Raw genomic sequence first — 72,089 nt, 5'->3', positions numbered from 1 at the left:
AAGAAGTTGGCTGCATTTTTAAACCTATTGTTAAGCACACATATTGTTATCAAAATTGGTCATGCCATTTCGTAGGAGTTTGGCAATAAACACGACCAGGGTTTTTATATTAAATCTCTAAATCGCTAGACTTAGGGCACATTAATCAAATTACTATCAGATTAGTTTACCTATTTAATGCCTTCATCATGTCAAAATCTATGATTAACGATAACCCAAACTGACGCAAGTGTGCGACGATCACGTGACTTGGGTACTCTGTATAGTTCAAACCACGAATCGAGTTACAAACTGAAATTTTGTGAATCGGTCTGTGGTTCGTACCAAAGGCATAAAAGGGATAAAGCCTTAATTTGTTGAATCTTTATGGGGTACATTTCTCATGGAGCCTCGCCATACTTTCCCTAATAGCCCATTAACACAAATACCAAGATTTCAGATATTGTTTGCCGTTTCCAAGCAAAGTATAAACATTCATTTCAATCACACAGCTTATGAGAAAAGTTGCGACTCCTATTTTAAGGCTTGCTGTTAACTTCTCAACTGTTTTTACTGTTGTAGAAATGTCTTTAAAATCATCATCATCACTACAATCGTACAGCAAAATAAGTTTTTTTATTTATTTAAGAAGCTCTACATCTTAAGAGGATTCCACACCGCCCTTTTTTCCATACAAACGTTGTCCCCTGTTTCCTCCCTGGATAATGCTAGTAGAGTTATAATTTTTTTCCTGAATATCTACGGCCACTAATACAATGTCCCTATGTTTTCTTTTTTTCATAATTTAATTATTAAATAAGATATGAACGTTCAAAAACCCAAAAAAATGGCCAGATTTTCCACTGTGTTCAAACGTCCAGAAAACAGATTTGGCTAGATTATACAAAAAAAGCAAAACATAGGAACACAGCTCAAGCCTTTTTTTAATCTTTAATGAAAAAAGTACTTAAATCGGTTAAGTTTTGGAGAAGGAATCAGGGGACAACGAATCGTTGATTTTCTGGATTTTCTGCAGTTGTCTCTATCGCGTTCTGCGGTATAGGCTTGAGGTAAGGGAGACAGCTATAGATATTACACGTACTTTTTTTTCATTTCTCTAGCCGCTGTTGTATCCTCTTAATATAAGCCGCAAACTTGGTTTAAAGAGTACCTTCGAGTTGTGTTTCGGTGTAAAGTGGTAGTTTTAAAAACATATTTTGAAGACGTAAGTCGATGAAGTGGCTAGCTTACAATTTGAAAATTTTAGTTTTAGGAGCCTTTAGGACCAGGAAAATTATTTGAAATCCAAAAAAAATTGATTTTATGTATAGCCAGATGTATATAAGTCAAATGATAAACTTAAGTTACATGGTTTGTTCGTAACGTAAGTTACATGGTTTGTTCAAGTTGTAAAATGTAAGGGAAAAAATTAGTAATGTTATAAAATGTTTGTCACTTACGTCTTCATTCATAATAATAACCAGCATAAAACATGTACGAGAAACAAAAATCAATCCGTTTAACCCCGGAAGCGGAAGTCGATACAGGGTCAGCTTAATGTGCTTTAAATGAATCTATTATTTATCACTATCGCGCTCCTACGGAATATTAACGGTTATGAACGTATATTTACGGCCGAACTACGGAATTTATGGGTCTTATCGCAGTGAAATTAATGACGCGACAAATGTTATAAGTTTATTCTTCTGAAGTCATAAATTCTAATTATTATTGTAAGTGAAATACCTACATAGCACTCGGTTATAACCATAAAGTTAATATACCTGTATGGTTGTAATTCGGTTAAAAAGCTTCTATAGAAGGATAGATGACGGCCAGACAGATAGTCGGATAGAACGGTAAAGTTCAGCAATATACCTAAGATCCAGTTTTTTGTAAAAAAAGTTTTCAGGCTTACTCCCGTAAATCTTTTCAATATCTAGGTTAAACAACAATATGAAATAGCCCCATAACATATTCGGAAAGTAGGGTGACCATTTTGACAAATTTAGTGAGCTGTAGCCGGGAGCGGGGAGTCTGGAGTGTCGCCAAATGTGTTATTTTACGGGACACTTCATGCTCCGCCTTAAAGCGAAGCCACAATACTTCTTTGCGTTGCGGTGTCAACGCTGTGTCGTTTTGAAGGAGGTGACAGACGTGCGAGTAAGTACGCGGACTTATGGGTCGACGATCTTAATCGCCTGTGTGTCAGCAAAGAACCGCGAGCCGCGAGCCTGGGGCATGGTAATCCAGTGTGAGCGATTCTCGTGTGTCACCGACGCGAGCCGAATAAGTTCGCGAACTTAAAACCCGCGTACTTTAAGTTCGTACGTCTATCAGACACTTTACATCAATGTGGCATAAGGCTTGGTTCACACGTTTTTTTGCAGTATACTGTATACGTCTTAACAAATAAATAATGACGCATACAAAGTTTATAGAACCATTCATCGATAGTACTGTCGCGTATCGTTGCACGTATATAATTTGTGCCGTGTGAACCAAGCCTAATAATATAATATTATGCCACATTGATATTAAACAGCCTCGTCGGATGCCATGTTTCTACGAGATTTTTCATTTCTCTCAAAGAGAAAATGAAACGCTGACGGAGCTGTGAGCAACCTGCATGTTATCACATGCTCTGATTGGCCGATATTGTTGCAGCCGCATAGCCCTTGTCAACATCGCAGATACGGCATTCTCTCAATACACTTAATCCAGAGAAATAAACCAATTCCTACGTCTGGAAACAACTGCGAGTTTTATGATATTACAGATGTGGCTGCGTTATACCGATGCGACGACGCAACGTAAAGACAGAATATGGCCACGCTCTCCCGTTCAGATTTATATTACCATGGAACTTCTAACGTAGTCCTTATGCCATTCGCATTAGGGGCCATCGAAGGTGAACAGTGAACGGACCGGAGACGAATTTACATTCGTTTTGTTGAACTCGTAACCTGCTTCTCCAGTTACGCGTCTGTTTTCCCCACTTTCCGGGAAATATTTATTACTGAAGGAATATTTCTGATAGTGCTTTGTTTACGGAGGAAATATGTATTTACGGGTCGGGAGAACAGGATATTAGGTACAAGATGGTGGGTACGATCGATAATGTTATGTAGCGTGTTAATAGTAATACAATCTTGTGTCTGATAATCAGGTTGTCAACGTGATAACAGTTTTTCTATGAATGAAGTCTTAGGGGAAAAATTTATTGGTAGTGTTTATTTTTGGGAACTGCGCTTTCTTTCTGGCTTTTGAGCTTTCCTAATTTCATCTTCGAGCTAAGCACGGTCTCTCGGATACTAAAGGCTGACCGGACTCGAATACACAAAACGAACGACAAAAGTTCGGCTTGCGAACAGTCTAACCTTCACGTATGTCCTCCACATACAGGGAGGCCAGTCTTTAGAGTTAATGTAGTCAATGGAAAATGGGAGTCTGGAATGTTGAATGTTCAACTTCTGATCCACCAAAAGAACAGTAAAACTCTGGAACGAACCACGTCACCTGCTGGTGACGTGGTCCGGAAATACTGCTGTATTTCCGGACCAATACGACCAAACCTTCAAGAAGAGAGCGTATTCCTTTTAAAAGGCCCTCAACGCACCTGCAGCTCTTCTAATGTTGCGTTTGTCCATGGGCGACGGTAGTTGCTTTCCATCAGGTGACCCGTTTGCTCGTTTGCCCCCTTATGTTATAAAAAAATGACTCAATCGTACCTTATATCGGGGAAGTGGTATTTAAAGTAGTCCCAGGACACGCGTGCAGCTGCAACAACAGTTGGCGCTCCTCCAACGGCCGCTGAGATCGATACTCACCTTCTAATTGAACATCTGCCTTTATTGGGTTAACTTACTTGTAGTAAAGTTCCGTTTAGAAGGTTCTCAACAGAAATTTCGTAACAAAACTGTGTTAATGAGGGTTTTCGATATTATATCATATTTCGAGGTTTCGAGTTAAATGTCGTGTCAGACAGACATAAATATGACAGCTATATCGTGACATGTGGAAGCAATTTCGTGACAATGTGTTCAGTTATCGTGTCTAAGTAAAAGTGTTAAAAAAAAGTGTTATGCTGTCATATACAGCTGTTTGACACGACAATTGACACGATAGGCCTTACAGCTATATAGCTCATTTTTTCATGTTGCATTATGCTCATTAGCCTCATTGAAGAGAAATCTTCTTTAGTTGTGCAATTATTTTTGGCCTGTCCGATAATTTGTAAGTCGGAATAAGAATAGATAGCCAACGTGGCTTAAGTGAGGAAGAATTTCCTCCTCTGTTTTTAACGCGCGCCTGGAAATGCGTTTACTGATCCGATTGCATTCTTGCCAGCACGGAGTGCAAACTCTTTAATTTTTAATACTACAAGCTAACAGTTTCTTTGTTTGCGTAGAATTCTTTATTCAAATAATTTCAAGCAGACTACTTAGATAAACCAAATATCTGAATCGGTAGCATTTCTATTGTCGTCAAGGGCATACAACAAGACTTACTTTAAACTCTAATATGGAACCCTACGTATGTTTATCCGACTCGCACTTGGCTGGTTATATTTATGTTTAGACATTAATCACAACATAAAGGACGGTAGCGACGCGTTGTATTTGAAACTCCCCGCAACGTTTGACGGGGCGCAAATTACATTTCGTCCTGGAGATTAAAATTTTTATAAGCCTTTGTGTCAGATATTGTATTTTTTACAGGTGGTTTTTGATTGAAAAGCCACAAAAAAATTGTTGTGCTAAAAATTACATTTTTAGCTTTGTTAAGTCTAGGTAGGTATAAGTTTACACAAGTATAATATTCTATTTACTAAATGCAGGCGATCGAAACTTTTCCGAGATAAAAAGTATCCTATCTCCCTTCCCGAGACTCAAAGTATCTCCATACCAAATTTCATAAAAATTAGTTCAATGGTTTGGGCGTGAAGAAGATACTTTTAATCCCGGCAAAAAGTACAGTTTTTGCGCGATAAGCTATTTTTTACCACAATGGAGAAAAAGACGCCGACGACACCGAAGGGAGTCTTTTTTACAACATGACTGGTGAAACATGTTCAATAGGTACCTAAGGAGAGTACTCTGTACTCGATTATAATTATGTTATAAAATTAGGTACTTAATTTTTGTCCGAATTTCCCTTTAAATAAATGAATAATGGACAGAAAATTACGCGGCTAGGCAAGTAGGCATACTATGCGGCCGGCGCGGCGGCGTGCGCCACCAAAGAAACGCCGCGCCCGCTACCCTTCCCGCGCGCGGTGTCCATGCATTGGGTAAATAATTATTTAACTTTTACTCAGTGATCAATTGATATTGTTATTTTTTTCCAAATATCATGTCCTCGAGTATCGAACATCTCACCAGTCACGCAGTATAATGTTAGTTGGAAGGTATCTCTTATTAAATACACACTCTTGTAGTCAATATTCTGATTACATAAACACCTTTTCGTTGAGTGATACCCTACGCTTCAAATCCGTTCTGAGTGAGGTTTCTAAGATGGAATTTCGTTCTTATCTTACATAAAGCTGGGTATAATAAAACAGATATATTTTGGCCGAGTAACGAGACAACGTTAAAGTGTAATATACTTATACGTGGGAGAGCCATGCTTCGGCACGAATGGGCCGGCTCGACCGGAGAAATACTACGTTCTCACAGAAAACCGGCGTGAAACAGCGCTTGCACTGTGTTTCGCCGAGTGAGTGAGTTTACCGGAGGCCCAATCCCCTACCCTATTCCCTTCCTTACCCTCCCCTATTCCCTTCCCTTCCCTACCCTATTATTCCCTCTTGAAAGGCCGGCAACGCACCTGCAGCTCTTCTGATGCTACGAGTGTCCATGGGCGACGGAAGTTGCTTTCCATCAGGTGACCCGTTTGCTCCTTTGCTCCCTTATTTCATTAAAAAAAAAATTGAGATTTTAGTTTGTAACATATACCCTTCTAAGAAAAATTGAAATAATAGACTAACTTCATTACATAAGGTTTTTAAAACAAAACGCCTCTTTTTCAAAAGCCTTAATTTTCTCGAGAGAGTCTATCGGGCCTTTATTTATGAACTTTCTTCATTAAAAATATAAAAAGGACAGCTTTAAAAAAGTTTTTATAGTAAAAGACACTGATCATCAAAGTTTAATGGGCTTAAAATATGTTGTAAAAAGCTCTTTTGAGCTTTCGGTAATGGTGTGAGTGTGCTTAAACCGGGTCCTTTTAAAAGTTTTTATTTGTGATGCGTTTACACAAATATAGTCCGAAAGTTTCTAAGAATGTTCGAAATTATATTATTAGCAATAATAATTTGGAAAATTTATTTCGTCTAATTTACAACATTAATTTTCATCTCACAAGTTTATCTTTTAAAAATATAAAATTACACTTAAGATACTTACTTTGAAAACGAGCAATCCTTTGTATTTACTTTAACCTGAATAGCTTTCAAACTTAAGAGCGATAAACAACTTTTTGTGTAAAAATAAGTTTGCTGACAGCCAAGAAATGTTTTAGGATAAAGTATTAACAGTGAACAGCAATTACGTGAACATAACCAAAATTAGGTCATGTTTCTTGTTAAATATCTTTATCTATGTATATAAAACTCAAAGGTGACTGACTGATTGACATAGTGATCTATCAACGCACAGCCCAAACTACTGGACGGATCAGGCTGAAATTTGGCATGCAGGTAGATGTTATGACGTAGGCATCCGCTAAGAAAGGATTTTGATCAATTCCAACCCCAAAGGGTTCAAATAGGGGATGAAAGTTTGTATATAATAATACTTCTTAGCGCGAGCGAAGCCGCGGGCAAAAGCTCGTCCTTACTAATATCTTAATTCATAAATACCTAGGTGTGTGTGAGTGTTTGTCTATCTGTCTGTCTGTAATCTGTTTACAATTTATATGTCTAAACCGTTTCCGATGAAATTTGGTATGGAGAATGAAGATCATTTGTGGGACGGGAAACACATAGGATAGTTTTATAAAGGTCAATTTTTCCGCATCTGAACAGCCCCTTTTAGGATAGTTAGGGGTTGGGCTTGTCATCACTTCGGTTTGAATATTTTGATGTAAATCAATGTCAAAATGATAAAAATACAAGTAAAGTATCCAGAGAAGATATGGGTCATGATTGCGAGCGCTCGCACAATGGCGATGATAAATTACTGCGACCTTCATCGGAGATTTTCCTTTTATTTATCTCTAGAGGTTTTAATTATCACTTTTGTGAATAGGATCGAGAGAGATATCAATTTACGTTTCGTTTCGGTTTCATTGTTCTAGAAAGGTCGATTTCCAGTTCTGTTTTATTAAACGATTCAGGCTTTCCTAGTTTGGGTCAAAGTGGTTAAAATTTTCATTTTCAACTGATAAATTCCTCTGAATTTTGCGATTCCCATTAATAAAGCTATGTTCGATAAGGATAGTCTTAAACAGATACTTAAGTTTACATTTTTTTAACCATGGCCGTTTACATCATTCCAATTCAGTGATTCAATCCAGCGCAATTTTTTTTTTAATTATGTCCCAGTGCATTCCAGTGCCCGTTTATATCGCTGGATTTAATCATTGGATTGGAATAATGTAAGCCGGTCATAATTGCCAAAATATGCCTTCAATGCTAGAAACTGATAATCCGAACCTGTCTTTAAATATCTCTTATCTATTATTATATATATAAAAATGGATTTTCAATTGCGTTAGTAACGCTAAAACTCGAAAACGGCTGAACGGATTGGGCTAATTTTAGTCTTAAAATATTCGTACAAGTCCAGGGAAGGTTTTAAAGTGACACGAAGTTCACCGGGACAGCTAGTTCATGATAAAGTGAAAAAGATACTTACATTTAATTATCTCTATAATAATGATTATTAACTAAATTATCCGTAGCAAACACTTCCAGTTTATTCCAACTTACGATCTTGAGTTAAGTGTAATTAAGTGAGATTTATCTGTTTACTCGACTGAGTAAAAATGGGTCACCGGTATAAATAATTCCCAGCGATATGTTTCAATTATCTAAGTATGTTCTGTTAATTTATTGCGTGAGCTGGATAGGGGAGCAAATCTCTTTAGCACTATGGTCTATGACACTAAGATTATCCGAAAGTTTTATATGAGTTATTGCTTTGTAATTGTTGCTCCTTTGTGACATATTTTCTTTTTTTTTCTAAAAATATGACACCGTACATTTTCTTAAATGTCATTTAATATCAAATAGTTTAACCGCCGCACTCACTGCCACACTCACGGCGGCACTCAAAAACATTTGATGATGATTAAACTTCAATAGTTTGAAAGATAATGTCCCTTACATTATTATGTCCCTTATATTAATGTTCGTCTCTGAGTGCGGCATTGAGAGATGAATATTACTTACTTAACTGTAATTAAATGAATATTTTCATATAAGCCCCATACATTATCTGTCAAACTCATTATTAAATTGAAGTTTAATTATTAATTATTAACATTAAATATCTCTGGAAGCGGCTGTATGACGTATTATATTCTTTAGACCATTAGAACGTGGGAGATCCATGCTTCGGTACGAATGGGCCGGCTTGACCGGAGAAATACCACGTCCTCACAGAATACCGGCGTGAAACAGCGCTCGCGCAGTGTTTCACCGAGTGAGTGATTTTACCGGAGGCCCAATTCCCTTCCCTACCCTCCTCTATTTCCTTTCCTTCCCTTCCCTACCCTCCCCTATTACCCTATTCCCTCTTAAAAGGCCGGCAACGCATCTGCAGCTCTTCTGATGCTGCGAGTGTCCATTGGCGACGGAAGTTGCTTTCCATCAGGTGACCCATTTGCTCGTTTGCCCCCCTTATTTTATAAATAATAATAATAAGAAAGTGCATTATACAGATAGTATACAAGGCTGTTTTGACCAATGACAATAGAGAGACAAGTGTTTCACACTCACGCACTTGTCAACTTCTTCCAAGGCAATGCCAGGCTTTTTTCGGCCACATTCGAGTGGTTATCGTTTGAGTGGCTAATGTATGCCTGAAATAAAAACTACCATGATTGAAAGATGCTTCGCATCCTTATCCCCATGACAAGGGTATAAACAAAAACATCCTTGTGTTCATGTTAAAATTTAATTTTTACAACCTCCAAAATATGACATTGTTCCCGGCCGTAGCTCCTAATTAGTGAGCTCCTAACCTATTTACTTGACAAATATTTCCTTCAAGACGCTCACAATTTACATTTTCATGTTCTACATGTACATTTAATTTACATAATGCTTCATAACTGTGGAATTACTTTGCGCGCTTGCTTTTTAATGTTTATTAAGTTTGTGAAATTAAAATAATATATTAGTTAAACAAAACGTGAGAAACACTTGGCCATATAACTTGGGTCATTTTCAGAGCCTTGGTGGGCAGTACATGCTTTCTATAATGGTCATTGAATGATACAAAAGGTGTAACTGGGGACACATTCCCCAGTTTTCTCTACTGCAGCGGTCCTTAAACTTTTTTGGTAGTGTAATCCTTATAAGAAGATGTGTAATTTTTCATCAATCATAATTCTCTCTATGCTAGTAATGCTGGTGTCTTATGAGTTATGAGTGATGACATTTCTGAAAATAATTTATGTATCACTTGTCCCTACAAGGCCTTTGCGGAGCCATAAGGCTCCACGGATCACACATTAAGAATGGCTGCTCTACTGTGTAGCATTTGAATATTTCGCATTATTTAGCCTAGAATCTTCTACATATAAATAAATAAATAAAATAAATAAAACTTTATTTCAGACTAATTTGTCCATAGATTTGTTAGAGATAGTTAGTAACAATTATCTTATATAAATATGTTAGTAGTGTTAGTAGAGTCTGTATAATATTTACGACATCAAGCCTATCCCTATCTCCATTCAGTATTTTTGAATGGGACAGTCTAATTTAGAGGCAATGACCTTCAGAATGCTGTTTTCACTGCTACGAAGTCTTTGCAATGACGACGCCACCTTTTTGCGCATCACTGCGTGAAAGCCGTCAACGCCAGACTCAGCAAACATTTTTGACGCACTGCAGCGCCATGGCAGCCCAAGCAGCATTCTGAAGATATTGTTGTATTGGACGCGCAGGACGCTGTAGGTTCGGCGCAGATATGTCAGCCACAGGCCACCCGAATAAAACGACTGACAGAACGCTTTGAACAGAGTCGTTTTAACGTCCGTAGTACAGCGAGAGAACCTGCGAGCTATCATATTGCCCCTCACCGCCAGTGCCCTGCGTTCCCTCTCAATGTCCTCATCGTCTCTGAGGTCACTCGTAACAATATGAGCCAGGTACTTAAACCTGCTGACCAGCTCCAGGGGAGTGCCACTGAGGCATATCGGAGGCACACGGCGAACTATTTGCTTTGGCGTTAGGAATATTAAAATATTGCTCTTTTTAGTGTTATAAATAAGACCGTGTGCCTCAGCATATGCCTCACACACATTTAACAGCTTCCTCAAACCTGCCACCGAGGGACTAAGAAGCACCATGTCGTCTGCGTAACTTATGCTATTAACACTCAAACCATCAATGAAGCAGACGACATGCATGCCACTCAGTCCCCGGATCAGCTCGTTTATATACAAATTAAACAGCAAAGGCGAGGTACGTCCACCCTGTCTCAAGCCGCAGTTCAGTCTGTAGATATCAGACAGAACAGCATTCAAACATATTATGTACATTTGAGTAAAACATTATCATAATTCGATAAAAAAATCCATTAATCAATCCAAACATTCCCAACGAAGCCGCCGAAAGGCTGTATTTGTAAAGTGACGTAATATATTGGTACATTAGAATTGAGCGGGAACACCTCGTAATAATATTATCGGAGAATAAATTGCGTTTACCTGAGGGAGGGTTTTTCAATAGACGCTTACTTTTCTACCTAAATATCTGTGACCTCCAAACGTAATAATAAAGTTCAATGAATATTCAATATGATAGGAAAAAGCCTTATTATCATTTTACGCTCGAGTAAGAATTTGAGAGCGGTATAAAAAAATTAAAATAATTAATTTGCCTTAAGAGCTCACCTGACTCTAAAAATCAAACATCGTCCTTCTCTCTTCACACTCACGCCCGTCTTTCATATGCCAGGTGAAAAAGGACGGCGCGGAATCATCGCCGAGTTAGTTTTACTTGAATAAAAGACGAACTATAATGATTATGAAAAAAGTGTTTTGAGCAAATTTAGGTTTTATCAATACCTTTTTAGATATTAAAAAATATTAAAGAAAAGACAGCAAATTTCGAAGATCCAAGCAAAAATGTGTCTAAAACAAGGTTTTTTGTAAAAAAGAAACTATCGAGCGTTTTTTGAGTAATCGTGTTTTCGTCTTGAACATTTAATCTTTATGAACTGAAATTACTTGTGTCAAAAAATCAGTTTTCTAGACCTTACAGATTTTGAGATCTAGGTTAATGTATGTAGTCAAGTTAGGGTCATATGGGCTCTTAAGATACTATAATGATGTCCTCCTTACTAATATGGTCCACTCTGTGTTCACAGGCGTTAAATATATTTATATAACGTGCTACTCTTGACTTATAATAATTACTATATTATACGTTGAAAAAGTTTCTCGATAGACAAGGTTTATTTTTGTAGGAACTATATCGTGAGTTGTAACTTTGTAAGTATAATATAATAATATATTATGTTCACGGTCTACTCCTTCAAAGTAATATCTTATATATAAAATTCTCGTGTCACAATGTTGGGCCGCGTACTCCTCCGAAACGGCTTTACTGATTTTTACCAAATTTTATATGCATATTCTGTATCTGAGAATCGTCTACTGGGTACTTTTTATATTGATAAGTGCATTTGTTAAATAAATAATAGTAAATTATTAAAACTCGAGACTGACGGCGATCATTGTTTGTGCGACGGGATAGCGATGGACGTTGCCATGGTGACATACTTATTTAGTCACTTCAATAAAATAATACGGGCGAAATACTTTATATGGCAAAGAAACGTTTGCCGGGACAGCTAGTAACTAATATTTGTTGCGGCTGCACCACAATGGGGCGCGCGGGGCGCGTTCTCCTAGCCTAGCTGCGCCGGCGCATGCGCCTTATGCACGAGCGCACACTACACAGCTATATTACAGTTATATGTACTTAGTTTAGACAACTTCATCGCACTCATTCCATAATTGTCACCGTAGGCGACCAGCGGGGCTAAAATGGTCACATTTAGCAATTCCTCTCAATCGATTCAGCAAATGAATTGTCAAAACTGTCAAACTAACAAATGTCAAATCAGTACAAAAATACAGAAATGAATTGCAAGCAGAGTTGCATTTTGCAATTTTAGAAAAATGAATCATATTATGATTCATATCATGATTCTTCAAAGCGACCATTTTAGCCCCGCAGATCATACCTAATTGTAACATTTTACTTAATACAGTCCACTATTAATTTCTTAAATCTTTTATTTAAAACCTGGTAGCCTGCATAATAGTAAACCTCTAAATATTATGTAGTACCTTTTAAAACGTATTAGTAGAGCTAACGGGAATCAAAGTGTCTTTAAATAGAAGAGCGACATATAGTGACCTTCGGCCTTTGGTGACCTTTTGGCGGTATTTACCAGTCGTTTGATGTTCGGATTTAGTGATTACGCCCTTTCCCATTAGCCCACAGAGAGAATACCTGAGTGTAATTAGGTTAAGTTGATCTCAAAGCTGGTGAAAACTCTTCATCATCAGAATACGTTATTGTCAGGTTTAATATGCTTCTTTTTAGCTACTAAACGACGCCCGCAACTCCGTTGCGCCAAAATTCGTTTATCACGGAAAAAATTCACTTTTTCGGGATAAAAAGTATCATATTATGTCCTTTCTCGGGGCTCAAAGTATCGCCATACCAAATTTCAGGAAAATCGATTTAGTGGCGTTTGAGCGACTGTCCCTATATTATATGCCCAATTCTTTAAAACTATGCAACGGATTTTAGCGTTTTTGTAGTTAAGATTCTAAAATACTATACCTAATTCATATGGCAAAATAATGTTTGCCGGGTTTGCCAATAATATTATTTAAAAAAAAATTACATAACTAAAACAAAGCCACCTGAGAACGTGAGAACTTTTCGTGATCTTCAAGCATCGTTTTATCGTTATGCCTATTGTGTTAATGATTCAAATAATGAATTTTCATTAACTCTCTTGAACTTTATCGAGAAATTGAAGTTTGATTAAATTCGTGAAAACTCAAGAAAACCAATACGCGAGTGTTGGGCTAACAATTCGTGGAAACGAAGTTTTGTTGAATTTATCTTGACATTAAAATGAAGTGGATACTATATTGTAAAAATTCAGCTTTAGCCATTAAGTGATGCAGATGGATGAGGCTAGAGTTATCTTTATTCGTGTTTTGCTGACGTAACGGGCTCTTTTGATTCCTTCATAATATATGCCAGTCTCGAATGTGGTGCGTGGTTAAACAAACAACCAATTTTGTATGATGTCAAATTAATTCCCTACACGTCGCTATTTCAAAGGCTATTCATTTTATTATGCTAAAATGACTTGTATAATAGTGACCCATTGACGCTTTAATTAACGCGCTAAGCCGACACAATGACGAACATAAAACACACTCTGTTTTCAGACATCTGCAACACTGGAGGCACTCAAAGAGAGTGCACTCACAAACACAATAACGACCGAAGTGCAGGCTTAGGCGCTAGGCTGTATCGCCCGATATCACTAATTCTTTGTTTCGTTACTTCTTGTTGCACGAAAAATATTGTTTTGTTATCTGACCTCCAAAATGTGTATAATCATCTCGGCCGGTCTTTGAAAATGTTGATTGCCTCATTATACTCTACTGGATAAAACAAAACAGTTTAGGATGTGTATGAATACCTCGTATAGAGTTTACTGTGAAAGTAGCAGCGATGTAGTCCTTTAATTCTGTGTTTCTATGAGAAACGTCTCAACATCATGAATTTTCCCATACAAATATAAAAGCAAAAACTATTTCAGCGCTTTATTTTTACAGTCACGTAAAGTATTGTCACTTTTTTACACCCTGTATAATTCTGTTTTGTATAATATTTAACTTAGTGTAACATAATTACACAGAAAATATAAAATAATTAAATGGTGCCCTCCTACTTTGCATAAAATACCAGGGATATTACTTTGAAAAGCATATTATGTGCTTTCTTATAAGTCCATGCCAAACTTTATGAAAATCAGTCAACTTGAACCTATGCAATGAAAAATTCAGTCAAATGTTTATGGTATTGATATGAGTGTCTTTATAAATACGTAGTTTATATCCTCTTTGTATAAATTGTAAAATACATTTTGTAATACGGTGGGAAGAAAGGTAACTAGAAATTATATTAAAGTACCGAAAATATTTTATGAATAGAGGCCACAACCGAATAATTCGTGAAATTGAGATGTAAAGGAATTAACAATGGCGCTGTATTCTAAAAGTAAAATGAGAATAATGAGATCATCCTCCTATCTGCCGGTTTCAGTAAATACAGTTCAGTTAAATATTTTGTAGTAGTTTCACAGTATTTGTATTAGCCGGAAGTATTTATTCACTCTTGCGAACTAGGCAAATCTGGATAGAAAATAATATTTATTTTTTAATCGCCAAGCGGAAAGATTTTTAGGATTTTTATATGAAATTAGAATATGAATCATATTTTATAATTTGCTAAAATAAGGTAAAATTTATTATTCGCACGAAGTAGTCGTCGAATTAAATTTGAAAAACATCATGATGGAATTATTTTCTAATTCAGAGTCTCAGTTCCACTAACCGTAACTTTAACCTTAAGGTTCAAGATAACTCCGTGAATTAAACATTGTGTTGTTTCTCTCATTCCTCGTAGCATGATATTATTTTAACACAGGATTAATTTTAACTTAGACGATGGCACAAATAGTGCTGCTTAAAAACATAGGTAGGTAAGATGGCATAAAAAAGAGATGGGACAAACGTCGATCATTTTTTGTTAAGTTTGTAAAAAATATATATTTTAACACTGGCTTAATTTTAAGTACTGGCTTAAGTGTAACACTGGCTTAGTTTTTAGTTGAATTGTTGCAAATAATAATAATACTTACTCCCCACACCGATTTCGGTGACGGTGGCCAGTTTCATTGAAACCAGGCCAGTAACGCAGGAGTAATTTTATAGTCCCCTGTGTGTGCGCAGTACACAAGAGCACTCTCTATTCTTTCACTCTCATAACCCAGTGGGACGGAAGACCGACACGACCGGCGAGAGATCAGGCGCAGGACCGACTTTTTACATGCCCATCCGACGCATGGATCATCTTACTTGTCAGACAATCAGGTGATCAGCCTGCATTGTCCTAACCAAACTTGGAAATAACATGTTTTCAACGCGGGAATCGAACCCACGACCTCCGAATCGAGAGCCACGCTCTTATAACCACTAGACCACGGAGGCGTTGCAAATAGCTTACCGCTAAAAAACGTCTAGCTAAGATGTTATAAAAAAGCGATGACAAAATGTCGGTCATCTCCGTAAAGCCGCCAAGTTATATCTTCCGTGAAGCCGTCAAGTTATATCTCTCGCTAATGTCGGGGGTCACGCGATCGATCCGCCCACGCGTCGCTTTTGTCATTATGATTGACTGTGGCCAGAAAAAGCGTCCCGGGGGCCTTTTTATACAATCTTAAACACGACTTCAAGGCTGTTTTAGCCAAAACAAGGATATATTACTACAAATTTACGTGGTAGAGCCATGCTTCGGTACGAATGGGCCGGCTCGACCGGATAAATACCACGGGTTCACAGAAAACCAGCGTGAAACAGCGCTTGCGCTGTGTTTCGCCGAGTGAGTGAGTTTACCGGAGGCCCAATTCCCTACCCTCCCTTTTTATTACTCTATTCCCTCTTAAAAGGCCGGCAACGCACCTGCAGCTCTTCTGATGTTGCGTGTGTCCATGGGCGACGGAAGTTGCTTCCCATCAGGTGACCCGTTTGCTCGTTTGCCCCCATAATTCAGAAAAAAAAAATGTCTTTACGCTAGAAGCAGCACCAGCATAGACAGTAAACATAAAGTTTTGTTCGAAGTTTGTTAACGTTGCTGTCAATATGACGTCTGCAACTAGGCGCGGTCGCAGCCTGAAGTTTTGGATGGGGTCACTCACTAGTCACTACACTTAAAATTTATCGCTGTTATCATAATAACTAGAAATTTCCTTTTATTATTTGGCAAGATTTTGAGATTTTTCAATTTGACCTTAGATTTGGGGGTCATGTCCCCTGTGAACCCTCCCTTCTGACCGCGCCTGTGTGCAACATGTCAGATTTTTGTCGGATTTACTGTATGTACGCAGCGCCCTCTGCTCCGTAGCTACCTGTTTACCATCTACTACTGAGTAGCTATCCTGGTAGAGAATGTCTACTTTTTTTTATGAAATAAGGGGCAAACGGGTCACCTGGAAAGCAACTTCCGTCGCCCATAGACACTCGCAAAATCAGAAGAGTTGCAGGTGCGTTGCCGGCCTTTGAAGAGGGAATAGGGGAGGGTAAGAAAGTGAATAGAGAAGGGTAGAGAAGGGAATAGGGTCCCTACCCTATTCTCAATCCCCTGATTGGGCCTCCGGTAAACTCATTCACTCGGCGAAACACAGCGCAAGCGCTGTTAAACGCCGGTTTTCTGTGAGCCCGTGGTATTTATCCGGTCGAGCCGGCCCATTCGTGCCGAAGCATGGCTCTACCACGCTGTCGTGGTACTGTCTACTGTCGTGGTATTTTATATGATGCTGAATAGTAAGCCATAGAAACAGAAATATTAATCAAATCGAGGAGATTCACCTTTCAAAAAAAAAATTGAAAAATTTTACTTTCAACGGAACATAGCAAATTGGAATACGGTTTTTGCATATTGCGTTTGAAATGACGAAAATAGCCTTTCCACAACCTAGTCTAATTGTACCGACTAGGGATCGAGATAGAATGTAGGTCACACACATGAGCACTAAACACACACAGTACACACAGCGCACATGCACACGTACGCAATCCGCATTTACCTGCCTCTGTACCAGGCGCAATGTAAGCTTATTAAATGACGTTTAAAATTGTTTCCTTTGTTACGTTTTTTCAGTTATTTGTATATGAATATGTGTTATTAATATTTGTAGCAGGCTATAGACAAAAGAAGAAAAAGAGAAAAGAATCTTTAGAAAACACAAAATGTAATAAATTTAAGTTTGTTCAATCGAAAATTACAAAAACTTACAAAACTTATAATGAAAATATTATGTAGGGAACATAGGCTTATGTTGACTAATATTATCTCTGATGATGAAAAAACATACATTGATAATAATAATAATTAACCTCTTTATTTCAACGCGAAGTCGGGTAAAAGCAACATCGTAAAAGAACAAACAGCGTTTACATAATATAGGTTTATCGCGGCATTATGAATGGCATAGATTTAAGGAGAGAAAACGTTATATACGAGTATTTTATGTTGTTTTGGTACTCAGTTGATTCAAAATATGGCTTCGTGGCGGCAAGCACTTTATTCCATACGAATTGATGTACAGGCAGCAGAAAAGTTTAAGATTATTTTAATTAAATCCCGTAAGATCGCAATATTTTTTTTAAGTTTAAAATATTGTTTAGGCCATCCCTCGATCGTACAATCATGAAAATCTATCTTTATCGCGGTCGAATATGATCACTTGGGAGTTGAAGCATTAATTACTCTTCATACAAGTATAACACTATTGAAATTAATAACTTGGTGGGTTTACTGCTATTTTAACTTAAAATAACTATTGTTACTAACCGTAATAATAATAGCTCCCACACCGGTTTCGGTGACGGTGGCCGGTTTCATTGAAACCAATCCAGCTACGCAGGAGTAATTTATAGTGCCCAAGTGTGTGCGCAGTACACAAGAGCACTCTCTATTCCTTTACTCTCATAACCCAGTGGGACGGACGACCGACACGACTGGCGAGAGATCAGGCGCAGGACCGACTTTTTACATGCCCATCCGACGCATGGATCATCTTACTTGTCAAACAATCGGGTGATCAGCCTGCATTGTCCTAACCAAACTTGGAAATAACATGTTTCCAACGCGGGAATCGAACCCACGACCTCCGAGTCAAGAGCCGCGCTCTATACCACTAGACCACGGAGGCGCTCAAAACCGTACATATAATACTAACCGTACATATAATATATTCAAAGAACTGCCTCGAGCTAAATAAAATTATTCCGAACATAATATTGTACGTTCAATTCACTGCATATTTTTGTGACGGCCGAAGTCGAAATAAATTAACGAATAATATGCTCAGTATATTTACATATACAGTCTAGACAATGTTTGCTACTTCAGGGTGGAAAGTAATCCCTGATTTTTTATCTTCTAAATATCTGGGGGCACGGGAGTGCCCCCGCCAAGATGAGCCAAGCGAAGCGCGCACGTAATATTTTATCTGGTAATTATTATGTGTACATACTAAGAAAGAACGGTATAGATTTAGAGGAAGGAGGTGATAGGCGGGAGTTGTCAAAGAAAGCTAATAATGAATATCTTAACCGGAGCCACGTGCGTTGCTTGTGAGAACTACTTAATTAGAAGATATTTTTTACTTTTAAACGGGCTTTGGCCCACTGCACATTCCCACCACTGTATCTCCTGTGTCGCCAGGATCGACAGCGGTATCCAACCACGAAAACCCTTTGATATGATCTCAGGAAGCCCGAGGGACATACTAAAACTGTCTTGGGACCCGCAACGAAATTAATCAGAAGAAAATAGGAGGAGTAGGAAGATTCCAGTTTCCCTCCCCATAAACTTAGTAGATATTGTAAAATTTTGCTTTAATGCTACTATGCAATGCTAGTTAAATGTTGTCGATTGGGTAATATCTTTAATACCGTCTCAAGATTAAGCATAATCCCGACGCGATGTGGAAAAAAATATTATTTAGAACTCTACACAAGCGCTACTTCTTGAAAAAAATTCAAGAGGAAACCAGGGAAATAAAATATTTCTGTTAGCCCTCGCTACACGTGCTGAAACTTGGCTCCGTCTCTATTGGATCAAACAGAAATAGCAAATTGTACAGCTTCATACAAATCTATTTTTCTGAGTTTCTTAATTGTGCTGCTTTACAAATTGACAACATAAAAAAGTTATTAATAAGTGGACCGTACTCAATATGTGGGCCTACACAACTTGTTATATTTGAGCTTAAGTGATAAAACTTAACGCATAAAGAAATTTACATCATACCTTTTGTCATATTATTTAGCTAAAAACATCACATAGAGCGCAAACTGTATATTACCTTTTTGTGAAATTATAACTATTCCGAGAACCGAATTAAAATAATAGTTAATCGTAATGGCACAAGCCTCAGTATTCACAAATCACAATGCATAAGAACACTGTACACCAAATCTCGCCCACAAAGTTATGTAAATACTCTTATATGTTTGAGTAAACTACATAGTATAATATATCATACACGCGCGGAGTCTCCGGAGAGATCTTTTGTTTTTTGTGACGCGACCTCTCCTTGTTAAGTTTAATTGGAATTGTTCGCTCATGTCGCAACTTCCTATGTAATGACTTCGAAGTGGGTGAACAATTGATTCCAGATATAAAGGAGAGGATGCAATGGGAGGGAGGAAAGAGAAATGCAATATTATTGTACAAAATGACTCTGCATATTATAGGGGAGAACGCAACATTATTGCGTAACGTGTAGTGTTGTTTAATATATTCTGTAGATCGTAAATAATTAAGAATGATATAAATTATAACGTATGTGACTTGATCTACCAAGCCACATACTTTGTATGCTAAGTACTCACATGCGGTTTTGCTCGATAGTTTTACTCCAAATCAAGTAATAATTACTGTGTGAACCGCAAAACTCACTCGAAGGCTCGCATCGAGCCGGCTCGATGGAATTAAGTATATCGATTTAGAATAAAACTATCGAGCAATGCTGAATGTGTGGACGAAATCCCGAGCCGCAGGTTTTGCTCGATGTTATTGCTTGATCGAGCAAAACCGTATGTGAGTACTTAGCATTACAACTGAAAAAAATGTATTTTTTCGTCTGTTAAAGCCTGGCTTTAACATGACCAGAGCCAGCAGTGAGCATTTGTTATTTTCTTCTGTCAGGTGCTCCAATAAAAGGGTCGGCGAGTCCCACCGCTTCACGTCATCAGCTACGTCATCGAGGACTACAGGAGGGGGTTTGACCTGTCAAGAAGCCCGTCCTCTATTCGCCCTACAATCGCCCGTAGCCTAACATCGTTCCATCACAATAGACATAACGACCAGTAGTTCGACTGCAAAGAGACGGACAGGTTTCAATATCTGTCAAATTCGTCGGGTTTCACTAGGATTATGAACGGAATGTGCCTCGCGCTGGCTGATATAATTTATTTTTATATATTTAAAAAAAATATTTCAAAATTAGATTCTGTCAATTTTAATCGCATGTGCCAAAACACAAACAACAATACGACCAAAGAAGAACACGTCCAGCAAATATGTCATAGTTTTAAATTCGTAGGTGACAAGTTAACAACCCTAGCGACGATTTTCGTCATAATACGTCAAATTTAAAAATTTCAACATCAGTTCTAAGTCGGCATACTCTATCATTCTGTCTACTCTGGTTCCATTTTTGTTATCCACTAAAATCATTACAATCTGTTAATCGATCCCTTTGTAAATAGTACAGAATAAATTAGTATTTTGTACGAAGTTGTTTGATTAAACAATTTCCAAGTCTTTTCTTGTTTTTAACACCATTTAATCTATACGTACCTAAATAAGGGAGATATCATAATAACCTACAGTCACTTTATTCTAAATTGGCGCAGAGGGACCTTAAATAATAAGTATCGCGTTTTATCGCGTTATTTTTTGTCTTTCCTACTTATTGTCTGTTGTTTCCTGTCTCTAGTGTGTACTCGACTTTACAGAGCGCTCGGAAGGAATTGGGTGAAGAATTGATTTCTCGTCGTAAGATGAGGAAATTGAAAACACTCTCGCGTCGCGCTCGTTATTGTGGCCCCGACTCGAGACAAAACTCATGTGAACTTGGATGTTACTAGCGTAAGGACAGGCTGTTTGAGTGTTAAAATGTCTCTACACACTGTAACAAAACATAATGATAATAATTATAGTTAATACCTTAGTGTGAGTTGTCCCTTATATTGATTTCACTGTGAAAGTAGGATTGCTAAACGAGTTAATTTTTTTATGCGCTGATACTGAGCGCTTGTCCATAGAAATTCTAAAAAAATGCTCTTTCAGCGCAGCTACTTTCACATTCAACTCTTTATGAGGAACATGCACACCCTTTTCTTTATAATCGAGGATAATACTTTAATTATCACTTTGTTTTGTTAAACCCTGTATATAAGAGCGTCTAATTCAAGGCAAGACAAAAGGAACTACTGTTTAAAGGACGTGCACAACTAAAGATCGATGTTTAGCTTAGTTGAAGCGAGAAGTGAGTGAACCAGGCGGCGGATGGGTTTTTATAGGTAGATTGCGTTCAGATGGTGTTATTGGTAACTAATGTATGTTACTCTTAGGTATTGTACTGTATTCACATATGTGTGCCCCATATGTGTGTGTGTGTGCGTTTTTTTTTTAATGAAGGTTGTGCAAAATGTTGGTATAGGTTCATCCTTACTCTAAAATTATTGTCGACTTATCTATCTTTCCCCTGTCAACCCACATCGATATGTGGAGACAACGAATAATAATAAACATGAGGGCAGATGATATGGAAGTATACGAAATAAGTTAGAAGAATACAAAACCAATATATTTATATTATGTAAATTTCAAGGTGCTTCTCCACATCATCCATAATTCCATACTAATATTATAAATGCGAAAGTGTGTCTTTCTGTCTGTTACCTCTTCACGCCCAAACCGCTAAACCGATTTTGCTGAAATTTAGTATGGAGATACTTTGATTCCCGAGAAGGGACATAAAATACTTTTTATCCCGGAAAATTTTACGGTTTCCGTGAAATTAACGAATTTAGGCGCAACGGAGTTACGGGCGTCATCTCGTACAATATAAGTGCATAAATTATAACTTTAACAGGACCGAAGAATTTAATAATAATATAAGTGCATGAAAAGTGTATATTATTATTTTATAATATTAATGACATTGGATGCTTCACAAATCACACCACGTCATTCTGGTCCATAAAGTTAATATACCTAGTGGAATAGAGCAACAATCTCGAGCTGTCAAACAAATGTGTACGTATACACTTACACAAGCATGATTGAACACGAATTCTATGAGATTAAATTGTCAGCGTGCGGCACGTGCCGACTAGACGTCAAAAAAAGAGTGCTGCTGTCATGTATCACATCATGTGGTCTCTTTTTACCACGCAGTGTTACTGATAGTGACATCTCTCTTGCCTTTGTTTCTCTATTCCGCTAGGTATAATAACTTTATGGTCTGGCCCCGTGCTAAGTACCTGAAGGACTTGTGGTACGGGTAACAGACAACAAAAATATGTTTAAGATTTTTACCATACGATACATTATTATATTTAATACACATATAAGATTATATCTTTTTGGGTTATAATAAAATGAATGTGTTGCTTCTGAAAGAGAGTTTTTTTATATTGTTAAATTCTTGACAAACACTTTATATTACACAAAATACACATTATTGACAAAATCTTACCTGAAAGAGAAACGACATTCAATGTTTATAATCTCTAACACAAAAAATGTATTACCAATTTCCCAACAATAATTATTTTCGGTTTTTTACTTAACTTAAATCTAAAATCATAATGCCAGTCATTCTTTTCGGCCAAAGTCTATCTTCCTCTTCTTCTTCATTAAGCTGACTAAAACCTTTGACATTTGCCATGAATTGTGATGAGAAGCGATGAATTAAAAAAAAAAACAAGCATTGAAGAAAATGTAGGTATTTTCTTTACACACATTCAGGATCCAGAGACATTAAAATATTTTATGTCGTATTTTCATTATCAGTAACGTACGACGAATCACAAATTAATACGGATAACAGAATATTCAGTCCTCCTTAGCCATTCTTGTGACTTTTGTCGTCGTATAGTGCACAAGACGAAATATCTAATCATCTCATAAGATTACAAGCTCAGAATAACATATTTTCTAGGAAATCATCTCCCCGTAGAACCTCTACGAGATTACTTCGTAGCAAGACGCTACGCCGTAGCACCACGTAAAATGACACTTCTACGAAGCCGTTGCATATTCGGGCTTTTAAGGTGACGCCGCGTTAAAGTAAAAAACCGTGTTGGATATGTTTTAGATTGCTTGTTTCCTATGACAGTCCGGGCCGGCCTCTCATAGAAACAAGCACAACAGGAAAAAATGGAAAGGGCGTAAGCGACAAAATGGTTTTTATCTCGTTGTAATTTAAAAACCATAAACATATGAAATATGTTTATGGCTTTTTTTTTTGCCCATAGCTTACATAAGCTATGGGCAAATTAAAGTGCATGCTTGAACCAAAACCAAAGAAAATGTACACATTTTGGAAGCTTAAATCACTCTGCTCTGTTGGCAAAATAGGAATCCCTTTTTTTACAGAGGTCTTTTTGATTGATTAGTCTGTACTATTCGCTACAGCCAAATTATCAAGGCGTTGCCTTAATACGATAATAATAATAATTATCCATACTTAATATTGCTTAATATATGAAAAAGTGTGTCCGAACTCCGACTGACTTTCTGTGTCACTTCTTTACATCTAAACCCCTTAAGGCTTAACCACTTTTGATGATTTTTTGTGAGGAACATAGGATAGTTTTTATCCCGGAAAGATGAACGGTACTCATGTGTTTGACGCAACGAAGTTAAAGTTAATAAATATAAAAAATATATATTATATAACATATATAAGAACATTATCTAAGTTTCGTCTGTTACGACTTGCAATCCCGACTTTTACTCAAAAGTTTGACCTTATTTTTATGAAACAAGGGGGCAAACGAGCAAACGGGTCACCTGATGGAAAGCAACTTCCGTCGCCCATGGACACTCGCAGCATCAGAAGAGCTGCAGGTACGTTGCCGGCCTTTTAAGAGGGAAAGGAAGAGGGTAAGGAAGGGAATAGGGTAGGGTATTGGGCCTCCGGTAAACTCACTCACTCGGCGAAACACAGCGCGAGCGCTGTTTCACGCCGGTTTTCTGTGAGAACGTGGTATTTCTCCGGTTGAGCTGGCCCATTCGTGCCGAAGCATGGCTCTCCCACGTATAAAAGGTTTTAAAGACAATATTTACATAAACCAAAATAAATTACGCAGCTGTGTTGTAATATATTCAGTGCCGGATACGAACGGAGCTGCAACTTGCAAAGGTCACAATCAATGCTTCCATTTATAGCGAGCTGGGGCCCGGGCCCCGCGCGGGGGCACGCGGGGGCACGCGGGGGCATGCTCTGACGTCATAGCTTGCGTACATCAGCGGTGCGGCTTTGTTAGCTGCTTGACGTAGTTTTAGAACTTCTAATAACGTTAATAGTTTTGATGTTGGCCTTTTGAAGTGCAAGTATGTTTTTGGCATATTACTTTAAACGACTAGTAGGATGTTATTTGGTAACGTTCGTCTCGACTCTCGGTTGTAAGTGTGCCTATGGGACACGTAGTCGGATTTTCAGTTTTTAAAGAGATGCTTTTATGATGTTTTTAATATTAGTTTTTTTATTTCTTTGTGTGTTACTATTAAAAGCAAATGACTTCCGAAAATAATAAAAAAGTTAGTATAAAACAAAACTTAAAATATAAATAAACTAGTTGTCCCGGCTAACGTTTCTTTGCCATATAAAGTATTTCGCCCATATTATTTTATTGAAGTGACTAAATAAGTATGTCACCATGGCAACGTCCATCGCTATCCCGTCGCACAAACAATGGTCGCCGTCAGTCTCGAGTTGTAATAATTTACTATTATTTATTCAACAAATGCACTTATCAATATAAAAAGTACCCAGTAGCCGATTCTCAGACCTACTGAATATGCATATAAAATTTGGTAAAAATCAGTAAAGCCGTTTCGGAGGAGTACGGTGACTAACATTGTAACACGAGAATTTTATGTATAAGAAGAAGATTACTTCTAATTTTTTCTATACGATATATCAATTAATAATCACTAAAACCTATTGCATCGTTTATACGAAAACCACTCAACAATGTTTCCAATTTAAAATAACACCGATGCTACAATTTCCGCATCAAATCTGCGATCGCTTCTGTCCAAATGTCAGGGTGCGTTCGACGGGAGAATCAATTTGAGCGGGACGGAGATATCGCCGTCTCGCTCCCCAGGACCCTGGGAAACCTAGATTTTCCTGGGACCTAAGGATTAACCTACATTGAACTTTACCCTACAAATGTTAAGGTAGTATTTAGGTCAGTTGCGCTACTACAGCCTGATTTATTTGCTTGTGAAATTGTTACATTGGTAGAATGGAGTCTATGTAATGGGGTGTACTCGTAATAATAAACATTTCAATCGCGGGAATGTCGTGATTTTGCCACTGTGCATAATTAATTATCAATTAGTACGGTTTGACAGCTTAGTATCTTTTGCAGAATTTAAACAAAGACGGCAGCTGCCGTAAATCTTAATGTATGTTTCATCGACCTAGTAATATTATGATAAAAATATATATTTTTTTTCTAATTGATAAAAATAATGGTTTGTTTCATTATAATTATTTAAAACTCTGAACACTTCCTTTGTTTTAAAGCTGATGCTGTATCGTTTGAATTAAATATCAACTTCTTCTGCGATTGAACTTTATTTATTCGTTATTTAAAGATTAAAGGTCAAAATAGGATTCTTTGAAATTTTATACCGAGAAGAGCGTCGTAAGTGTTTTATTGCTTCCCAGAAGGATCACTTGACGTGATGGATTGAATATGTCAATATTAAAATAAACATTACAAGTAGACCTTAAAAAGGCGATTGTAACATAATATGCTACAGTTTACAGAATATGATACGACATAATATTTAAAAAGTATGAAGTACAATACATAATAAACTAAAAAATATAATATCACAGGAACGAGGCTTATAGTGCCTGCTTAATCTTATCAAAATCGACCAGACATTCAGAACCTATTAGAGCCGGACCATACCACTTTATTGTATTAGTGTAAATAACATAATATACTTATTCGTATCTTATAAACTAGCCTCTCTTGTATTCTTTTAGCGTATATTCTACAAACAAATATGGCTGATAAATCTGAAAGTTGTATGTAAGTGGGACGTAAAAGTTTTCGCATGTGACGCGTGCGGGGGACACATAAATGACATCCGTTACAGATACAGAGGAGAACGAATTTTAACTGCTCAATTTCAAGTATATAAGTTGACTAGATGTTGCCCACAATTGCGTTCAAAGATTAATTTATTGAAAGAACTATCCCATACCCTTTTATGACCAAAAGTATCTACCGTAGATAATTATAGACAGATAGACAAACATTACAATATTCGTAATATATACGTATAGATTAGTGTACACTACAGAAAGTGTTTTAACAATGTAGCACCTCCATCGTAGGTACCGCAGACACAATAGATTTTCAATTGTTATGCGACAGCCGGCTGCTGCTTGGGGATTGATGGGTTAATAATTATGTACTTGATTCATACACAAAGCTCAATATAGTTATTAAAACGCTAAGTACATTTATAATTAGTCCACTTCTTACCTACATAATATTCAAATTTAAAACAAGCTAAAAACGTAACTGCGAATACAAATGACGCTCATTGTCCCTAAAAGGGATTAAGAATACAATCAAAATTAATAGTACCCCTCCCAACCCCAAACACAAGGTTACATAACCCGTTAACCCGTAACCGACATGTGGGTCAAGGTACACAGCTGATCAGCCCGGGTCCAAACGACCCGTTTGTAATTGAAAAAGTTTATTTAAACAAGCGTATAATTAAATTTTAATTAGTTCATGTTTTTATGAATGTTTATTTCGTGTTGAATTTTTTTACTCTTTTTTAATTCGATTGTTCATTTTCTGTTATAGATTGAATTACATTATGTATTAAAAACAGACAACTTTCAATCGATATTAACAAAACATATTTACAAATCAAGTGCCTACCTCTTGCCATTATTGATATAGAGCGAAAAAAGCCGAAAAAATCACGTTTGTTGTATGGGAGTATTAAAATTTAATTTTATTTTGTTTTCAGTATTGGTTGTTATAGCGGCAATAGATATACATAATCTGTGAAAATTTCAGAAGTCTAGCTATAGCGGTTCTTGAGATACAGCCTGGAGACAGACAGACAGTCCCGTTTTTACCCTTTGGGTACGGAACCCTACAAACATAAAAGGTCAGATATTTTAAAAAGTTGCTATATCTAAGTCTGCTAAACTATTTTTTCATGTATTATACAAAATATATGTTGAATTGCATATTACTAGCTAAAAACCAAGCTTTGTGAGAGCTCGCGTTGTCACACCTTGACTGACCGATGATAACACATCTACATACAAATTAAAATTGCTATGTTAAAGCACAAATCAATTAGGCGTGATAGTTTTTCCATAAAGTGTACCATAAAATGTTCAGGTTGTGGGCTATCTCTCTAAAGTCTAAATATTTTTACAAGCAACGGACAACTTTTAATTTACATAAAATACAATTTGTATTATTCCAGTAAATAGTTTAATAATGACAAGATTTATTTAGCCTACACCGACCTAAATTCCGAACATATTTCCGATACGTATTTATGTAATAAAGTGAAAGGGGTGGGAGAGGAAAATTCATCGTATTTATTGTGCGCGTGTGAGGGGAATGAAGTAACAAAGGGTCCCCGGGACCATCGCGGGTAGGGTTGCCAGGCGTCCGGATAAAGCCAGGTTTTTACTTAAAGGGAGTCCGGCTTTTGCTGTTGAGTCTTTGAGTGTATAATTTTATATGAAAATTTTACACTTATTAAGATGTTAGTTAAAAGTAGTCTATGTTATCAGGAAACTAAAATCTACTAGAAATAATAAAATAAACCCGCACCGTGTACACACACACACACACAGACACACACAGACACACACACACACACACACACACACACACACACACACACACACAAAAACATGTCTTAATTATCAATTAATAAGTACCATTAATTAATAATTCTATTTGTCTTTGCTCTATGTCTATAATATTATTTTGTATGTATCCTAAGAATTTTAGTCAACTCCTACAACTACACAAGTATCTTAGTGTAGGGGTTGCGCACTTCAACTGGTAAAGCTTGGCACTATAATAATATTTGTGTTCCTTTCCAAATTTGTATTTATTATGAGACATGTTTTTTTAAATCTATTAGATAGTAAATTGTTTAAATAAAACAGAAAATTGTACACGCGCACAACAAAGGTATTGCTATACTGAGAGTAATCTAAGTACTCGATAGCAGGGTTTCCGCCTTTTTATACAAATCTAGCTGTTCCGGTCAACTTCGTGTCACTTTAAAACCTTTCTTGGACTTCTACGAATATTTTAAGACTAAAATTAGTCCAATCCGTTCAGCCGTTTTCAAGTTTTCGCGTTACTAACACAATTGAAAATCCATTTTATATACTATATAGATATGTCCGGCTAAGCTGACTGGTTTATCCGGCTTTTCGGCTTAACGACCTGGCAACCCTACTCGCGGGGAGTTAACCGTTTAGCGCTCACGATACTTACACCACTTAACTCTTATGGCTTTTTATATCCCACAGTATATTTACTAAAGTAAATATGAGGGGGCGCGTAACCCGTAAAACGACGTAACAAGTTATTTAACGTTTTAAATTAAGCCCATAATATATTCTCCTCTTTGATTATATTATTTTTTGATAAAATTAGTGTTTGTACAGAATTCTGTACAAACACTAATTTTATAATGATGAAAGTTTCAGTCTGTTATCTCTAAAAACTTTGAGATTTGGAAAAGAATAAGCATCATTAAATACGGCAAAAAGGTTCCGGTACGTTAAATCATATTATGGCAATATTCTTTGCTAATAACATCACGTGTTTAAAAGTTCTCCTTTGGCTGATATAACATTACGGTTTCAAGCCTCTACCTCGATCGTTGAAAAACCAGTCACAATAGCTTATCTATTGTTGTCGCGGCTGCATGTGGCCGCTTGGGAGTTGAAGCATTAAAATAAAATAAAATACAAGGAGGAAGATTAAACTCTTTTAAGTAAAAACGAAACCTACAATATCAGACAACCATTAATAATCCGGAGTTTATTTGGGGGTCAATTAAAACTTGAAAATCTTGAAGATATTCAAGTTTTAATAATTAAAGGTCCGACGAAAGGACAGGGATTATGAGTGGGAAGGTTTTAGCGAATCTGTTGGAGAATATAGTTGGTAATTCCGACTGAAACTAAAAGGTTTTTAGTGTGAAAGGCATCTGTGTTGGCTTTGTGAACTTTTTATTTATTTAAGCTTTAAGCTGGTGCGCAGGCTATATTTGTAACGCGTCCGTGGTACAGTAGTTTAGAGCGCAGTTATTGCCAGAGGTCGTAGGTTCTATTTTTGCGTTTGATAGAAAGATTTTTCTAAGTAAGGTTAGGACAATGCAAGCTGATAAGATGACCCGGATGACGGAAGATGCGTCGGATGTACGTGTTAAAAGTCGATTCTGAGTTTGCCAGTCGTATCGGTATTCCTTCCCTCTGGGTTATTAGCGTAAATGAAAAGAGAGTGTACTGCGCACATTCTTGTGCACCTTATTTAATTGAAATAGCTAGCCTTATTTCAATTAAATAAGGCTAGCTATGTACGAATTATTTCAATAAAATCAGCTAGCATTCTAATCTAATGACATTTACGACAAACTGAATTAAACGTTCTATTCTTGAGGTGCGATCACAGGGTCTATTCCTGGTTGTTATTTCGGTATTACGTAATCTACGCTCAAAACGACTACTTCCTTGATTGAATAGCGGGCGTTTTTTATTTCCTGAGTCGAGATGCGTTCATACTATGATTCAAACCATAAAGTTAATATACCTAGCGGAATAGGGCAACAATCTCGAACTGTCAACCGAAACCAAACTTGGTTTTCATCTGTGTGAAAAATATGTGTACGTATACACTTACACAAGCATGATTGAACATGAATTATATGAGATTAAATTGTCAACGTGCGGCACGTGCCGACTGGACGTCAAAAAAAGAGCGCTGCTGATGACAGCAGCGCTCTTTTTTCGTGGTAAAAAGAGACGTGTGATACATGAGTATCACACGTCTCTTTTTACCACGCAATGTTACTGATAGTGACATCTCTCTTGCTCAGGCCTCTCCATTCCGCTAGGTATATTAATTTTATGATTCAAACGAAGCAAGGAACATATTAAACTGACATTTAGCATGTTTTTTTGACTTGACTAGTTAATTGGACAGTAGGGACACCAGGAGAAGACTTCGGTATGAATAACCAATAATTAATTTTAAAAGCCTGCCTACCTGTCTCAATAAATAAATTGCATAAGATATCATGCAACTTGCTGTAACAGAGGTATATATTACTGAAAATTTCGTAACTTTATAAAAAAGAAAAGGAGGCTGAAGAATATAAGGAGAAAATCCTATTTTTGGTCGGCTACGTTACGTAGTGTGTACTTACCCGAACTATCTGACAGGGGAGACAAACGACAGGGCAGATAAGTGGGACAATATGTAGTTCAACACAACGTCACTACACTTGTTAGTACGAGGCCATACAGCTTCGGTGCGGTGCGGTACGACTTTCCAACGGAATGTTGCTGTATGCCAATGCTGTATTCCAACTTTCCAACGGAATGTTGACAGCGCGTAGTAGCAACGCAGATGTACTGCGTTGCTACTACGCGCTGTCGTGATAAGTATTAAATAGTGTTCAGTTTGAAATACTGCACCAATACCTACGTGGCATTAACAGAATGCTTAGTTGCACTCGCTTTCTCTGACAAAATTTGATATCAAAAATATATGGGATTTTACATAAAGCATAATATATGTGGAGCACAGTATGTTAGGATTAAAGCTTCTCGATAAAATAAGAAACACCATATTGCGCTCCCAAACGGGCATCAAGGACGTAGGTGTCAAGGCGGCCAAGCTGATGTGGGAGTGGGCGGGTCACGTTCGCCGCATGCAAGGCCCGACCGCTGGGCAAGGATCTCAACTCTCAACAGAGTGGGCACCCGAAGATGGACGCCACCGCCGAGGCCGGCCTAGAAAAAGGTGGCGTGACGAGCTGAAGGCATACCACAAAGGCGAAACACGAATACGAAATACGAAAACGAACACGAAAAAATACACGAAGGCAAAACAGCCAGGCTGGCTATCGGTGGCACAGGACAGTGGAAGATCCTGGGGAAGGCCTTTGCCCAGCAGTGGGACACTATAGTATAATTATTATAATAATAATATTCTTAGTGTTATGTTGAGATGATATCAAATCAGCTGATACATTTTATATCTACCAGAACTCCTCGTTATTATAACTAGCGATATAAATATACACTTCGTATCGTCAAATTAGACTGAATCATTCCTCCCTCGTTTCGTTTATTTCTCGTCAATCCAACGAAACGCCGCATTCGACGACACAACGCAGCATTGAAGCGCGGTAACACCGCAACACAAGAGGTCATCGTGGCTTCGCTCTTAATTGATCACAACTAAGGACTTCAGCTTTTTACTGCAAGACTTGATTCAGTAACTAACTTATATAACAGAAAAATTGTGAGCAACTCTAAAGTTTTCTGTTTAATTGTATTATCTTGATTCTATTCTGTTCTGCTTTAACAGTAGACTCAGGCCGATTGCATCATAATATCATCATCATCATCGGCCTATCTCTGTCCTCTGCTGAACGTCGGATGACCATATCTTCAGTTTCATTCTTCCCCTGCCCGCCATCTTAATTCAATGGCAAACCAACATTATAGTACTTTCTAAATGCTATTTCCTTCTGTGCTACAAAATCTTATATCTTTAAACGAGCAACTCTTGTTTAAATTTATATACCTATCTCGAATCTCGGAATCGGCTTCAACGATTTTCATGAAATTTAATATATAGGGAGTTTCGGGGGCGATAAATCGATCTAGCTAGAAATCATTTTTAGAAAATGTCATTTTATTCGTGTTTTATCGAATACCGAGCGAAGCTTTGCATTCCCAAAAAGAAGATTGCTAAATAAATCAATAATTGGTTTTACTGGTATTTATTTATATTTAGATTTTCTTCATTGAAATTGCTTCTACTTTAATATTTCAGAACGATATCGAAGCTTACTTAACATGCTACAAGTCTACTATAGAAATGGATTATGCAGTTGAAATATAAAGTTCTGCCTTATATCTCAGATCGCTACAAGCGTATCGGATATTTTATATTGTTAGTACTCACTGCCATGCTACATAGATTCCAAACGGATTTGTTAAAGGATTTTATAAAACGAATGCGAATATTATACCTGTTATACTTTCACGGTATTATTAACCGCTATTATACCTACAGTCTACACTACCAACACTGTTGCTCTTGAATCAGAGATTGCGGGTTCGATGCTTGCGTTGCAAAATGGTTTTTACCAATTTTAGTTAGGACAAAAGCTGCAGTCGACATTAAAAGGATCCATACATCAGATAGGCTTGTAGAAAGTCGATCCTGCGCTTGATCTTTCGGCAGTGTTATTTTGTGTGCTACCCACTCATTTAGATTTACTACGAGTATTTTAAAAACACATCTCTGACAAAGAATCTTTTATAAAAAAAACTTTTATTTCCATCAGCGAGATTCAAACTCGCAATTTTAAACGCGCTAACTGAACCACAGAGGTTGCCTGAACACAGAGCCTATAAAGCTGGATTGACCTTGAGAATAATGTCTTCCTACTTAATATTCAATGTACCCTGTAATCCCAAGTCGCTTCGACACAAGATGGATTACACCGGCTGAGGTCTAAGCGACGTCAGCGATGATTAATCGCATTGATTTTGACACTTAAATAAGACGTACTGCCTCTCCGGAGTACCCGGTCACCTAGAAACCTACAGGATAACCTAATTATACAGGATGTAACAAAACCTTCAGGGTGTGTGTGTGTGTGTGTGTGTGTGTGTGTGCGTGTGATTTGTGATTTGTGGTCAAGCGCTTCAGGGTTATGAGTTTGCGTATACAAACATTTAAAAAGTTATTTTTTTATCGCAGCTATGTTCATAGTGAACTATAATGCTATACAATAGGAACACATACGAACCCTAAAATATTCTCACTTAGTTTTTTATAATATAGTTCACTCTGAAGGTAGTAAGACGAAAACTTGGTCATAATATTATAAAGGTGACGTTTTTGCTAATGGCAAGCAAAAATTAATTTAGTATTACAGTTACTGGACAAAAGATTTCTACCAAACCAAATTACTTACTAGGCTGTGCGACTCGCATCCCAATAAAATATCAGATTCAGTATTTCATTGCTAACTGTAAAAATAATATATTCAGACGAAACCCTAAAATATCTTATGCGTAATAAAACCGTGCAAACCTCAAGCCGATATCTTTTGTGACAGAAATCAAATAAAGCCGATCGGGAGACGTCCTATATGCTTATTATATTCTGACGAATCTCAGATATTATCATACATTAGAATAACTTGCCTTTGAACAACGTAAAAAATGAGAAATACGAGAATAATATAACCATTAATATTCTTATGTTATACTAGCTGTCCCGGCAAACGTTGTTTTGCCATATTATTTTATTGAAGTGACTAAATAAGTATGGCACCATGGCAACGTCCAACGCTATCCCGTCGCACAAACAATGGTCGCCGTCAGTCTCGAGTTGCAATAATTTACTATTATTTATTCAACAAATGCACTTATCAATATAAAAAGTAGCCAGTAGCCGATTCTCAGACCTACTGAATATGCACATAGGTTAAAATCAGTAAAGCCGTTTCGGAGGAGTACGGTAACTAACATTGTGACACGAGAATAGGGATGATGACAAGGTCAAAGATTAGCGAATTTTGTTAATAAAATAAAGAAATCACGGTAAAAAATAAGTGTTTCCAAAATTTCAGCTTGATAGCATTTGTATTTTTTTTTTGTTATGCGCCTTTAAAGTTGGATATTCAAGTCGATTTTTTTTTCAATTAAATTTCTTAATATTTGTATACAATTCAATAACTTATGCAATTAAAAGTAACTTTTGTTATGAAACCACTTTCATAAACGCAATATTTAATATACCTGTCGAACAAAGTTCTCTCCCGATGCGTACAAACTACGAAAGACTGACGTCAGTCTTTCGTAGCACTTTGTATGGAGCGTTTCGGGAAGGTCTTTTTTATGAGATATTTGAATTGTCATATCTTGGTGAATTTTTAAGCTATCAGAGTCATTCTTTCAACAATGTTTCTATTTTTTAAGTGTCCTTCAATTACCGATAAGAAAAAAAATAGTCATCATGCCTATTGTATGAGAGAGAATATAATATGTGTAAGTATAAGATATTTTATAATGACTTCACGGGAACGCGGTCGAACGGGATAAAAAGTATCCTATGTCCGTTTCCTGGTTCTAAGCTACCTCTCCACCAATTTTCAGCGAAATCGGTTCATCCGTTCTTGAGCTATAAGTAGTGTAACTAACACCACTTTCTTTTATATATTATATATAATATATAATATATATATATAATATATAATAGATATAAATTATTTTTCATTACAGTTTAGACGAGGCAAAAAGATATATGTAGTTTTTCCATAAACCTATAATGCTATGACGAATTATACGACAATATAATATTAAGTCTATGAGTTTTTCAAAAGCAGTTGAAAATAACTTAATTTGATTACGCAATACGCATATAAAATGTGGCTCTAATGATATTACGGAATCGATTGGCATAATATGAATTTTATAGCGGGGACAGACGGACCGACATAACAGAATTACGACGGTATACCCGCACGTATAAAATTCGGCCGAATTTCCTATTACCATCAAGTTTCATGAATTAAAGAAAGTAAATTCTTGTAATAATTTCACCGGCTTTAAGAATGATTCGTAGGTATTAATTTTAATAATAATAATAATAATAAACATTTATTCAACATGTAAACACATTACACCACATTACAAAACAGAACATAGCAAAACAAAAAACAGAGAAAAAAAAAAAAAACAATCAGACGGACATTATAATACACATTTTTATCTATCTGGGTACAAAACACAATGTAGTGTAATGCGAATGCTGCCGAAAAGGACCCCACTCAGGTGATGATCGCGGTATAGTACCTACACCACGATCCCTGGTGTTCTGTGGAGCCTTGTTGTCGTTCGCTCGACAGATGCACACTGGCGTGCAAACTAATTAAGTAGAATAAAATAGTATATATAACAATCTTTATAAGTAAATGCATAATAATTAGATAAAATAGATATGCTCAAATAATTTGTATACTTACATAAACTGTACCTACTTAAATAAAATGATAATATATATAATATTGGCAAAACACGTTAAAACAATGATTTAGAAGTAAGTATTAAATTTAATATTATCATTAAAAAGTTTCAAGTAACTATTTTCCTCTCACCCCAGCCAAAGAATACAATATTATGCACTACGTGAACCCCAGCTACAACATGACGTCACGTCATATGCCATAGCTCAAAACAAAACAGCTGGCGTACTATAATACTTTATCTATTTTACGCTTCTACCTTCATATTATAATAAATGAATAACAGCAGGCAATATCAAAGTTCTATTACATCCGGTATTTTCAAATTCGATTTTTTATAGGAACCCGTTTAGTACCTGTTTAATTGTATTTTAGTTTAAATATTTATTATTAAAGTAAAAATACGACTAAGTATTTCGTGGCAAGTCAAAATTTATTTTACATTACTTCTGTTTATTTTTGTATCCATCAAGAACAATTTCCCAACGTTCGCTCTCAATTTATAACAAAAAAAACGCATTAGAGAGTAATACTTTTTAAATTACTTACCCCAAAAGATCAAATTTCTTTTGTGGGCGATTGAGGCTGGAGAAGTTTCAGATATCGAGATAATTTTACGTTTCCAGAGTCCTTTGTTAGATATTATTAAGCTCCGAATAACGGTGCCCGGAAGATAAAAAGCCCCAAAGAGATTAGACCGAGATATGAACCGTCTATTGGATAACTTAAATAGCAACATAGTCCTTCAAAATAAATGAAAAAGGGGAGAAAAGGGCCCAAAAATAACCCGAAAAAGAACCATAACCGTGTTATCTATAACCATGATTACGTACATGGGCGTACGGAGGGGGGGGGGCAGGGGGGGGGGGGGGGGGGCTGCTGTCCCCCCCTAGATCATGTTGACGTCCCTACTAAGTATATTATCTGGTACTTGGTACTTACATGTTTGCAATACAATATTTTTACAACTAAAAATTATTAAATTTTTATTCTTTATTAACACCTAGCTTATAAGAAATCTGATTTGCCCCCCCCTGGCCCAGAATCTGCGTAATTTGCCCCCCCCCCCCCCCCTGGCCCAGAACCTGGGTACGCCCATGATTGCGTATTTACAGCATTACCAATCAACATCGATTGGCAATCATCTCGCTCTTCACTATAAGTTTTCAAATTAATCGCTTGTATTTTTTCATCATAAGCCAACGTGAGGAGGCGGCATAGCTATGACTGAATACAAAACAGACGGATGGATAATCAAAACACCGGAGGTTTCCATAAGTAGGATACCTAAGGAGCGCTGATTTAACATAACACAACCTTAAAATCACAGTGGTTTACTAGAAGACTTTGGTATTCGTAAATATTTGACTGGCATGTTGAGTAAACTAAAAATTTCTAAGTACAAAATCTAAGCGGTCAAAATAATAATCAATGATGTTAACTTTATATTATACCGCACAGTAAACAAGATATTAAAATAAGCAGAATTATTGTTCCTTTGTTTACGTTTAAACCGAGCTTAGAAATAACGTCACAATCGCAGGATGCGTCAGAATATTTTTAGTCCAAGACCTATATCTGGGGAAGTCCCGGACGGAGGGGGTTCCCCGCGCCCCACTGACCCACATGCGTGTGACGTCATCGCCCACGTCACGCCCCGCCCCGCCCCGCCCCCGCCCGCCCAGGTGCAGCTCAATTAGCTTTTAAAACGGTTGCACCGGACTTAATTGGTAATTAAATTGTAACATTTCAATTATTGAGTGTATAAAATATATCTTTTGAAACGAATATTGTTTTTGTGTATTCAAATAAAATATTTAACAGCTTTATTATTTGCACAGCTGCTGTTATTAAAAAGCTTAAAAAATAGATTGATAACCGAAAAGTACAGAACCAAAAGTTATCTTAAAATTATTATTATCAAAAGGAAGAGGACCTTAAAATACGAAGAAATATTAATTAACTTCAATATAGAAAAAAATATGAAGCACTGGGGAATGATTACTTTTTTGTACCTTTCGGGGTTGAAACCCTGGGTCCGTGGGGCCCTGGTGCCAAACAAATGTTCAGAGAGTTATCCCAAAGACTGGTTGAGCAAACTAACGATCCCAGAGCTGGCGCTTACCTCGGCCAACGTATCAGTCTTGCGATACAGCGAGGTAATGCTGCCAGCCTCTTGGGTACATTGCCCGCAGCCTCTGACTTAGATTTAGTTTTTTATATATAGTCTTTGTTTTATATTTTAGCATTATTTATAGCAATTATTACTTATTACTATAATTTATATAACTTTAAAATGTGTTTTTGTGCATGGACAAATGTAAACCGATATTATGTACTTCAATATTACATGTAGACAAAGAAATATCTTCTTGTAACTTGTAACGACAACAATGTGTAGTAAATAGTGATCAAAATGTCAACCACCGAAATTAAGCGAGCGTATCGTATATCCATACATATTATTTACTTTTTCGTTCACATCCTAACCCCAAAGTACTTACCACGAATACCACGTTAGATAAATTGCTTACAGTCTTTTTTTTAATGTTTTCCTGCTGCTATTTCATTGCAGCGATATTGTATCTTTCCTTACTATTTTCCCATTTTTTTTATTTATATTTTTTTAGCTTTTTTTTTTACACTTTAGAGGTTGAGAGTCAGTTTGGTGTGAAAGCAGCCTTACTGTTTGTTCACTACCGTTTTCCGATAGTATAATTTCGGCTACGGCATGGGCTGTTCAATAACATTGTATGATAAGTACTATGTATCCTCAAAACCGATTGTTTTGTGTCTACGAGATGGTCCGACACACGTTGTTTTGACGCATTTATTTTCTTTAGAACTGTATCTGCTACATAAAAACAAGTAAAAAATATTTTGCTTCCATCGTTTTGGAGCCCTATAACAAACTTTTTATGAAATTGTTATGACGCGATTTTTATAAGGTCGCCTACCGAATTTGATCTCATAAATCTGCTCAATGTCGCGATCAAAACAAATCTAATGAATAATGATACTTCTCAAGCTTAAATCCGACTAACCATAGAGAGCATACGATCACTTGAAATCATGATCCTCCCCTTTTGTCATAATTGGGACTCTCTAAAGATGGCATAACATTTTAACCAACGATTAACGCTAGCAGGCGCTTATGAAATGGGACTTGAGCCACCAATTAAACTAATGCTTCATCACAGCACGATCATTTGTAAATTAATCCCACCAGCTAGCCCGGAGTGAGAACAACTCTCAAAGCAAATCCTATAAAAGCATTGCCTGAATTTTTAAACAATACCGAAGCGGGAACTTTTTAAACGAGCAATGCGAGTCAAATTGCTGGGGAACAATTCTAGTGCGAGCAATCGAACGAAAGTCCACAAACGACGTATTCTTGGGAAGAAGTGTCCTGAAAGTAACGCAGTAACTATTTACAGTATTTTTAGTAACCTGATGATGCGCGCAAGTCCGTCGCGCTAAGATTTGTTTATCGCACGGGAACCATACATTTTTCCGAGATAAAAATATCCTATGTCCTTTCCCGGACCTACATTTCAGCAAAATCGGGTTAGCAAACTTTCACATTTATAATATGCGAAATTGTGTCTGTCTGTCTGTCCGTCTGTCTGTTACCTTTTTACGGCCAAACTGCTGAACCGGCAGTCAAAATGGTTGCGTAGCTTTTAGACAAAAACTATAGAGTCTAAACTCTAAATATCTATCCTGTATAGATAATAAATAATATCCTCCAAATAGCTTTTACGCGCGCATCAGAAACTGAATGCACTTGCATTCAGTTTCTGATGAATACTGCTAGGCTGCCCCGCTCGCATTCGAATATCGAACGTCTTACTACGATGCGAGATGCTAGTTATAAGAATTGGAACCCTGTCGTTGCACATGAAATTAAATTCATAATTTTTAATGATTTCAATAAACAAACACGTGCTAATATTGCTTGCAGTCAAAAGAATGCAAACTTTTTGTAATCAGCTGCCATTTCTCTCCGGAAATGCTTTCATGCTACATTAAAATTTAAAGGCCTGCAATTTTTATAACAAAAGTTTCTAGGTGTTAATTTTTAACCTCTGGTAAAAAAAGTGTTTTTAGTCAATTCATTATCACTATCACCTTAATAAAAACTCATGCCAAAATACTTAACCTTGTTTAGTTATAATTGGAACAAAGTTCCTTATCGCGCGTTGCGAAAGGGGGCTAGACTGAAAAAGTTGTAACGACACATTTTTATTCGTTCCTACGCTGTATGGGCAGAGGGCGTTGATAATATTCCTGGGCGTCAACCTGGTTTTTTATATAACTTCGTTCCATCCGGGTGTCCCTTGACATCTCTCAAGTTTTTATTTTGCTTTTATTATTATTATAAAATAATAATTTCATTCCACACAACATTCCACAACTACAATAAATGATCACTTAATACCTAATTTTAATTAATGAGAAAGATTGACAAATAAGAGAGGAGTTTCTGATAGAATCTTATTAATTAAAGTTATCAATAACCATCTTGAGTGCGGCCGTAAAAGTATGAAACAACAAAAATTAAACATCTAACACTCTCATAATTAAATCTAACAGGAAATAGTAAACGAACAATTAAATAATGAATTGCTCAACTAATTAAAAAATATAAATAAAATATCCAGTGTTGTGTTTCACTGGTCATAGCGAACGGACGATTTTATTTTTCTTTGTTCCGTCGCTGGAGCGTCCATTTGCCCAGAGCCGTGAAAAAATTCTCGATAGTGAAGGCTTTCACTCTACTAGAATTTAATAATAAATATTTTAGTTTATCCTAATCCCTTCAGTAAAAATATATTTATACAATGGCTAGGTTATAATTTTTTGCTCTTGTCGGACAGAATATCGTATAGAATATTATAGATTATACGTTGTATAACTTTTTATTAGTAAGGGCCGGGACACATAAACAAGATACGACGTAGTATCGTACCACGATGCGGCGTCGTTTCACGATGCGACGTCACGTCGTGGGAATCTACGAGCATCGTAAAAAACTACGTCGTCGTGACATCGTAACGTGCCACGGTACACGGCACGACGCCGTCGATACAATGGAGGGTGAATTGTCGCAGTTAATTTCTATGAATTTTGAATAACACGCATCGTGAGTTTCTACGACGCGACGTCGTGCTGTGTACCGTGGCACGTTACGCTGTCGCGATGTAGTTTTTTACTATGCTCGTCGTGACGTCACATCGTGAAACGACGCCGCATCGTGGAACCCTATAGTACGAAATCCCTACGTGTGTAGGAATTTCGTTGGTCAGTTTTAATGACTTAATGTTGAAAAATACTTTCAAGTATCTACTAAAAAAAACCTTGCACTTTAAAAATTGTAGTACCTACTTTAGCACTGCACTTATTTATTGAAACTCAAAAAATACTTAAGTTATTACCGAAAATAATAAACAATAATAGTAGAATAATAGTCTATTTCTCAGTCCCAACACTACTTGCAGTATTGAACTGCAGACTAATAAATACATTTTTATTTCAACATCTAAAACTGAGGATGAATTGTGAATAGCATAAATAATAGCGAACTTCTTGAGATTGGTTTTGTAGCTCAGATTTATAGCTGAAAGTGCTGTAGAGGTAAGCTAGTATACAGTATACTATACAGGTAATAAAGTTATAAGAAGGAGCAAAATGAAAGAACCCGATTTCCCTTAGTCACGACATCAAACATAAATGGCTGGACAAATTTAGATAACAATGTACAAGATGTGCCTACAAAAATTGCAGAGAATCCTACGAAATCTGTGCAGGCGTCTGCGAGAACTTTACCGGTACATACGAAAACTGTAGAGAAGCCTACGAAATCTGTGCAGGTGTCTCCGAGAACTGTACAGGTGCCAACTCAAACGGTAGAGAAGCCTATGAAATATGTGGAGATATGAGGTAACTACGAGAACTGTACCGATGCCTACGAAACTCTAGATAAGCCTACGAAATCTGAGCAGCTGTCTACGAAAACTGTATATGACCCGTTTGCTCGTTTGCCCCCTTATTTTATTTTAAAAAACGTAAAATATCCATTTGTCAGCGAAACACAAAACCGATAGACCCAATTTTGACGTGTTCGGTGACCCGGCTGTAGTAAATAGCTAAGGATCGAATAAACCGTTTGAAAAGTTCAAACAGAAATTTCTGCTGAAATATTATGTCCCTTGGCGTGAATTATTTATCTTGGGCAGGTACACCCGGCCGTGTATAAAATATGACAGTCCTAACAGCCTAAGAAATGTCCTTTGCAAATAAGGAGTCCCTTAACTTTACAAACGATTTATATTTACCAAATCAAATCAAATCAAATCAATTTTTACATTAAAGCTAAGTAATCATTGAATTTCTCTTAGTACGGCCTTGCGGCACCTTCTATACGTGGGAGAGCCATGCTTCGGCACGAATGGGCCGGTTCGACCAGAGAAATACCACGTTCTCACAGAAAACCGGCGTGAAACAGCGCTTGCGCTGTGTTTCGCCGAGTGAGTGAGTTTACCGGAGGCCCAATCCCCTACCCTATTCCCTTCCCTACCCTCCCCTATTATCCTATTCCCTCTTAAAAGGCCGGCAACGCACCTGCAGCTCTTCTGATGCTGCGAGTCTCCATGAGCGACGGAAGTTGCTTTCCATCAGGTGACCGGTTTGCTCGTTTGCCCCCTTATTTCATAAAAAAAGGTAAATAATAAGATCGAAAATATACACAGAACGTAAATTTCCGATTTTCATATTATTTTTAACTTCATATTTGCGATCTTCATATTTTAGATCTTCAAGTTATGATTGGAATAGGAGGGCCAAACAGCGCTCCTGAAGCGCAATACGAAGTTTCTGAAGACGGATTGATCAAGAGCAGATCACAAATGACAAAATCAAGGCTGGCCCAGTAAAATACTTAATTTGCTTAAAAGATCTTCTTTTGGCACCAAAGCTCTAGTGACTAGTCTATACATTGAATTTATCATGACGTAAAATGTAACTTTGTTTTCAATATTACACAATTCCTTCAGTATTTACTGTCGAAATAATAATTAATAAACGTAATTTCATCGTTAATGAGGGGAAAACTCGGCGTAGGCGTCTAATCTAACGACATTTTGCCCCGTTATATGTTTAACTTAGATAATTCCTTGTAATTATAAGCGGAGTTAAATTTAGGGGCATTTTATGGCGCCGAATACCGCCATTGGGGCCGTAACAGTTGTGTAAGCATGTGATTTTGCCGCCAAATATTAGTATGTAAGCATAATCGATGCCGCGCGATTCTGTTTCTTATGATCAAGACGTAAGGTAGAAAATTGAGATACATAACTCTTAATGTATTCAAAACGAATTCATTTTGAACCCTTTTACATTTCTTGAGCGCACAATGGTATGTTACCTTTGGGCTCGCTCTTTGAAACTATTTTCTACACAAAAATAGTTATTGGAAATAATTTTATGTTACGAGACTCTTTGAGCTTTGATACTGACTGTGTACTTACGTATGACGGATTAAATAAATTAAAATATGCCAGAAACCTATTACTTGTACATAATATGATAATAATATTATTATGTGCTAGACGTTCCGCGCGGCCTCGCTCGCATAAATTAGATATTTCGCAGACAAATTGGTCCACAAAAAATAGCCTATGATCCTTCACGTGGTCTACTTCTTATCTGTGCCAAATAACATAAAAATTGCTCCAGTAGTTCGTGAGATAAGCCCTTTCAAATAATTTCCCCCGTTTTTTCCATATTTTCCTCTATTACTTCGCTCCTAATAGTATTAGCGTAATGAAATATAGCCTATAGCCTTCCTCAATAAATGGACTATCTAACACTGAAAGATTTTTTCAAATCGAACCAGTAGTTCCTGAGATTAGCGCGTTCAAACAAATAAACTAACTAACAAACTTTTCCGCTTTATAATATTAATAACTAGCTGTCCCGGTGAACTTCGTGTCACTTAAAAACCTTCCCTGGACTTATACGAATATTTTAAGACTAAAATTAGCCCAATCCGTTCAGCCGTTCTCGAGTTTTGCGCTTAGCAACACATTCAGCGACTCATTTTTATATTATAGACTAATTGAGTCTCATTTGTATTCTGTTCTAGGCACTCAACCAATGAAGTATTATAAAGGAGGTTTACAAATAAAAGTTTTTAATATTATACATTACACGATATGCTTAGTATAATATATCTTATAATAATTATGATACAGATTGTAACGGATACTATAACATCTTGGTGAAAAATACTCAAAGAATAAGTTCGAAACTGGTCGTTTAAAGAATTAAAATTTTTGTAAATTAAAAATATACTTCCTATATGATTGAGTGAATAAGACATAAGTCAATAAAATAAACTCTTATTTTATTGACTTATGTTATTTAGCTTTTTTATTATCACTTAACACCAATAAAAACATAAAAATCCATTTCACTTTTAATAATTTCCAGTTGGATAGAATGACTATGTTGTTTCTTTTATAGCGAGACTCGTCTCTATTTTCTATGCAAATATCTAATACCAACCAGACTGTCTGGATCGCGTTGTATTATGTTTTGACGCCCGATTGTAATTTATAAAGATATCTATTTCTGTTATTGCTATGTTATCTGTATTTTAGATTTCAAACAAGCAATTTTTTTTTATGAAATAAGGGGGCAAACGAGCAAACGGGTCACCTGATGGAAAGCAACTTCCGTCGCCCATGGACACTTGCAGCATAAGAAGAGCTGCAGGTGCGTTGCCGGCCTTTTAAGAGGGAATAGGGTAATAGGGGACGATAGGGAAGGGAATAGGGGAGGGTAGGGGAGAAAATAGGAGAGGGTAGGGAAGGGAAAAGGGTAGGGGATTGGGCCGCCGGTAAACTCACTCACTCGGCGAAATACAGCGCAAGCGTTGTTTCACGCAGGCATTTTGTGAGCCCGTGGTATTTCTCCGGCCCATTCGTGCCGAAGCATGGCTCTCTCACATCAAAACTAGTATATACGCGCCTGAACCGTACATTTTGCACATCTGAAATACTCTAATCTCGACAAAGGATATCGGGATACGAAGTCTCTTCATACCAAATTTCATCTCAATCAATTTAGCGGTTTAATTAAGCGTGAGTGTGGAATAATAAGAAACTTGTAACTTTGTTATTATTAATCTAGAATTGTGATCAATATTGATAAAATTGGTATTTTTATCATTTTTGTCGATCGTAAACTGAGAACTAAAACGTGCCGCGGAATATACGCGCAAGTGAAAATGTTAACGACGTACTCACATGAGAGTAGCCAACGCAGAGCCGCAACATCGAATAAAAAACCCCACTTTCAATAGGTACCTTCGATATGATTTGTCTTATTTTGAATTAATAGGCAAATTATGTGAATTAAAAATAAGAAATCACTGCACCCCTTGAAATGAATTGACTAAATATCATTATTTAATTTACATAGTAATAAAATCACGTGAGTAGTTTAAGCGCTAGTTTTTACTTTACCATAGGCATAGGCAAACAGAAAATAATATTTCATTCTGAAAGACGATTCATGCGTAGGACGGGCATGTAAAATGTTAGTCCTACACTCTCTTGCCAGTCCTGTCGGTCGTCCATTTCAGAGTCTTTGACAATCGAAAAAATCTTTGCGTCCCTTCTGTCCACTTAGAACTTACTCATCGTCGTTCGATTCCCAATCATCTGAAGGTTAATAAAATGTTATGTGCAACAAACGAACGTGTGTTCTGTTCACTTTTCGATAATAAAACTTCATGCATATTCAGCGAGTTTTGCGATATTGTTTTAAAAGCAGACTACTTTTTCAGACGGGGCAAGAGTTTTTTTAATTATAAAAAGAGATATTTAATTATAAGAAGAGATTGCTAAAAATCTGGTCGCCGATTAGAGAGAAATCAGACCATACAATAGCTTGTCTTTCACACGGCCCTGAAAACATTGGTATGTCTGATGAGATAGCGAATTGACAAATTTTTACTGAATATATTACGCGGAGAAAAAAATTGAACGCTGTTAAGCATTCGTGTACTAAGCCACAAAAAAATTACGTATTGAGTTATGAATGCAGTTATGTTCTATGATTTAGAACAAGAATGTATACAAAATTTAACAAAAAAAAGGGGTTAGGACCGTAATCCTTAACAACGACCAAATAGATTTCATCAAACCAACTAAAATACTACTATGTCGCTTATTATGATAAAAGTTAAAACTGATACATAAACGAAAGGGAATGTGGAAGAACCCGGCTCTTACCCTTTTTTGGGGTCAGACGTCTATATGGATGAAATATTACCGAGTTTAATTTCGCGGGATTCGTCCAAAAGACATTACAGTTAGCGAGAATGCTTAGAACATATTATTATATGAGCTGGAGAGGCTAGAAAAGCTGTTTGTTTGAAATTAGATCATGCAATATTAAACGTAACATCTCGACTTGGTTAGGTCACCGCGTATCGTGTTGAGTTTATAGTGAATACCAGCAAAAATATTAGAGTTCTGTGGTTCTTATAGCCTACGCAAAACTTTAATATTATGGTTTAGAATTATTATTTTTTAACAAAAAATTGAACCCGACTTCCAAGGTAAAAACAATATTCTTAAAACGATCTAAAAAGTATGCAATAATTCTTATTCTTCATTAGTGCCTTTTTCAATATTCGACTAAACCTCAACTTATTTGTACTCAAATTTTATTCGTTTGAAGTCGGTACCAGCCTAGGACTGAAACACTTGACATAGAACTTAGCCGGTACCGACTTTACGATTCCCAATCATCTGAAGGTTATCATATCAAGATAAATGCGTTTTTGGTATAAATAGCGAGGAATAACTAATCGAGTTATGGATCCCATCATCAAGTTACATTTTTTATACAATAGCGAAAAAATCTTGAAAATCGGTCCACAAACGGCGAAGTGATCGTTGAACATACAAAAAAAAATATAAACAGACGAACATATTATAACCTCCTCCTTTTTGGAAGACGGTTAAAAATGGGAGAAGAAGACGCAATGTTTGATTTTTGTGTTGCTTTAAGGCGTGAGCGGTACGGATGGGAAAACGCTATAGGTAAACAATGATCGGACAGGACATTGTTTGCAGATCGCGATCAGTCAGACACGTTGTTTTGTCTTAAGCTGTCCTAGGGTCAATTAAGACCGCAACATGACGCGTAGATGCATTTCTAAATTAGTATGGATTTGACAAATTCGCAAATCGCAAGACGTCTGACGCAATTGAAATCTGTCAAATCCATACAAATTTAGAAATGCTACGCATCGCGTTGCAGTCTGAATCAACCCTTAGTCTTTAAGCTTTGCGGCTTATACTACTTGTACTATTATCTATTCTGTGCTTATACTAGCTCTACGAAAGCGGGAAATCCTGGCCCAGAAATTTTCGGTAACTCTTGTTTTTCACTCTTGAGGATCAGGAAAAAAATAACAAACCTCTCTATGTCTTGTTGTAGTATTTTATTACCTAATCCAAGTAAACCCCAAACACGGTAACCTGGATGAAGGCAGAAGGGGTTTCTTTGTGGACGTCCACATAGGTGTCCCTCTCGTGGTCCCACAGGAAGGAGACAGCGTTAACGAAGCTCTGGGCCCGTCTCTGGCCCACGCTGACCACCGCTATGATGCGGTACCGGTTGAAAGCCATACTCTTGATTTTCTTCAGGATCTCGCTGGCGACTCGTAAGGCTAACGCTGGAGACGCCTGCAAGGGAAGCTTTATGTGATTTTGTAATCCAACCTACTAAATATGTTGTCTTTTTTTTTAATGAAATAAAGGGGCAAACGAGCAAACGGGTCACCTGATGGAAAGCAACTTCCGTCGCCCATGGACACTCGCAGCATCAGAAGAACTGCAGGTGCGTTGCCGGCCTTTTAAGAGGGAATAGGGTAATAGGGGAGAGTAGGGAAGGGAAGGGAATAGGGGAGGGTAGGGAAGGGAATAGGGTAGGGGATTGGGCCTCCGGTAAACTCACTCACTCGGCGAAACACAGCGCAAGCGCTGTTTCACGCCTGCTTTCTGTGAGAACGTGGTATTTCTCCGGTCGAGCCGGCCCATTCGTGCCGAAGCATGGCTCTCCTACGTATATCTCTCTATTTCGTGTCTCTTTCGTTTACCGTATGTATGAAAGAGAAGGTATGATCTTTTAAGATTAAGATAATAAGCAAGGCGCTGTAGAAAAGTCAGCTCTTTCTTTCGCATTCAAAATATTAGTAAAGATTATCTTTAATAATATTTTGAATGCGAAAGAAGTGTGTCTGTCTATCTGTCTGCCTGTTAACTCTTTACGATTAAATGGCTGAACCGATTTAGAAGGGAAGGGAAGAGAGATACTTTGAGATACGGGCAAAGATATGGGATGGTTGTATTGTGGAAAAATTTATGGTTTCCGTGTGATAAATAAATATCGTTATGGTCATCATCTCAGAGAAATATAAGTACTTTAGAGTTAGTTTCTACCTGAGCGTGGTATGTATGGTCGCTGAAGTGGTCATCCAAGGAATGCTCCACGGCTGCTTTTACCAGGGTCACATCAAAAGGCTTGAAGCTGCTCAGTTGGTACGTGTTGAGGTACATAAGCTGGGGACGCTTGAACTCTGGCGCCAACTAGGAGGACATGAAACATAAAGAGTTTGTTCATAGGCTTTGGATTTTAGGGCGATGGTACATTGATACAGTAGCGGGCTAGCGTACTGCACCCGTAGCATGGCTACAGTAGAGATGCGAAAGAATAGACAAACTGCGGAGATAAACTGAAGGTGCCGTTCCGATCTTTACCGCGGCTAGCCGCGATCGACAAAAATCAAACATATTGCCACTTTATGACATAGACTATAGTCCTAAAAATTTAAATAAAATCCTACTTTATAACGTAATCCTACTTTTATGTCATAAAGTGGAATTTTAAATAAATTTTTGTCGATACTACTACATAGGACAAGTGTGTTTTTTCTGGACCTCGTTAAAATTTTCCCACAGTACCTAAAATTACTTGCCGACCCCTGAAATAGAGCGCAAATATACTAGTACTATTAAAAGAAAAACGTAACTTCTTATAAACTTTACATTACGTTGATAAACTTCTTACTTATATAAAAGTACGTCAAAGCAAGCTGTTTTCTGAGGGTTTTTATTCACTAACAAGAAGCGGTCTTTGTAACGCCTTGTGAAGGTTTCCTTTTTCTTGGTGCCTAGGTAGAAAATAACATTTTATGAAGATACAATTGCTTTTTAATACTACTTTAATAATGGGAGCCGAAATAATGGTTTATTTTTTTATTGTGAAACTAAGAGATCAGGAGATGACCTGCAAAATTGGAAAAGATGTTATTATCTCCCCCACCCGTAGCATGGCTACAGTAGAAATACGAAAGTATGGACAAACTGTGGACATAAACTAAAGGTGCCGTTCCGATCTTTACCGCGGCCAATCGCGACCGACAAAAATTCAATTAAAATGCCACTTTATGACAGACTATAGTATATGTCATAGGGTAGGATATTATTTGAATTTTTAGGACTATAGTCTGTCATAAAGTGGCATTTTAATTGAATTTTTGGGAGCGAAAAAAGATCGGAACGCTACCTTAAGTTTATCTCCACAGTTTGTCCATACTTTCGCATTTCTACTAGTGGCCGTGCTAAGGCTACTGATATACGCGTAGTACATTCATTCTTGGTGCCTATCTTGTTATGCTACGCTTTGCCGGAAGCAGGAACCGTACATTTTTTCGCAACAAAAACTGTCTTGTGGCGTCTTATGTCCTTCCTCGTCATACTAAATTTCAGCTAAATCGGTTCAGCGGGCGTGAAGAGGTAACAGATAGACACATTTTCTCATTTATATATTATACTAGCTGTTGCCCGCGACTTCGTCCGCGTCAGCAAAATGTGATAACAAAGGTAATAAAAAATAGAAAAAAAACCCTTGGTTCATTTATAAAAAAAAGTGAAATAATCCTCCTCCTTTTCGGAAGTCAGTTAAAAAGTAGCCTAAGTTATTCCTTACTACATCAGCTATGTGCCTAAAAAAGTCCCGTCAACGTCGCTCCAGCCATTTCAGAGATTAGCCGGAACAAACAGACATACAGACAAAAATTTGAAAATAATGTTGTTTTAGTGTCTGTACCCTATATACATTCATATGCATTTAGTAAAAAACGGTTCTTTCAATATTACAAACAGACACTCCAATTTTATTTATATGTATAGATGTATAGATTTTATATTTGATGCCTGATGATGATGATGCCCTCAACTTAGTTGCGCCAAAATACGTTGATCACAAGAACCGTACATTTTTCAGGGATAAAATCCTATGTCCTTTCCGGGACTCAAAGTTTCTAAACAAAATTTCAGCTAAATCGGTTCAGCGGTTTGGATTTGAAGAGGTAACATAGAGTCAGACTGACATACATTCACATTATAATATTGGTGTGAATGTTTATCACCTGCGACCCACGTTCCGAGGGTCGTACTCCGTGGACGCTGCCGAACCCATAGGAGTGAGACCTCATCCTCATCCTGCTGAAGGACTTGAACTGGGAGCGAGTAGACCGGCTTCGGCCCATGATGGACACTCTGCTCTTCCTCTGATCCTTTTCTTCTGTCTTGTCATCCATTCTGAAGCTAGAATTTTGAAAAATTTTGGTTTTATTTAAAGTGCTTCAGCAGTTATAAAACCAATATACTTACTAGGAACTCATAAGTCATTAAGTATCAACTTTATGACTTATGAGTTCAACAGGCCTTTGGTATGGTAATAAAGAAATTTCGTGTTACTTACAATAATTAAAATAAAGAATAATTAAAATACTTTAATAAGTTTTCCTCTTTTCAGTGCTTCTTCTTCTTCTTCTTTGACTTTAAAATGTGTCAATCGCCTTATTTTTTTTCATAGCAGTTGAAGTAAAAAGAGAGCGTACTTCTAGGTACTTCTTCTTTCTAATTCTAATAATATATATTAGCTTAGGGCTTCAGACCTATTTCCATTAGTTTCAGCATCACGCGTGAACGGCTGGACCGATTTTAAAGAAATTTGGCACTAACATAAATTAATTCACGGGACAAGACATTATGCTACTTGCTATAGGCAGCTTCTACGAATCTTTTACACATATTAAGTACACCATATTTTAGGACCATCACGTCAAAGTATGAAATCCTTTCTGTCTCTGTTAGCTACCACTTTCGAGATTTTTCGAAAATAAAAATGTTGTTCGTCTTATCAAAATGTAGCGACTCACAAAAAATTAGCTTGATAGTAATAAAATGATGATAGATGTTCTAGGGCTTCCTGACCATAACTGCTACTCAAGCTATTTCTCATTAATCAAATTAATCTTTAATTCCAGCTATGCATGAAGATGGTATGTAAAATACATAGAAAGATACTATGATAATTCTAACACTGGAAATCGGTACGTCTGATCGTTTCAGCAATAGTGTAATAGTATTGGTTATATCAGCTGTCCTCTATAACGCGACTGTTAACCCCGGTCTACCCAGGCCTGGCACGAGGTAGGACGGATACTAGCTCTAGTAATATGCATATTTTATTGTACTCCAAGATTACGCTGTTAGGTTTGGTTGAGAGCTAGCATATAAGGTTGTGCTTAGAATATTTGCAGATGTTTTGACTAGATAACGCCCGCTACTTCATTGTACCTCAATTCGTTTATTCCGTAGTAACCGTACATTTTTCCGGGATAAAAAGTATCTTATGTCCTTTCTCGGAAATCAAATTTTCTCAATACCAAATTTCAGCAAAATCGATTTAGCGGTTGAGGCGTGAGAAGGTAACAAACAGAGAGACAGATACTCTTTCGCATTTTAAAGAATATTAGAATGGATTTTACTTTTTAGATAATTTGACAAATTAGCTTCATTTTCACAAAAGTGATCGTTATACTACAACTATAGATGTCGCCAAAATGCTGAATGTGCCGAGAAATAAACATTATAATAACTTTCTTTTCAGTAAAATGGCCTGTGCGCTCCTTCATAGCTTAGAAACCTAAGATATTATATTATGTACTCTTACAAAATAATTAAATAACCAAAAATAATCGTACTAAAACTACTCAAATAAAACAGTCTCTCATGACGCAGGCAATAATATTCTCTCGCGTAAAGTAACGTCTGCATTACCATAATCTTAATAAGTTCCAAGTTTAAAAACGTGCAGCACTATGACGTCAGAGGGTCGAAGCCCTTCAGGGCGAAGATCTCGGGTTATGTAAGGTTTGTTTATTAAATACAGTCTGTACTGTAGCGGTGTAATCAACAAGCATTGCCATCAGCAGCATTCGAATAAAACGCGAATTTAAACATCTATAACCCAGGAAGATTTTGTTCCTTTTGTAACCAACTGAGCCACAGGGGACGTCTATACCGGTGTGGGAGCTATTATTATTATAATGTTTTATTTGTTAAAAAATGTATGATAAAAGCATAATTTCAAAATAATATTAGTTCGATGCACTCCTTCACCATATAAACTATAACTGTGCAAAATTTCATGCACCTACGTTTCCCCATTTTTCGTAAAAAGGGTTACAAAGTTTTTCGTTCACGTATGAATATTATGATTAAATAATTAAGGGGGCTCCCATACAAAAGACACAATTTTCAGCCTATTGTTGCTCTATTGTGGTACGGAACTCTTCGCGCGCGAGTCCAACTCGCACTTGGCCGATTTTTACCTTTTGGGTATGGAACCTTAAATTAGTATTTAAGGTTCCATACCCAAAGTCAGTTTTTACCAGTTAACTTATTTTCTCTTTTAGTAAACAGAAAATAACTTAACTGGTAAAAACTAACGAAACAAACTCTCAAAGAAAAATTGAGATGCCGTTGTTATTTCTTGAAATATTCTTTGCCAACACTTTCTACTTCAATGGCTTTCATCAGAACCACTCTTGTCTCCTTTACAATACCATCACTTAAAACTGCAGCTTGATATAGCTCGAAACGTGCGCAGCGGAGGGGTTGCAAGAGCGTTACGTAAGTTCAAGGTTATTCTCTGCAGTTGTATACTGTTGCTGCGGTGTATAATTATGTAGCTCTGCATTTTCATATACAAAGGAAAATTATGCTGATGAAATGCTGAAATTCTCTTTACTAATAAAAGGAAAAGTAGATTTGTTTGGGTAATAAAAAGGTAATGTTTTGTTTGCATCGAAATTATAACGATGAAAGTGGCGGCATGGAGTTTGATAATGAGAAAGGTCTTTTTACTATCGGAAAATTGTCGGTTCGTCCGAATCTTTGTTTATTTATATATTTTTTTTTATTAAATAAGGGGGCAAACGAGCAAACGGGTCACCTGATGGTAAGCAACTACCGTCGCCCATGGACACTCGCAACATCAGAAGAGCTGCAGGTGCGTTGCCGGCCTTTTAAGAGGGTATACGCTCTTTTCTTGAAGGTTTGCAGGTCGTATCGGTCCGGAAATACTGCTGGTGACAGCCCATTCCAGAGTTTTACAGTGCGCGGCAGAAAGTTACGCGAAAAACGCACTGTGGAAGACTGCCACTCATCAAGGTGATGAGGATGGTATGTTTTTCGCGTGGGACGATAGCGAAAAGTTGCAGGTGGTATGATTCCGAACAATTCCTCAGAGCACTCCCCGTGATACAACCGATAGAGGATGCAGAGTGAAGCAACATCTCGGCGTAATTCCAGGGGGTCCAAGCTGTTTGAAACACTATGGCAGTCAACAATTCGAGCAGCCCTTCGTTGGATACGATCCAGAGGGAGCAGTTGGTATTTTGGCGCCCCTGCCCAGAGATGAGAACAATATTCCATATGAGGCCGAACCTGCGCCTTGTAGACTTGTAGGCGTTGGTCCGGACTGAAGTACTGTCTCGCTCTGTTAAGAACGCCAAGCTTCTTCGAGGCTAATTTGGCCTTACCCTCAAGATGATATCGGAACTGGACTTCGCTCGATATGTTGATGCCAAGTATCTCAATGCTAGGGGAGATGGTTAAAGATGTGCCCTCGAAACGAGGATAAACGACCATTGGTGACTTTTTAGTGGTGAACGCGCAGACTTGTGTCTTGGCGGGGTTGTTGTATTTTCCGAGTATTGCGTACAATTGTACTATCAGAGAAGTTGATTCTTTGGCAGATGGGGGACCTACGTAGTTTGGTCGGTTATGTCAAACCTAGCCGTCAGATCACGACTAGTATTTGATGAATTGACATAAACCAACCAATTAAAGTAGGTCCGTCAACTGCATAGGAATCAACTTCTCTGATAGTACATGTCACACCTACCGAATAGAGTGGCGAGACATTGATCTCGGTTGAGAACTCGGCACGTTTAACATGGATGTACTCGGCCGAGGGCAATGTCTCGCCCCCTACTCGGCAGGAGTAATAAGGCCCTATAGCTCAGGATGGCAACGGGAATCATCCTTATACAGAGTGTAACAAAAATAAGTGATAATACTTTAGGGCGTGTACATGTTCCTTGTAGAGAGTTCACTGTGAAAGTAGCAGTGCTGAAAGACCAAATTTTTTTTTCATTTTGCTATGGGGAAACTCGTGACGCTCCAGCCCTTGCCCATACAAAAGTGAAAAAATTCGTCCTTCAGCGCTGCTACTTTCACAGTGAAGTCTCTACAAGGAACACGTACACACCCTAAAGTATTATCACTTAGTTTTGTTACACCCTGTAGAATATAGATTAATAGACATTTAACTTGGTCAATGATTCATAGGCCAATAGTCGTCAAAATGAAAGGTTTCAAAGTTGGAAAATATAAGATTATTCGAGAAGTTAAGTTAAATAAGTACTAAATATGTTTCCTTACTTTTTATAAACAATAATATATTTAAAACACAATAATTAATTAACATATAATTTAATTTTTACACAAAATGTCCGATACAGGGAATTAAACAATAAAAGCAAACATACAAATGAATAGTTGATAAGGGTTTTTTACCTGCGACCGAGGTACACTAACGAAGCTGAGGAAAGGCGGAATTATATATGAGGGGCGCGGGTTCGAGTCCCGGCGGGGCCCTAACTCACCAGGATTTGGACCTGAAATAATAATGATCACCAGATTACGACTTAATTCACTAATGTTTAGTGTTCATGTTAACGACCTTTTGTTTGTTTTTACCATTTTGTGGCTAAAGAATTCGTTATTTTGAGGTTATTTCGTTGTAACGTAAAATTAACTACCTCCTCTACATCAATATGCAATCATATACAGTTAAGCCAAGTTTATGGGGTCTTTTGACAGGAGCCTATATTTTGATTATTTAGCACCTTTGGTTCGTTAAGGTGACGCCGCGTCAAAGTAAAAAATCGTGTTGGATATGATTTAGATTGCTTGTTTTGAGGATCTATGAAAGGCCGGCCCAGCCTCTCATAGATAACAAACAATGGAACAGCAAAAAATGGAACGGGCGTAAGGAATAAAATGGTTTTTGACGCGTAATTTAAAAACCATAAATACATTTCATATTAGCTATGGGCAAATTAAAGTGTATGCTAGAACCAATCCATAGATTGGTTTTGTACATATACAAATTTTGGAAGCTTAAATCGCTCTCCACTGTTGGTAAAATCATCCCCCCTTTTTACAGAGGTCTTTTTGATTGATTATTCTGTGTTATAAAAGTTGACCAATCGTGTTATGCTATGGGTAATTCAAAGACAAAGACATGATGAATACTGACAATGAACACTAATTTCTTAGCTTTAGTCATTGCTGAGAAAAATCGATATCGCTACAGCCAAATTATCAAGGCGTCGCCTGTCAAAAAGTTGACCAATAACTGCTCTAGTGAAAAAAACGGCCAAGTGCGAGTTGGACTCGCCCATGAAGGGTTCCACAGCAGCAATAAAGTTAATTTCTATGAAATAAAATGTTTTTTGATTTTTTTTAATATTTCAGTTGATTTAATGAAAGTTAAATTAAGGTTTACCATTAGGACGTATAAAAAAACTGCTTGCAACTTTCGTTAGTAGTTTTTATAGTAATGTACATTACTACTTTAGAAGAGTCTCTCTCGCAAACTATTCGGGTTACAAAAAAATTATATATATATATATATATATAAATATATATATATATATATATATATATATATATATATATATATATATATATATATATATATATATATTATATTATATATATTATATATAATTTTTTTATATAAACCTCAATATGATTTTTAAAGACCTATCCATAGATACCCCACACGAATAGGTTAGAGGAAAAAATTTTTTTTTTGTTTCAGTTGTACCTAGGGGGATCCCTAAAATTTTTGATAATTTTTCCTATTTGTGTCAAAATCTTAATGCGGTTCACAGACTACATCTTCTTACCAAGTTTCAATACTATAGCTCTTATAGTATCGGAGAAAAGTGACTGTGACATACGGACGGACAGACAGACAGACATGACGAATCTATAGGGGTTTCGGTTTTTGCCATTTGGCTACGGAACCCTACGATGATTGACCGATGAACGATGTTATTTTTGTTTAAGTTTATCAGAGACATTCTTATTGTAAGTAAATGCAAAAGGGTGTATGTCTGTTACCTCTTCACGCTTAAACCACTGAAGAGATTTGATGTTTGGTGTGGAGACACTTTGTGTCCAGGGAAAGGACAAACACACAATACAAATAGAACTATCCATATTTTAGGACCATCAAGTCAAAGTATGAAATCCTTTCTATTTCTGTTAGCTACCACTTTCAAGATTTTTCTCAGATAAAAATGTTGTTCGTCTTATCAAAATGAAGCTACTCCCCAAAAATTAGCTTGATAGTAATAAAAAAAAATCTAGGGCTCCCGTACTATTATTGCAAGTATCTATTAGTTTTCTATAATAACTTTCTATTAGTTTTCTATAACTTTATGTAAGCCTAGTAGTAGCTTCAGATTTCAGTATTAAACTTTGCAGGCTGCTACGGGGCTGTAATAAAATCTCGCGAGGTACTTACAAGCGACCGATGCTATATTTTGCTATTCTCGTGAAATATATTGAAGCTGAAAAGCAATAGCTCTATGTTTTGACAGGAATAATTTTAGTTCATAACTATAACTTCTAGAATAGTTAATATTTTAAACTGTGTAAGTTAGTTCTTAGAATCTTAGATGTTAATTTATGGGGTCAAGATTGGATTTCGTAACTTCACTTAATCCGACCAAATAACAAAGATCCACCATCTGCTACAACTGCTATAAGTTTCTGATGGTACAAGAAGACAAAAAGTTACAGCCGAATACCCTTCTCCTTTTTGGAAGTCAATAAAAATTAGCAGTTAAACGCATCGAAGGCTGAATAATACAAAGTTAGTGACATGTTGTAGGGTTATTGTGTGAATTTAGCCTCGTAACGAGGTCCAGTAGCCATAATAGCCATTTGCGCTGCAGTTTAATTACGACGGGCGATCGTTAATTACGATGTAATACGGTACCTGATTCAGCTCGATACATCGAACTCCCGCTTGCTTATGTTTGCCTGGTAGCTGGACCGGAGCTCCCATCATTATCAAAACTTTTTTTTTAATCCTAGACTAATTTTGTTAATTCCTAGGCTAATTTTGATTGTAATCTTATAAAGTGATAAAGTTAGCATTGGGTTCACACTATGAGATTCACTGGATAAAAACACACATGCAAATTAGCTTATTTGCCCCCTCCAGATTCGCCGAGCGAAAGGTATATTCATAAGTCACTTCATTGAATTAAAGAGGTTTCTTTTTCTCCATTACTTTGGACACTTTAACCGACTAATTTTAACTACCCTAACAACATGCATTTTTAACCTCATTTCAATATTACTGCAATGTTTTCACGCTAGATATGCGCTAGATAGAGCACCAGCAGTCCAGCAGTAGACATGTTTTGTTCGACGTTTGACAGTTTCTGCCAATGTTCTGATATTATGTATATTGTGCAACATGTTGCATTATTTACTGTATAAGCTAGTAGCGCCCTCTATTCAGACCTTTGTGTAATATGACCTATTAATAACACAATTCAAAAAACTTTCGTTCGCAAAAACCAGTTATTTAGATTGGCGAATTAATTTCTTCACAGAATTTCACTTTTCTGTTTGATGTTTATTTCTATTAAAACCTAATTTAGCGTCGTTTTAATACTTTCCATCGGTATGGTCTCGCTCGCAATAAATTCGCTACAAATGAAAACCCAATATCGCCGGTTCAACGGTCGGAATACATATTAAGATACCCACGGAACTATTACATACAATATGGTTCCTGGGGGCAGGCGCGGTCGCAGCCTGAAGTTTTGGAGGGGGTCACTCACTAGTCACTACACTAATAATTTATCGCTGTTATAGGATAGCTAGAAATTTCTTTTTATCTTTTATTATTTGGCAAGATTTTGGGATTTTTCAATTTGACCACCTTAGATTTTGGGGGAGGGTCATGTCCCCCCCCCCCCTTCGGACCGCGCCTGCCTGGGGGAGGATACAGAGAGGTTAAACAACCTCTCCAAAATCTAGGTTAAAATTACGAAAGTATTTTTAGCAAAATAATAATAGGGACAAGACCTATCTTGTCCCTATTATTATTTTGAAATAAAATCGGCCAATCGGCGAGTTCCGTACCACTATAGAAAAAAAATATTTTTTGTACGGGAGCCCCCCTTAATTTTTAATTTTATTTAAATTTTATTATGAATTATTAAATTATAAATAAAACTGAGTACTTTGTGAACATTTCAGGTGGCTACCCGTTGTCGTCATTGATACCGAGCAAAAAATGTTAAAAAAATCACGTTTGTTGTATGGGACCCCCCCTCAAATTTTAAATTTATTTTGTTTTTAGTATTTGTTGTTATAGCCGCAACAGATATACATAATCTGTGAAAATTTTAACTCTCTAGAGTCTAGAGTCTAGCTATTACCGTTCTTGCGTTACATCCAGACGGACAGACATCGAAGTCTCAGTAATAGGGTCCCATTTTTACCCCTTGGGTACGGAACCCTAATAAAAAATTATAAATTTTGGATAAAACACTGTCGGTACAAATAAAATATCTACATGGTATAACAAAACAAAGTAATATTTTCGGGTTTGTATATAATAGAGACATAGAGTTCACTGGGAAAGAAACAGCGCTGAAATTGAAAAAAATATTTTATTTGGGCCAATTATTTACGTTGGGGTTTTTCTCATACAAACATAGAAGTCAAAAGTAACTCTTTTAGCTACCTATTGCTTTTACGGTAAGCTCTACAAGGGACTCGTGTCATACACAATAAATGGCCTAAACTCTAGAGTATTTTCACAATGTTTTCTGAAACCCTGTATACTCCCTGCTCAAAAAATCCACTGATCATTTTATCTATAAGAGGAAAAGTTTTTTAGCCACACTGTTAATAAAATAAGAAAAGTAATGTTTTTATCGTTTAAAAGACAATGGCTATGGAGATCTTTACGTAATACCCACCCCAGCCATTCAATCGAAGGCCCTTAATAAAGAATTCGTAGGCAGAACGCTCGGTGAAATAGGAAATTTGTTCGTCTGTCTGTATAGCCTTGTTAGTACAGACAAACTTCGATGTGGAATACAAACTAAGTACTATAATATACAATTATACATGTAGTTACTGATTTCGTATCAACGCCTCCTTTTTTCAATTATTAGTCATAACTCATAATATAAGATATTCAGTATAGTCCGGTCACTGTGCAGCGAGAAATTCGGTCATTTATTTAGCCCCTTTCTAATTGTACAATTTGTACATTGTCGTTGGAGGAATAAATTAAACACAGAATACTAAGTATATCACTGAACGCTCTACTCTCGGTGGTGGCTGGTAAAGAAGTGGACGACAGCTCTCACGTCTGGCGGCCATATTCTCCAAGCCCCCACTATGATTGGTAGTGCGGCCATCTTTATTTTCAATATACTACACTAATAATAATATTTACACAACTGTACAAGGTCTGCTTGTCTTTGTTCGGCATATCGGAAAAGTCACATGACGGATAAAGATAGCGAACGTAATATAATAGTTAGTTTTATGATAAATATTGGTACTAACTCCAAACTATAAAAATATGTGTTAACTAGATGACGCCCGCAACTTATTTATCGCGCAGGAACCGTACATTTTCCGGGATAAAAAGTATCCTATGTCCTTTCCCGGGACTCAAAGTATCTCCATGCCAAATTTCAGCAAAATCGGTATAGCGGTTTGAGCGTGAAGAGGTAAGAGACAGACAGACAGACAGACACACTTTCGCCTTTATAATAATAATTAGTATGGATATTAAAATAAAAAGTATGGAAGTATGGATGTTGATGCAGATGTAGAGAAATAGCCTTTACGTAACGGAAATAATTTAGCATTGTAATGGCGGAAAATTATCAAGAGCAAGTAGTTTTTACATGATGAAGAACGAAACAAAATATATGTAGTACAAATATTTAGCCAATTTATAGAGTTGCATAGCATACTTCATAAAACCACAAATTAATAAACATTACCACAATAATATGCTGTATCCAATTAGATGGCTAGGCGATTAATCTAAATAATTTATAGCCGCTGACCTATAAACGGACAAAAACACCCAATCATTGTACCGAATCGGGTCCGATTTAACCCAAATATAAACCCATAACGGGTATCGGAATATATTGGGTAATAAATAATAGCCCGCCGTTTCCACAATGGAGGAGACGGTTTCAGGGACGACCAAAACTAGACCGATTAAGTAAGGCTAGGTATTTGTGGATTACAATGAAAATATCTATGTATTAACTGACTAACGCCCGTTTTCACCAACCGCCTCCTAGCGGCCATTAAGTGTCTCTTTCAAGATATAATTATTATTATTGTTTATGTGTCACCTAGGACTACTACTTAGGACCTAAGAATATTGGCAAAACATAAAGGTTTTTTAAAAACGTGACTGTGTTAATAATTAATACATCACATAACCCTAAAACTATAATTTAGGGCATAGACCCTATTTTAGGGTCATGTATTTCTTAACACAGGCACGTTTTTGAAAAACCTTATGTTTTGTCAATGTTCCTATGAACATACCGCTAAGGGATACTTAGCGTTAGGGGGTGGTCGGTGAAAACAGGCTTTAGTCCAAATTTTCTTAAATTTTGCAGGCGTTAGATGTTTAAAAACTGGTTGCTCTGGAAGTGTTGGCAAAAGTAAAAAGCACTGACGCACACTTGCGTTTAGCGTCCTTTAAAAAAAAACAGCGGGCAAGGCATATTGTTTCGCCACACGATGCAATAGAGAACGGGAAGTGCGAATTTTAGCAGTTCATAAACACTTCTCTTTACCAGGACTTAATAATATATTGTACCATCGAGGAAATTGATTCCTAGACAGTTGAGAGACCAACGCGTGGAACGTCATTTGTTCGGATCATGACAATTCAATGTGATTTGTCGGCTGGATTTGACATAACACGACCAAACTACGTAGGAATCAACTTCTCTGATAGTACATAGTTCAACAAACTCGGTTCAGTCACTTTAGCGTGAAAACGTTACAAACTAACTGACATATTTTGCATTAATATTGTTAAGTACTCGTACCTTTTAGAATATATTTTAACCTACTTTCTTTTACATCAATACTTCACTGTCGTCCATTATAAGTAAATGCTTGTTAAGAATCTTAACAAAATGAAAAGAATTTTAAACTTTAATACATTTTCTTCGCTGTAAATTTCCGAACAATTTTCCGAGGAGTTTTATTACGAGTTTTGTTCAGGTGAATTGCTATTTTATCATTTTAGGAGGCTCTAGTGATAGACTTTATAAACAAACATTGGAAAATAAAAATGGCTATTAGGTACTCTGCAGCTCTACATAATAATATGAGGCTTTATAATATTATAAGGACATTTTTCACGTTCTTCACGTTAGGGGTTTATCTACTGCCAAGAAGTTTGCAAAGCTGGTTATGTGAAACGGTTCGCCAGTTAAGAGCGCACCTGACCCTAACTTGACTGTATACTTAAACCTAGATCGCAAAATCTGTAAGGTCTAGATTAAATGCTCGAGACGAAAACACGATTACTGAAAAAATGCTAGATAGTTTCTTTTTTTACAAAAAACCTCGTTTTAGACACATTTTTGCTTGGATCTTCGAAGTTTGCTGTCTTTTCTTTAATATTTTTTAATATCTAAAAAGGCATTGATAAAACCTAAATTTAGCTTTAGCTCAAAACACTTTTTTCATAATCATTATATTATAGTTCGTCTCTTATTCAAGTAAAACTAACTAAGCGATGATTCTGCGCCGTCCTTTTTCACCTGGCATATGAAAGACGGGCGTGAGTGTGAAGAGAGAAGGACGAAGTTTGATTTTTGAGTCAGGAGCGCTCTTAACATTAAAAAAAACTTGAGAGTGGTCAAGGAAGTAGGGACACCCGAATGGAACGAAGTTATTTCTTATGTTTAAATAACCTGTATAATACCTACATATACACTCAAAAAAATCATTAGAAAAACGCGATCAATTGACGCCCACGATTACTAACAACGCGTCGCTGTTTATTAAAAAAAAACGCCATCTAGTTGACGCACAGGAATACTTACTATCAACGCCCTCTGCCCCTAACATGGTACTAATAAAAAAGTGTCGAGGTCAAATCAAGGTCAAATATCGTTCTGTCTAGCCTTGAGATTTACGCCGAACGCGCGATAAGGAATTTTGTTCCAAAATATCTAGGTACTCTTCAGCTCTACATAAATAATTATAAGGCTCTACATAAATATATTATAAGGCTGCGAATAATAAAAGTTTTTATTATTCGTAGTTATAAGGACATTTTTGACGTTCTTCACGTTAGGGAATTATCTACTGCCAACATGATTGCAAAGCTAGTTATGTGAAATGCTTTGCCCGATAACGTAAAAAGAAAAACCTCGCCAAAATATTTTTCCCATTCGCAAAAATAAATTAAAAACGAAATTTCGAGCAATATAAAACAATCTCCTATTATTTTCGGAGCACATTTATATAATTCTCGGAATACTAAATTGCCGGCATAAATTTTCAGTAACAAAAGGCGTGGAAAATATTTTTTCTTGGTCGGATGAGAGAACAACGAAAACGTCTGACATGTATCATTGTCAGAGTTTCGTTTACGGATCTGCGTCGTATTCCGAATTTAATTTAGTATCTACTGTGTATGTTAGCCTGGTGGGATAAGCAAAAACTTCGACTGCTTTTGAAAATAGAAGTTTTTGTAGCCAAGCGCAACGCTTTCCGAGTTTAGGGTTCCATACTCAAAGGGTAAAAACGGGACCCTATTACTGAGACTTCGATGTCTGTCCGTCTTCTCAGAAACCTGACAAGCTGAAATATACTTACACAATTTGCTAAAGATACGTGATTAGGGTTGGATTTAAATGCGCCCGCCCAAACGTGCGGTTTTTCCGCTACACCTGCACCGTGCACCGCAAGATCACTTGAAGCAAATGACGTATGTAAAGGTGCTCCCAGACAGGAGTTATATAATGTTAGATAACATTTTTGTCTAACTTTTTTTACAAATTAATACAAAACTGAAAACACACATTTATTTCTTGACATGTTGAGCGTATGTTACACGCTGTTATAAAATGTAATCCTGTTACACAATGTTTTAATAAACGTTATAATATAACTGCGTCCTTTACGATTTATTTCATGTCATTAATAATAATTATGTTGCTTGTCATCTCGCAATGTAGCCAGTTCGCATCGTTGCATAAAGTTGAGCCTAACAAATAATAATATTATGTAATTACATGTTTACTTAGAGCAGAAAATCAATATTGTACACAATTTATTCATAAAACGGGCAATTCATTTCTGTAACGGCTCGGAGGCGCTATCAAGAATTTATACCCGCTGAAATATTCAGCAATTGATCTGTAATCTATAACAAAGAAACAACGTGAAAAATCATTTTCAATTCAACATCCTACGAAGAGATAACAAATACGATTGATTATACAGGAACAGCGGGAACCACACATTTTGTTACTAAGTGAGCGATTGCGGGACTTATTTCATGCTAAAAAACAATACATACAAACTTCAGACATACATAATAATAATATTATTATATTATTATTCTTTTTTATTCCTTTGGTGTTGCGAGTATCCATGGCCATGGGCGGCTATCGCTCTCCCATCATGTTTTTATCAGCTTAAAATATATTTATTTATTTTGGAAAACCAACAGCTTTAACTTACAATACAATAGAAACAACATAATAGAAAAAGAAAGCCAATGACAGGTTTTCACGATTAGAGAAATATGACGTAGTTAGCAACCTCACAGTGAACACACAACATTACTCATACATGATACAACACTAAAATATACTTATTCTAATTTTTTTAATTATTATTTATCCTTAACATACCTCATATTATATTATCATGAGTACTTAAAAAGTCTTTAACGTTTTATATCACGTGTAAAGCAAATGAAATATATCATTAAAGAGCTACTTCTAAAAGGGAATGTATATTTTAACTTCGTAGACAAAGCAATACGATTTCTAATTTCCTGCAGAAAATAAACTGAAAATAAATATTAAAAGTATAAAATAATATTGTGAGAAACGAAGAGGGATAATTGCACTCGATGAGGTATCGTTTTCAATTGATTTGTTATTGTTTTGTTTTGAACCCACTCTTGTGGGATTAAAAACGGTTTTCAGTTCATATAATAAAATACTGAAAAACACTAAACATGTTTTATCATAACTGTATAGTGTATTTTAAAAGACAAAACCGACTTCAAAATTGTACGAATGAAAGTTAAAACTCCCTATCTCCAAAACTACTGCACCGATCTTGATGAAACTTGCACTATTCCCTAAGTTGAACAATACCTAGTCCAACAAAAAAAGAATTCCTGAAATCATAATGGTAGTTCCAGAGATATGCGAACACAAACATAAAAACATACATACATACATACACTTTTGAAATTTGGTACATTTGTTCAGACGCTGATATAGACTAACATATTATACGACCTATTTCTGGAAATATTACATATATAGGTAGTAGGTACGCGTCGAATTGATAACCTCCTTTTTTTGAAGTCGGTTGAAAATACTTACCGCATAGTATGTTCCATCGAGGAAGTTGATTCCTATGCAATTGACAGACCAACGTTATTTGGTCGAATATGTCAATTCAATGTTAACTCTGATATTCTGTCAGCTGGGTTTGACGTAACGCAACCAAATTACTTAGGTCCCCGATTTGCATTGGAATCAACTTCTCTGATAGTACACCAAATGCGGAAATGCGGAAAAACGGAACGTATGGTGCGGACGAATGTGCGAGGTTTCACATTTCATACAACGAATTCTAAAATGCGGCGCGTTCGACGCGTGCGTCCTGATAAAATATGAGCGATCACCTTTAGGTACACCTTTTTCGCTGAAATATAAGCCCCCTTACTAATATAGTTACACGACGGACATGTCTTTGTCTCTATCTAGAACTTTGGAAAAGACGAAGGTTATCGAAGACAAAACATTCCATAGCATAATCTTCTGGATATTTTATTAGTAATATAAGGGCCTGTTTCACCACTTCCTGATAAGTGTGGGATAGGCTATCTACCACTTAACTTGTCAGATAGAGTATGTCAGATAGAGTATAAGCGTGACTTCAGAATAACTTGAAGAAGCAAAATTATGCAATATCACATCGTACACGTTAAAAAAACGTAAAACTTGTCACTATGTTCGGAGAGTAACATTTCAAGGTTACGTCTAAGTTACTCTACTGTATGATACTTATACTGTGCATAAAGAGAGGGACGAAATTGAGTTATTTACCTTATTAAGGCGTTCTACCGAAAATTTCTCGCTTCTTATGATAGATGATAGATACTTTAAGTGTTACTCGACAGCAAAGCCGAAGGTTAGGGCTAATTATTTTGGCTACTTCTGCTGCTTCTGCGTCTTCGGACAAAAAATAAAAACTAGAGTGAAGAGTATTTTTTTTTCTGCAATAAAAGCAGCATATATATTATCTTATCGGTCATCTACTTATATGGTATACCTTCCTGCTTACCTTCTGCTTATAATTTATGCTAAATTTCATCAAAATCGGTTCTAAAACTATCTTAAACGGTTTAATTTATCTTTGAAACAGGGCACACATAGACACTTAAGCCTGATGATGATGAATTTGAGTCCTTTGTGTTGTTTTATCGTATCTTAGGCCCAACAAAGCCCTTTTGTTTAGTGACAAAGCGTCAGAACCCTACGGACCTGAGAGGTACAGCAATTCATAAAACGGTACCTTATCTTTGAGTATTACCTTATACCTATGTTACCCTGGTATTCCGATATTGAGGGTCACAGCGTATCATAATGTCAATAAAACAAATAGGTAAGTAGGAGAAATGAAGGCAAATAGCAGATATAATTTTGTCAGGTTACAGAAATAAGCCAAGTCAAGATCATGACTTACATTGACTCCAGACTCCAGAGCTAGACAAAACGACTACCGTACAATATACTATAATTTAATTACTATTAAACTTTAAACTTTATTTATAACCTTACTCAAGCAAATTTAAAAAATGATGTAATGAAAACTCTTTATTATTTCTTATTGTTAATATAGGATAGAAAAAGGTGACAAAGCTTGAAAGTTGTCTTTAATAATTTCTCATTCTGTTTTTTTTTATGAAATAAGGAGGCAAACGAGCAAACGTGTCACCTGATGGAAAGCAACTTCCGTCGCCCATGGACACTCGCAGCATCAAAGAGCTTTAGGTACGTTGCCGGCCTTTTAAGAGGGAATAGGGTAATTAGGGGAGGGTAGGTATGGGAAGGGAAGGAAATAGGGGAGAGTAGGGAAGGGAATAGGGTAGGGGATTGGGCCTCCGGTAAACTCACTCACTCGGCGAAACACAGCGCAAGCGCTGTTTCACGCCGGTTTTCTGTGAGAACGTGGTATTTCTCCGGTCGGGCCGGCCCATTCGTGCCGAAGCATGGCTCTCGAACGTATAATGTTTCAGACTATTGCAGAGTCAAAATTACTCGAAGATTCTTTATTCCGCATTCATCATCATCAACTACAAAACTACTGACTATTAAAAAAAACTTGTGACCTATTTTCTACGGTAGAAAAGACAAATACAATGTAAATATAGGTCTACCAGAATCTGATGGCAAAAATTGAGAAATTAAATTGATATCAGCAATGCCGGGGTAATTGGAATAAAACATTTTGATCTTTTTTTTCCTAGCAGCATATTCTGTGTGTGAACATGCAAATATAAAATGTATCCAATGATCCAGGATATTTTTTGAAAATCTGCTGTCAGCCATCAGATTCTGGTAGAGGTATATTGACGTAGAATATGTTATATGTCAATCATCCTAAATTCTGTCAGTGTTTCTAGTGCATCTCTTCAATAGCAACGTATTTTATTTCTCTCTACGGTAAAACAGATACTGGACAGTGACAGATTGAAATGTATCATTTTTCCCCTAAAATCTACGTCCATTTCTCGTATTTCTGATGTGGCAATGCTAAGCCTTATTCGATGGAGTTACGCGTTATTTACCGCTGACCTATTTCCCTTAGGGACGTACAGGATACTTTATTACGCCGAAACCGGGCTTAAATATCGCGTCCATTACAAGTTCAATCGACCATGGTGTAGGTTGCTTTAGTATGTTCTGTACCTCGATCCAGTTATTTTAATCCATACTTATTATTATTATAAATCGGAAGAGTTTGTTTGTTTGTACGCGCTAATGTCAAAATTCTTTCAGTGTTAGATAGCCCATTTATCGAGAAAGGCTATAAGCTATATTTTATCACGCTAAGACTAATAGGAGCGAATAAATGGAGAAAAATGTGGAAAAAACGGGGGAAATTATTTGAAACCGCTTATTATCTTAAGAACTACTGGAGCAATTTTTATGTTATTTAGCACACATGAAGAATAGACCACGTGAAGAGACATAGGCAATTTTTGCGGAAAAATTTACGATTTTCGAGAAATTCCTAAATTACGCGGGCAAAGCCGCGCGGAACATCTAGTACAACAATAATGTAGTTTCTTTACTTGTTCCGATACAGTGCAATAGAAAGTGTAAAACACAACAAACTGTGTAGTTTATCGTGCGAGAACATTTTTTGAGATAAAAAGTGTCCTAATATGTCCTGGACTCAAAGTATTTCCATGCCTGATCAAAATCACTTGTGACTTGTAGAAGCGTGAAAATATAACAAAGAGACAGACGGACACACTTTCCTATTTATAATAATAATAGTATGGATATGAATCTAATAAAATTTTTTCACATACCTACAGGTGGTATGATCTAAAGAAGGTTTTCTTTTTAAATAAGTATGGAAAATATTTAATATGTAACAAGGGATTGCAATCCGCAAAACCGGGTCCGGAAATTCGCCGGATCCGGTATCATTTTACGGTTACCGGATCCGGCCGAATTTACCGGATCTGGAGACCGGATCCGGTGCTAGTAATTGGTAGCAATCTGATATGGTCGTTGCATGAAAAAGGTGCTTCAAATACGTTACGCGTGGTATTTAAGCTTTATCTTGTTTTTTATGATAATATTTTGCTGACAATAAAGCGAATTAGTACACTAGAGTCTCAATAGAAACTGTAAGGGCCTTTCAGCCATAAGCAGCTTTATTAGAAGTCTAGTTTACCAGGTGACGCTTTGGTGGTGACACTTTGGTTGGTTCATGTAGATGAATATGGAGAAGACTAAGGACTGGACAAGTTTGATTTTGTCTTCCGTGAGATGTTACGATCTTTCAATATTCTTTGGAGCTGCGACATTGAGCGTTTGTGGTCTAGTGGGTAGACGTATGATTCGCACTCGAGAGGGTGCTGATTCGATCCCGGGTGGAGGCGTGAACTAATGAGACATTTTCAGATCTTAAGTGCATAATACGGAAGCTCGTGCGGAAACATCGTGAGGAAGCTCTCACATGGTTTAGTCCCAGACGTACTGATCTGCTCATTCCTCTGGACTCGGCCACTAGGCGGACTATGTTGCGAGAATGCCGTTTAAATGCTTGGGCAACTATACGCATATTTGAAATCATGTTCGAATCACTACGGTATATGAAAAGTGCTTACTTCACTTTGAAAAAAAATGTATGTTATGTACAGACTACAACAGATGCAAATGCCTTGTTTTTGAACTAAAATGCAAAAATTTGGATGATTTTTACTTTTTAGTTCAGTTTCATCAATCCGGTCGGATCCGGCCGGACCCGGCCGGATTGAAAATGACGCCGGATTGCAATCCCTATATGTAACGTCTTAAATTCGAACATTGTACCCAAACTTAGGCACTACATAAATGACTCCTCCTGCCTTGATTTTTTCAATTATTTAATATTAAATAGAACATATAAAATATTATATTTATTTCATATATTGCAAGTAATATTTTTTAAGTATGACGAAACAGGCGCCGAGTTAGGTAATACTTTATCTGAAACGCGGAGTATTTGACATGATACATCACCACAATCTCGACAGTTTCATTGATAACAGAATCAACCTACCGAGACAGAAAATTTAGAAAAATAGGAACTATTTAAATTACATCTTTAGAGATTTCTAAAACATGTGAACTTTCACTTCATGGGTAACGAGTCACGACTAGTAATTATTGGTACAATAATTAACAGCTGTTTTTATTAGCTTTATAATCTGTCAAAAAGTGAAGAAGTTAAAAAGTGGCAACATCGTAGTGTCATCCCTTTTTTCTTAGATTGATTTTAAAGGGTTGTTGATGCCACTTTTTAATTTCTTCACTTTTTTGACAGACTATACGTCTTGTAAGTTGTAACTATGTAAGAAAATCTTGGAATCTTAATTTGACCCACTTCCTGGTGTTCGATTAGGATGAAATTTTGTACATGTTCTGAGTTCTGATGACATTACATGACTGGCTAAGAAACGTCATTACAAATTCAATATGGCAGCCTCCCCAAGATGGCGGACGGGCTATTTGAAATGTACCTCCATGATATGGGCAGAGTAGACAGAATGATAGAGTATGCCGACTTAGAACTGATGTTGAAATTTTTAAATTTGACGTATTATGACTAAAATCGTCGCTAGGGTTGTTAACTTGTTACCTACGAATTTAAAACTATGACATATTCGATGGACGTGTTCCTCTTTGGTCGTATTGTTGTTGGTGTTTTGGCACATGCGATTAAAATTGTCAGAATCCAATTTTGAAATCTTTATTTTAAATATTTAAAAATAAATTATATCAGCCAGCGCGAGGCACACCGCACATTCCGCTTATAATCCTAGTGAAACCCGACGAATTTGACAGATATTGAAACCTGTCCGTCTCTTTGCAGTCGAACTACTGGTCCTTATGTCTATTGTGATATGGGTGTCAAATGAAAGGGTTTGCTGTCATGAATACGAACTAGTCACGTGACTTAAATCCAACATGGCAGACGTTTTTTAAACTATTTTATTATGTATCACTAGATGACCGATGAACTTCTTATCGCTTTCCTCTGAAAATAAACCATCCATCGACTTCCACAAATATTTCCACATAAATATTTGCCAAAACGGTTCGGCCGTTCTCGAGTTTTAGCGAGACTAACAAAATTTTAAATTTATTTTCATTTATACGCTTATACATTAGCGGACCCCGCGAATTTCGTTTTACTATTTTAAGAGAGTCAATATAATTTACTATTATTTATTAAACAAATGCACTTATCAATGTAAAAAGTAGATAAAAACATATTCTCAGGCCTAACGAATGTACATACAAAATGTCATTAATCAAATGTAAATTAATGTATTAAGAATAAGTGCCTAAGAATTTTCATGCTAAGTTATTAGCGAAAAGTGTGATCATGGAAAGGCTATCATAACTGTAACATCAAAATGTACCACTTTTGAAGTAAATAAAGAAATATGAATATGAATATTAAAATCGGTTAAGCCGTTCGCGCACAAACACTGTGACACAAGAATTTTGAAAGACACAGACAATATATTATGCTAGAAGTTATATCACTTCAATTTTCAAAATTCACAATCTAAATGATCTTAAAATCAATCTTTGATTTATAAAAATATATATAGGTATTCAATCAAACATACAAATATATACATTTTAATTTATAAGACAAAGTCTTTTCATTTCCCTCCTGTAGGAGCAGAGAAGTAATCAATACGAAATATGAAATAAGGTCCCTGGAGATTGTTTGAACTCCTTCATTTAATTCACATTTAGGGTCCTTGATAAATTCTCCTCCACCAAAAATTGCCTTTTCTTTTCGGCCCAAAGCCCGTTAAAAAAAAATACGGCTACTCGCACGCACATAAACAACGTCAACTAAGTCTGCCAAAATAAAACGACATTAGACGATATACGGCTTTCAACGCCAGAACGCTGTGCCGGTTGGCCAGGTATCAGGTAAAAGTATGAAATATTACAAGTCTCGTGGCTAATAAATCTACTAGACGTTCGAAAGTATTCAAGGATCTACAACAATATCTTTATCAATAGATATCTGAGGCGATAAGAGCGATTCATCAAGCCAGCGCCCATCTATCATTGTCGGAGAGCCCGGCCTTCCGATAACATGGGATTTGATGGAACTACACACTTGGAAACCCTTCCATTATTCTATTATAGACAGTTGAGCCGCTAAAGACCATCGAAAAAAATAATTTGAATAGGCTGTTGGCGGACCTACGTCATGGCGCATTTTCACTGGTCGATAGGGCCCGCATGCGGGGTGCGGGAGATCATGCCACGACCAATAGACATGCGCCATTCGTTGTCATAGACTCCCCGTATGCTGTATACCGTACGAGTTAACGACTAATGAAAATGCGCCCTTTGACTACCTCTGTGGCTCAGTTGGTGGGCTGTTGGTAGCTCAAGCCGGGGGTCGCGGGTTTGAATCCCGCCGACGGAACAAAAATTTTTCAATGTTCCTGGGTCATGGTTTTGAATTAAATATGTGTATAAATCATAGACTTATTTTTTGCAAATTTATGGTATAAAGTAAAAATCTTAAGGGCCGGTTTCATCACTTCCTGATAAGGCTATCCACCAATTAACCCACCAATTAACTTGACAGATCAAGTATGGAGAATCTGCCAAAAAAGTTGTAAATAGCCTATTAGGCACTTTATCAGAAAGTGGTGAAACAGGCCCTAAATTATGTATGTAAAGTATTAAATTTATTTTCGTTGTCTGGTACCGTACCCGTGTCGTGTCTGGTGTCTGGGACTGACGTGGTGTGAAGCGTCCATAGATATTATTATAGTATTATTATTTGGTTGGATTATATCAATTCAATGTAAGTCGCGAGTTATGTCAATCCCAGCCAACGTGGCTGGGATTGACATAACTCGACCA

At 36.8% G+C, this 72,089-nt stretch overlaps 1 protein-coding gene and 1 long non-coding RNA gene across 3 annotated transcripts; both read right to left on the bottom strand.

The window, feature by feature from the left end:
- Positions 1–16,784: 16,784 nt before the first annotated feature.
- On the bottom strand, positions 16,785–34,805 carry LOC121731778. Its single transcript, XR_006036289.1, has 3 exons — positions 34,657–34,805; positions 24,212–24,218; positions 16,785–16,796 (listed from the first exon to the last, which is right to left on the bottom strand). It is a non-coding gene; the product is annotated as an uncharacterized LOC121731778 (long non-coding RNA).
- Positions 34,806–47,102: 12,297 nt separating this feature from the next.
- Positions 47,103–54,706, bottom strand: LOC121731758 (dynein light chain Tctex-type 5-like). Of its 2 annotated transcripts, none has more exons than XM_042121355.1 (4): positions 54,613–54,706; positions 50,109–50,286; positions 48,118–48,264; positions 47,103–47,361 (listed from the first exon to the last, which is right to left on the bottom strand). In XM_042121355.1, the coding sequence occupies exons 2-4, from the start codon at positions 50,277–50,279 to the stop codon at positions 47,125–47,127; spliced, it is 555 nt and encodes a 184-aa protein (XP_041977289.1). In that variant the 5' UTR covers positions 50,280–50,286; positions 54,613–54,706; the 3' UTR covers positions 47,103–47,124. The 2 variants fall into 2 exon arrangements, with proteins under 2 accessions (XP_041977289.1, XP_041977290.1); XM_042121356.1 differs by lacking the exon at positions 54,613–54,706 and adding an exon at positions 50,474–50,502.
- Between the last annotated feature and the right edge of the window lie 17,383 nt (positions 54,707–72,089).

The sequence above is a fragment of the Aricia agestis genome, chromosome 11, assembly GCF_905147365.1.
Source record: "Aricia agestis chromosome 11, ilAriAges1.1, whole genome shotgun sequence".
Classification (NCBI taxonomy): Eukaryota; Metazoa; Arthropoda; class Insecta; order Lepidoptera; family Lycaenidae; genus Aricia; species Aricia agestis.
The sequence above is the reverse complement of the archived record's forward strand: the minus strand, read 5'-3'. Positions and strand labels throughout refer to the sequence as shown.

What these genes read in the sequence shown, in the direction of transcription:
- LOC121731758 (XM_042121355.1), bottom strand. Translation starts at nt 50,279, where the DNA reads ATGGATGACAAGACAGAAGAAAAGGATCAGAGGAAGAGCAGAGTGTCC. An exon ending in CCTCGGAACGTGGGTCGCAG is followed by an intron (nt 48,265 to 50,108) that starts GTGATAAACATT and finishes ATGTCCTCCTAG; the next exon opens with TTGGCGCCAGAGTTCAAGCG. An exon ending in ACCATACATACCACGCTCAG is followed by an intron (nt 47,362 to 48,117) that starts GTAGAAACTAAC and finishes CTTCCCTTGCAG; the next exon opens with GCGTCTCCAGCGTTAGCCTT.